Source organism: Wolffia australiana, chromosome 3 (genome assembly GCF_029677425.1).
Source record: "Wolffia australiana isolate 7733 chromosome 3, ASM2967742v1".
NCBI classification, from domain to species: domain Eukaryota; kingdom Viridiplantae; phylum Streptophyta; class Magnoliopsida; order Alismatales; family Araceae; genus Wolffia; species Wolffia australiana.
In genome coordinates this window covers 15538718-15609572 of record NC_135837.1, presented here as the reverse complement: position 1 = coordinate 15609572, position 70855 = coordinate 15538718, and the positions used below count along the sequence as shown (strand labels likewise).

At 37.2% G+C, this 70855-nt stretch overlaps 7 protein-coding genes across 15 annotated transcripts; 4 read left to right on the top strand and 3 right to left on the bottom strand.

The window, feature by feature from the left end:
* The first annotated feature begins 1278 nt into the window (after positions 1-1278).
* LOC144701042 (Ubiquitin-like superfamily protein) lies at positions 1279-2471 on the top strand. Of its 3 annotated transcripts, none has more exons than XM_078572722.1 (4): positions 1279-1649; positions 1826-1931; positions 2096-2184; positions 2278-2471. In XM_078572722.1, the coding sequence occupies exons 1-4, from the start codon at positions 1397-1399 to the stop codon at positions 2304-2306; spliced, it is 477 nt and encodes a 158-aa protein (XP_078428848.1). In that variant the 5' UTR covers positions 1279-1396; the 3' UTR covers positions 2307-2471. The 3 variants fall into 3 exon arrangements, with proteins under 3 accessions (XP_078428848.1, XP_078428846.1, XP_078428847.1); XM_078572720.1 differs by having other exon boundaries at positions 1289-1649; positions 2096-2195; positions 2307-2471; XM_078572721.1 differs by having other exon boundaries at positions 1299-1649; positions 2096-2195.
* LOC144701041 (uncharacterized) lies at positions 2457-6975 on the top strand. Of its 5 annotated transcripts, XR_013580914.1 has the most exons (6): positions 2457-2676; positions 2750-3869; positions 3937-6132; positions 6354-6642; positions 6732-6795; positions 6880-6938. XR_013580914.1 is itself a non-coding variant. In XM_078572719.1 (3 exons), exons 2-3 carry the CDS (start codon positions 2820-2822, stop codon positions 5974-5976), a joined length of 3090 nt encoding a protein of 1029 aa, XP_078428845.1. In that variant the 5' UTR covers positions 2457-2676; positions 2750-2819; the 3' UTR covers positions 5977-6284. The 5 variants fall into 5 exon arrangements, 1 of the variants encoding a protein (XP_078428845.1); XR_013580912.1 differs by having other exon boundaries at positions 6732-6975; XR_013580913.1 differs by lacking the exons at positions 6732-6795; positions 6880-6938 and having other exon boundaries at positions 6354-6672.
* A 15832-nt stretch (positions 6976-22807) lies between these two features.
* Positions 22808-24635, bottom strand: LOC144701040 (testis- and ovary-specific PAZ domain protein). The gene is made up of 4 exons (XM_078572717.1): positions 24031-24635; positions 23783-23932; positions 23663-23714; positions 22808-23586 (listed from the first exon to the last, which is right to left on the bottom strand). The coding sequence occupies exons 1-4, from the start codon at positions 24285-24287 to the stop codon at positions 23482-23484; spliced, it is 564 nt and encodes a 187-aa protein (XP_078428843.1). The 5' UTR covers positions 24288-24635; the 3' UTR covers positions 22808-23481.
* Positions 24636-25503: 868 nt separating this feature from the next.
* Positions 25504-26999, top strand: LOC144701039 (Alba DNA/RNA-binding protein). The gene is made up of 5 exons (XM_078572716.1): positions 25504-25737; positions 25954-26002; positions 26508-26570; positions 26643-26707; positions 26778-26999. The coding sequence occupies exons 1-5, from the start codon at positions 25621-25623 to the stop codon at positions 26871-26873; spliced, it is 390 nt and encodes a 129-aa protein (XP_078428842.1). The 5' UTR covers positions 25504-25620; the 3' UTR covers positions 26874-26999.
* An 87-nt stretch (positions 27000-27086) lies between these two features.
* Positions 27087-29431, bottom strand: LOC144701038 (transcription factor HY5-like). 2 transcript variants are annotated; one of them, XM_078572714.1, is made up of 4 exons: positions 29172-29431; positions 28673-28850; positions 27328-27484; positions 27087-27244 (listed from the first exon to the last, which is right to left on the bottom strand). In XM_078572714.1, the coding sequence occupies exons 1-4, from the start codon at positions 29254-29256 to the stop codon at positions 27176-27178; spliced, it is 489 nt and encodes a 162-aa protein (XP_078428840.1). In that variant the 5' UTR covers positions 29257-29431; the 3' UTR covers positions 27087-27175. The 2 variants fall into 2 exon arrangements, with proteins under 2 accessions (XP_078428840.1, XP_078428841.1); XM_078572715.1 differs by having other exon boundaries at positions 28673-28847; positions 29172-29420.
* Positions 29432-31651: 2220 nt separating this feature from the next.
* LOC144701037 (Tetratricopeptide repeat (TPR)-like superfamily protein) lies at positions 31652-34224 on the bottom strand. Its single transcript, XM_078572713.1, has one exon. The coding sequence runs from the start codon at positions 34165-34167 to the stop codon at positions 31786-31788; it is 2382 nt and encodes a 793-aa protein (XP_078428839.1). The 5' UTR covers positions 34168-34224; the 3' UTR covers positions 31652-31785.
* A 21983-nt stretch (positions 34225-56207) lies between these two features.
* Positions 56208-59938, top strand: TT12 (MATE efflux family protein). Of its 2 annotated transcripts, none has more exons than XR_013580911.1 (8): positions 56208-56619; positions 57350-57894; positions 57972-58058; positions 58153-58209; positions 58406-58655; positions 58728-58846; positions 59476-59562; positions 59674-59938. XR_013580911.1 is itself a non-coding variant. In XM_078572712.1 (8 exons), exons 1-8 carry the CDS (start codon positions 56323-56325, stop codon positions 59749-59751), a joined length of 1509 nt encoding a protein of 502 aa, XP_078428838.1. In that variant the 5' UTR covers positions 56212-56322; the 3' UTR covers positions 59752-59938. The 2 variants fall into 2 exon arrangements, 1 of the variants encoding a protein (XP_078428838.1); XM_078572712.1 differs by having other exon boundaries at positions 56212-56619; positions 58406-58644.
* Positions 59939-70855: the final 10917 nt, after the last annotated feature.

The following is a 70855-nucleotide window of genomic DNA, read 5'->3' as shown; positions in this document are numbered from 1 at the left end:
GAGGAATAATGGGCAATTATGGCATGGCTAATTGCAACGCCATAACTTCATATTTTCAGTGATTGGCTGATGACAATCAGTAATAAGATTAATTGATTGGTCGCCATTCAATGAATCAAATGGTGACACATGGCATGGATAAAATTCAACAAAAAGATACATCATAAAAATTCATATAAAACTAAATTTACAGCCAACAAATATAAATAATTATATTCCCAACTTAGAAAAACCATAAATTGATGCATATAATGTCAAGAATATATGATAAATCATATTCCGACTCAAAAAATTATTGCATTTCAGAATATGATGTCCTAACAATCCCTAAAATAATCATAACTTCAAAAAAATCAAAACATTGCTCTAAAAATGGATTCTATCATTGTAGGTTTCATAACACACATATATACACAATTTAATGAAAATAAACATGTAAAGGTGGTCTTATGTGTTATCAGTAATGTTTTATCAGGTCTCAATCATGATTTGTTGTTTCCTTGTGTTTGATCAAATACACCAGACAATCAGATCACAACCATATCAGATCACAAAGAGAGAGAGAGGTGTCTCTCTCTCCCTAATTTAGTTGATTATTAAATTAAGCTCAATCATTTTCCATAAAACTATTTTTGGCTCATAATTCACAATTTTACTACTTTAATATATTTTGTAAAGAGCAGTATATATATATATATATCTTAAGAGAGGTATTTCTGTCTCTCCTCCTCCCCCTTTCTCCCGAATACAGTTAAGACATTAGATAACTATTAAATCAGGCCCCAACATTTTCCATTGAATAAAACTTTTGCTGCCTTAGATTATTTTTTTTTGACAACAGTAATGTATATTAGAAAAGCAGTGTATGAATTATTTAATTTATTCTATTCCATTAAAGACCATGTATAAGAGAAAGATATATATATATATATAATAGGTAGATATATATATATATATATATAATAGGTAGATATATATATATATAGATATACAGATAGGTAGGTAGATAGTGAGAGAGAGAGAGAGAGAGAGAGAGAGAGAGAGAGAGAGAGAGAGAGAGAGAGAGAGAGAGAGAGAGAGAGAGAGAGAGAGATCAATTCGGAATTAATGTTTTCAAGAAACAGTAATTCGTACTATATTTTTCAAAATTGTCACAAAACGCACGGCATATTATACATTTTTAATTAAATCCTCTTTAAAAGAATAGAAGAAAAATGATAGGGGGGGGCTATAATTCCAAAGTTGGCTTCAATTAATCTCCTGTCAAATTTATAAATGTTTAGAAGAAAAATGATAGAATCGGCTATAAATTCTAAACCTTCGCCGTTTGAGTACTGAGTTCTGAGTTCTGACCTGCGCAAGCTTGGCGCCGTCTTCTTCGATTTTGAATTTCGGAATGTCGACGGTCGGAGATCGAACGCAGAGCGATGGCACGAATTTGGGCGCGACGAGCGACGCTTCGATCGGCTACGGCAGCGGCGTCGCCAAGCGGATGGGCCTTCAATCGATGCTCTCGGCGCTCCTCAGCGATCCGATTCTCTCCGATGTTCCGAGAAGGCCCAGCCTTGCTGATGTCGAGACTCTCCTCAGTTTGGAGCTCGGAAGTGCCATGAAAATCTCCGTCTTGAAGATGGATGGTTCTTCCTTTGGTGCGTATGAGAATCTCCTTCTTTTCTTAATTCCGAGAATGAGAACCCTTTACTGTTGCGAATCGTGCTTGATTACGAGCTTGCGGGGAAATTGTTTCTATATGTTTGGGTCAAATCCCTAACCATGATTTTGAGAAAATTCTGGGAATTTTATAAAATTTCTTCTTCTTTTTTAGATGTCGCTGTGCCTAATTCGGCCACGGTTAAAGACCTGAAGTCAGCCATCAGGAAGAAAACGGAAGAGATGCAGGAAGGGCAAATGGGACATCGCCATATCTCTTGGTACGTATAATCAGTATAGTGTGAAGAGTTGACTTTTGGCTTCTTTATTTGTGATTTTCTGGATTTTTTTCACTCTGTCAAATTATCCAGAGTCTTTGTCAGCATAAAACAATCAAAATGATTCCAAACTTTTACTTTGGGATGGGGAAATGATTTTTCTAAAGGAGGCATGTCTGGGCAAACTTTTGTCTCTCTCACAACAACGAGAAGCTCGTAGACGACGATTCTTTGCTGCAAAATTTCGGTGTTCGCGGTAATTCTCGGGTGAGCGATGATTTCCCTTGTTCTTTCTCAGTTTCTTTCGTGGGTTTTGTCGCAGATTATATTTTTTCCCCCCGATTTCCAGGTACGATTTACGCCTTACGTGCAATCTAGGGTTTCACAGAGGCACTCTCGCTCTCGCCGGAGGAGGCACCGCTTCTTCCACGGTCTCAACAAGCTCTCCGTCCAGTGATCTCTCATTTTCCTTCTCGCCCTAAAATTGAAAAAAATTACGACTTCGCCACAAGTTATTAGGCCCACTGATTGATTTTACTCGGAGATCGTCTTCTTCTTCTTCTTCCTTACGGCTTTCTAGAGAAGGGTTTCTTCGCCAGTGCTTTATGCTTCGTTTTCAGTCGATACAATCTCTTGTAACTGTGTGCTCGATGCTATTGCAAACTGGGTTTATCTGTGCGCGTCCACCGCTGTTGTTCTTCCCGTACTTGCCATAAACGCGATCCTCCTCCTCCTGAATATCTTCTCGGTAAGGGTTAATTTCATCCGTTGATTTTGTCAATAATGGGGATTATTCTATCCTGATGTTCTTGATTCTGCAGAGGCTACTTCCTCTCAGCTGGTGCACTCCTCTAACCTAGCGTTTTCCTAAATAAATACTTCTCTGACGTGATGGATGCTATCCAAATCGTCTCATCGGCGGCTCAGATCGTTTCCTGCATGTTACAAGCGGTTTCTGCGCTGCGAGAAGCGTCTTCTTCCATCAGCGATGCTCCGAAGAAGATCCGAAATCTGGAATCCTTTGCAACCGAGCTGGAAAGCTTGGCCAGACGTGCCAGGCAGAAACACGGACATAAGCTCCACGATTTAAGATTAGAAAGACAAATGCAGAGTTTGGCAGCGCTTGTGGATCGGTTGCATAACAACATCAGGAAGATGAGATCGATGTCGACAAAGAACAAAGGTAAGAAAATGATCAAGGTCGTCTGGTTCTCCATCTCTGGCGATCCGTTTGCCAGACTGATTGACTCTGTTTATGCGGACTTGAACGGCTGGCTTGAGCTCCAGACGCTATCGGAGAACGTCATGAAAGCCATTGATTCCACTGCAGAGAACGCCACTTCTGTTCCCAGGGTCTGCGCAGAGAAAGGATACCCGCTGTCAACTAAGTGCTGTGACATCAAGAGATTGCTAGAGCAGGAGGATTCCCATAGAGTGATCTTGATTGTTGGCCTTTCTGGCATTGGGAAGTCGTGCCTGGCGCGCCAGGTCGCGTCTGACCCACCAAAAATCTTCGTGGATGGTGCTGTAGAACTCGTGTTTGGGCAGTGGTGCAGCAGAGCAGCTTCCCATGGCAGCAGGGAGGAATACGAGAGACGGCTGTTGAAGAAGTTATGTAGATTGTTAGTGAAGCTGGGATCCATTGAGAAGACTCCTAGAGAGGACATGAGCATGGACCTGGAGGACGCATGCTGCAAGCTCCAGACAGCTTTGGCCGGGAAGAGCATCCTTCTGCTTCTGGACGACGTCTGGGAGCAGGACATCGTTGAAAGATTCACCAAGTTGTATGATAATGGCTGCAAGTATTTGGTGACCACAAGAAACGAGGGTGTCTATGAGATCACAGAGGCTGAGAAGGTTGAGATAACGAAGGATAGTGCCATGGAAATGAGCAAGGAGATCCTGCTCTATCACAGTCTTCTCACAAGAGATGAACTCCCTGTATGAGTCCTTTCTGATCCTTTTTATTTCCAAAAATTTATGCTAAATTTTAACATTTTTTCACCAGCCTCTTGCAGAGGACTTGCTGGACCGCTGTGGGCACCATCCTCTCACTGTTGCAGTCATGGGCAAGGCTTTAAGGAAGGAAACAAGCACAGACAAGTGGAAGAAGGCGATCGCCAACCTCTCCTCCTATGCCACATGCACGCCGGGACCGGTTTCCTACGTCAATGAGAAGGCATGCGAGAACACGTTGACCATCTTTGGATCCTTTGAATTCAGCTTACAGGATATGCCAGATGACTCTCGGGTACTCTTCACCATCTTGGCTGCCATTTCATGGGTTGAACCTGTTCCTGAGATCTGCCTGGAAGCTCTCTGGTCAGCACTTGGGCTCGGGTCCTTCTTCCCATTGGCCGTCGGCAAGCTAGTGGAAGGTTCCCTACTGATGAAAGCTGACCTTGGTTACCTCGTCCACGACATGGTCGCTCTGTACCTGGAAAGCATGATGAGCAACGCCATAGAAACCTTACTGACAGGTTCCTCAGACAAAGCCATGGCAGGTGCTGCTCCTTGGCTCTTCATCTTTGGGAAAGAAGAAGTCAAGAACTTTGCCATGGATAAGATGAAAACACTCATCAGCTTATCCCACGAGATGGAGGCTGCGGCTGTATTGGAATCCATGTTTCAGGCTTTAATGGCAAGCAAGTCCATCTCAGAGCTGGAAGCCAGCAGAAAGAGTTTCAGCCAAATGGTGGGCCCAAGAGTACTGGAGCTAGTTTCCTCTGGGTCTCCAGCCACAATTGCTGCACTTGCCAAGGTCATCACCAACTTATTATCAAAAGAGGACTACCTTGACTGCGCCTTTGCCTTGGAGCAGACTGAAGCCTTGGATAAGCTGCTGGAGATGCTCATAAACTGCAGTGAACCGGCCACCCAGGCCAGCTTACTCAGCTTGGTTGCAAAGCTCGCCGAACACGGGAGCTTCAGAATGATAAAAAAGGTTTTAACTGAGGTCCCCTTAAGCTTCCTTGCTGAGCTGCTCTCCCCTCAATTAGAGCAATGTCACGACTCTGCGTTTGCCGCCATTCTGTCTCTGGCCAAAGCTGGCAAGTCTGAAGCAGTGCAGTTGATGGTGGAAGCAGGAATCGATCAGGGCCTTGTCTGTCTTCTTGAACAGGGCTCGGAGGTGGTCCAGCACCATGCCATGGTCGTTCTGAAAGTGTTCCATGAGCAGAGCAAGGGGAACCAGCTGGCGTGCTTCCAGCCCGGGAGACTAAATCTCCTGCCCTGGAACGTCAGAATCAGGCTGGAGAGGTTTGTCCTCTCTGACGACCTGCTAAAGCCGCAGACTATGGAAGATATTGTAGGGAGAGTTGCGGTGGCAAGGACCACCCGTGATTTCATCCCTATCATCGAGAAGGCGGGGGACCCAACCATACTTAACATGATTCTCAATAGCCCGCTCGTCAGCCACTTGGCAGATTCTCTGAGGAACTCAAACTCCAGCCAAGAGAAGGTTGAGTCTGCATTGCTGGTGACGAAACTGGCTTGCACGGGGGGTGAGCCTGCTGTGCGGGCGCTGCTGCGCTGCGATGTTGCACTCGAGCTAGTGAAGATGATGAACCATGGCCAGACGAGGGATGTGCAGGATGCAGCGTATAATGCTTTTCATCAGATGGTTTTCTTGGCAGGTGAGGAGATGATGAAACCCCGGTTGATGGAGGAAGTGGTGCAATTGCTGGGTGCGAGAAATACCAAAGCAAGGGAAGTGGGCATGCTATCAGTGCTGGATATGATGGAGATGGGAAGCAAGCCTGGTGCAGAGCAGATGCTGGGTCTTCAGGTGGTGGAGAAGCTGGTGGGGCTGGAGAAGGCGGGGGGCATCTTCAGGGGGGTGCTGATTAACCTGCTTAAGGCATTGGATAAGTGTAAGAATCTTTCAGTGGCGGAGAGGCGGGTGGTGCGGCAGCAGGTGTGGAGGAAGATCAGGGCCGCGAATAAAGGGCATAAGATGGAGCCAAGGGTCATGGAAGAGGTTGAGAATTATCTCTCGAATGGGTCGGGGGGGTCTAGCAGCAGGAGTGGTAGCAGAGGGAAGAGGTAAAAGAAGTGCACGGCCTCCATTCAGTGAGATTGAGTTGCAGATTCTACATCAGCTTGTGGTTGGTGTTTTGGTGCTCTGGCGTCCTGCTGGAGGACTAGAAGCAGAGCAAGCTGCTCTTGGAGGACCACCTGTGTTGATGTACCCTGAATAATTAAGGTGCAAAGATTGAAACCCTCTCTAATTCTCTCTCATTTATCTATATCTCTCATTCATCTGTACCATCCTATCTTTATCTCTTTGCTAGAGCTCCCTGAAGGATGGAAAAGTCTTGTGACCTTTGATTGCAGTGATTCGAGAGCAATTGATCATATCCTTCTTTCTCTACCTCTTTGACTTTTTATTCTTTTGAATCTCCTCTATTCTAATCGATCTGTCAGGGATTCTACCCATTGGAGTCAAGTCCAAGAACTTGGGTCAATGAAATGAAGGCAGAACTGGAGTGTTTTTGAGAGGAGAGGAGGAAGCATTTTAAAGACATGCTGGCGCAGATCATGCAAAATCTATTGGCCTATATTGTTTTGCTCAAGGCTCCGGAGAGCTATAAAGGCGAGGATCTGGTTCACTATCAGCATTCTGAAGAGGGAACTCTTTGAGAGAGCAAAGAGTGATATGTGGCTGAGGTCTTAAGGAGGTGCGACCTTGGCAATATGTATTTTTTTTCATGAGGTAAGTCCTAGATTTTCTGGTTGTGCAATCCTTATCCGACCACACCGCCACACTGTATGCCAATTCACCATGTTATGCCTTTGCTGTAGCCACGTCGGCCAAAAGCACCATCATGGCAGTCATATCAGCTGCTGTTGGAACCCCATTTTTACTGTGAGCTGCACCTGCAACTCTATCATTGTAGAGTCCATAATATAGAATTAAGAAATGATAAGTCATTGCTAGTCATTTCTACAGGAAATAAATGTAATGTTAACTGGTGAATCATTCAGCCAATGAGGGGAGTTTCATTCTTGCATGTTTGAAGGTAATGCAAACACGTAAATCATTATCATGTATATTATTTTCTGGTGTCCCAACAATTCAATTCATAGCCAATGTTGTGTTTCTCAAGATACTTATTACAATTTTGCAAGATATTAATGCTAGAGTAACATACATATTTATTTTCAAAATGATTTCAAAGTACAATTAAAGATACTGACTCATCGTGGTCTTCATCTATCACAAGAATCACCCCATGATCGCAGTAGTATATTAACAAATAATGAAAGGTCATTATCAGAATATAAGATTTTAAAACATAATTTATTATCACTTTTCTAACAATTTAAAACATAGACTTTTAAAAATTCATGGATAGCCTCATAAATTATGACACAGTATTCAAAATATTTTGAGAGAAAACTCTTTCTCTCTCTAAACATGATATAAAATCTCATTTCAAAGATTTATTTTTTTCATACATTAACAATATTCTATTGTCAAAGTGTGAATACAAAATTTAAAGCTTTTAGTAATGATCCCTGTTCCTTTGAATGGTGGGGTGTGAAGGAAATATATGTGGCCAGCAAGTCAATCACATATTCCATGTCTCGTTCCATGTTCATTAATATAATATATTCATTTTAGTGCACATGTGACGCTTATCATGAAGTCCATGAATACATGATTGGACTTGGTGAACTATGATGTAATACAGAGATCACTAATATTTAAGCATGTGTTCTAAATATTCCTATTCTAAGGATACTTGAAAAGGACATCAAAGTATCCTTATAGAATAACACTAAGTAGACTCACTCATATGATGAATATGGCCATTCTTGTAGCCATTAGTGTGCAAACTCTAAGGATAGATAGTGGGTGCTCTTTAGTGGAAAGAGCTCACTCAATTGATATGTATGAATCCCTGAATGATATTATACTGAACTATCAATCAGTTTGATTCACGTCACGCTTACGTAAGTAGTCCTTAGACTTAAGACACCAAAAGACATCTTGTGAATGGACAATTGTACTTTGACTATGACCTACATGTCCCTAATCATGGAATCCTAAATAGTTTTAGTTCGGAGATATCAAGAAGTTCACGTAGACGATTGAGTGGTCAAGATGGGATCGACTACCCTCGGCATAAGAGGTGACAGCTTAAGGAAGATGATGCGATGAAGTCCTTGGCCAAGGCAATAAAATCTCAGAGAATAATTCTCCGATGATTTCCAAATGCTATAGTACTAACTCGAACGATCGATTAGGGTTTGACAGCTGACCATACCCTAAGTCGTCCAAGGAGTGTCAAGTGAATGAGGGATTATACATACACGGTAACTTATGACGAATAGGTTCCATGAGTGACTCGATACACACTCCTTTGTATCTTCTAGGACACGAGGTATAGCTTCGCACCCCATGTGTCGGAGACTCAATCTATCGATTGGGTTAAATTGATTCGACGTTAATTAATCTATTTGGTGATATAGTTAATTAATTTGGAAGGACAATAAAGGTTATTGGGCCGCAAGAGTCGTTAACTAGACTGATACATGGGCCTAGAGGGTCACACCCAAATATTCTTTTGGACGTCGGAAGATATACTTAAGTTTTAGGAGTTATTATGAAAAATACCCACTTAGTATAAAGAGAGGAAGGCCCTGAACGAAATTCACCCAGGCCAGAAATGTTCAAGGGCCTTTCCCTTCTTCTCCCATCTCCTAACACCCCCTCTCCCTCCCCGATGTGATCAGGACGACGTAACAATGCCGACGAAGAAATAACGGGGCTCTTCAATGAGAAGGAGGAGATCCGATGGGCCGAGGACCACATGGATACGTCTAGAGGCTTCACAAGTGAGCAGCTCGACTTGGCTCACTTTGGGATCCAAGAAATCACGCATGCGATCTATGGAAAGGTACTTCGTTCAATATTTTTGTTGATGTCGTTTGATTCGTTCAAGTCTTCCGCTGCGAATTATTTTCATTTTTTCATCCATGTCAAGCCCTCTAGAACTCAAAAATACATACACGGTAACTGATGGCGAACAAGTTCCATCAGTGAGTTGATAAACACTCCTTTGCATCTTCTAGACTTATACATGAGCCTGGAGTCATTAGCTAGACTTATACATGAGCCTAGAGGGTCACATGCAAATGGTTTTTGGACGTCTGAAAATATACTTCTATTTTGGAGGTTTTTGTGAAAAATACTCATTTAGTATAAATAGGCAAAAAGTCCAGGAAAAAATTCCCCCCAAGCCAAAATTGTTTAGGGACCTTATCCTTGTTCTCCCTTCTCCCCATGACACCTCTCCACTCCTAATGCGATCAGGACATCGTAACGATGTTGATGGAGAAAGAATGGGGCTTATCAACGAGAAGCCGGAGATCCGACGTACCAAGGATTGTGTGGATACGTCTAGAGGCTGCACACTTGAGAAGCTCGACTCATCTCCCTCGAAGACCCAAGAAATCACGGATGCGATCCATGTCGAGGTACTTCGTTCAATGGTTTTTTTGATGTCGTGATGATTGCGTCAAGTTTTTCGCTCTGGAATATTTTATTTGTTCATCCATATCAAGACTTCTAGAAACCAACAGGGTGGAGGGTTTAAAAAGCACTTGAAAACATCAAATATTGAGGATCAAGTTCAACTCTTAAAATTTTGAGGCTTTTAACTCATCTAAAAATATACCATCCCATCATTATTGACTGAATAAATCATAGATATATATTAGTTTTGATTTTATAACTGAAAAACTATTCACACATAGAGTGGTTCATTATATAAGTATATAGGAGGAAGGATAAGTAAGAAAAATATAGGATAAGTGGGATCAAGCCCATTGGTTCCCTTATCCTAAATATTCACCAATATGGACATTAAATGTGATACGAAGAGAGCTCGATAATGTCCAACCCGTGCCAACCAAGAGAAATAGGTAAATATATCCATAAGATGATTATTAAAAAATCCATTAGGAGGAAGAACAAGACCATCCAAATCTAGTTTCAGTTGAAATGACAATTATAAAATTATATGATAAGTTAATTCATTATGAATTATAACCCCCAAAGTATTGGGTTAATTTAAATGAAATTTACATGTTTTATAAATTAAAATATTTATATATGTTTTTTCATTTTTAAAATGATTAAATCTATTTTTTATTGATGTTCTAACTTATGAACAATTTTTGGTATTCTCCGGAATTTTCCAACATGATGTTCTTAAATATATATAAATATATATATATACATATATTCATAATTTTTGGAAAATATTTTCAGGAATATCTCAGAATATATGCTATATATCTACGAATTATAATTTATTAAAATAGAATTTTAAATACAATTATGGTCATAGACGTGCGTCTCAACACTACTGCCATAGGATTTGATCGCATGTCAACCAATCACATCTCTTGGAAATGATTAATGAAACTAATGATTACAAAATTTGCCATTATGGCATCACAAATTGTGACGCCATAATTGCCAGTCAGTGACTTATGCTTTTTATTTTTTAATCCTCAAGGGTGATGTGGACCAATAATTAGAAGACATGATTAAATTAAGTTAAACTTGTGCAGAGATCGAGAAAAATAAATTATTAATTTGATGTGTCACTCAAAGTTGAAAATTCAAGGAAAATTTCACGACAATGTGAAATCATATGATTGGAAAAAAGGGAAAAAATGTTGATGTGGTGTATCAGCCCTTGTTTCCACGTCACATACTCATTGTAAATTTCTGTCTTCTCTGAGATTAATGATACCAGTCAGCATGCCATTTAATAAAATAAAAATGGGTGTTGACATGAAGTTCAGTCACACGCCGTTACATCATACAATGATTACTTAATAGAAAACCCCTTTTGCCTTCATCTTCCATGCAAGACACACCACACTTTCAGATCTGCCGATCAGGGAAGCCTCTGAGATCACACTAATCATTAAAGATGAATATTTAGGGATTTTCAACCACCAAAGGATAATGAGGAAACCACAATGCCACTAGTGAGAAGAGAGAAAAATGGATGACCAAGATTTCTATAACTTCATAGCTTGATATATGACGATCTAGAAGGCTGATTGAGCAAAAAGTTTGATGATAGCTTCTTTTTTAGCCCCTCTTTCTACAAAAGCCTTTGATGTAAAAATGCCTTAAAATTGCTTCCAAAATCTGTGGGCTTATTGGAAGAGAGTGATTTTTGTAGATCCATCAAGCCCATGCTTGGTGTCCTCAATGTATGAGAAAGAGGCATCAGAGGAGCGGAGCTTACCTGCACTCAAAAAATCATCATGATCTTGGGAGAGCATAAGAATCTAAAAAGCAAGGTTCTCACTTAGGCTCAAGTACAATAAGCTTGTCTCTTATAGAAACAAACCGTAAGCTCTCTGCTCTAAAAGCTTGCAATTCTAAGCCTATAAAAGTAGGCGAATGCCAAAAAGGCCTCCTCATCCAGCTCTATGGTCGAAAAGAAATCATGGCGTGGGTTTACTTTAGGAGCATGGATAAGAAGGTGAAAGTTTACGAGAAGGTGCGAAGTTAAAAGCGTTTACGAGTGTACATCCTTCTCATCATGAGTGTACATCCTTCTCATCGTCCCCTTATACCATCTCATCGTGTCTTTACACATTTTTATCACGTTTTATTCCTTTCATTTCACGTATCACCATCATATTATCATTTTTAACTTACATAAATCATTATTTTATCACATCTCTATCATGTAGTTACTTTCTTGTCTTGTTTTCATTATTCCCTTAGTAATATCATTCATTCTTCTATTACCTGCATTAATAATATCTACTTAATATTATTAATAATTATCACCTTCTAGCCTTATATTTTATGTGTCTCTCAACAACTTATTTTGGTACGTATCGCTTCTCATCTATCAAACCACTATCTAAATAACATCAAATCATTAATTACGGTTCCTCACTAGCTAGATTTAGTCAAGTTATTGCAGTTATATGTTTTTATTGACTAAACTCAAAAGCACCAAACCCTTGACTAATAGAAGAAAAAAAATGGGACATCGTTGACCTCCCCTTTTGTCGTAAGCTGAGACCTTATTGAGTTTATGAAACCCTTTATCGTTAAACTCTAACCTAGTCATATCAAGTTCTCAAAGAATGAACACAAGGATCTCTCTGTTATTCCTGTATGTCAAGCCAGTTGAGCAGAAACTCCAACCACCTAAAGATAAACTAAAAAATTGTTAGATTACTTCGTAACCTCCAAGTCTCTAAATATCCCACGTGATATTCAAAGTAATGTACACCTCCTAGAGTCAACTCTTATGTGTGTATGTGAGTTAGGATGTGCATAAACTTTAGAAAGTTGAATACGGAATAAGGATGACATCATAAAAATAAAATGAACCTTTTTTAAGAACACCAAAAGACTCTAAAAGAAAGATTCTCATTCATGGATGGCTTTGATGGATATAACCAAGATTTGATGCCAGAGATTGTGAAAGAAATTATAATAAATTATAATTTTCTTAGGTTCCGTTTTGAAATAAATTTTAAAAAATAAATGACTGATTTAAATAGAAATATCAGTAAATGCTAATATTAATTCTATGCACTAAAGGTTTTTTTTATGTTTTTTACCAAAGTTGAATTAAAACTCTAGCTTTGTATTTATCATTGAATATTCAGGTTTAAAGGTATTTTAGCAAAACACTTTTCTATGTATTTGATGAATGTTCAAAGAAATGCATGCCTCAATAGGATTTGCTAATGGATATTATGTGGTCGTCAAGCCAATCACACTACCATGTTTATTTAAGTCCATTGAATAAAATATTTACTTTTTTATTATTCCGTGTGATGTTTATACTGAAGTCCATGAATACGTGCAATGACTTAGTGAATTATGATGAGATCATAATACAGTGATCACTGGTCTCTAAACATGTATTCTAAATATTCCTATTCGATAGATAGTCGAGACGAACATCGGATTATCTGGATAAAATAACTCTAGATGATCCTACTCACAAGTATAGCTGATCCTGTGGCTATTAGTGTGGTGACACTAAGGACATATAGTGGGTGTTCTTTAGAGAAAGATTTCACCACATTGTTCCCTACGAAACCCTGAAGGGTATAATACCTAAACATTAATCAGGTTAATTCATGTCACGGTTGTATAAGTGATCCGTTGACCTGAGACACCAAAGACATCTCGTGAGTGGACGACGACATTTTGACTATGACTTACGAGCCTCTAATCATGGGATTTAGTGGTCGGATGTAGTAAGAAGCTTATGGTGATGATTTAGTGGTGAAGATGGGATCATTCGTCCTCGATATAAGAGGAGACTGACTCAAGGAAAACGATAAAGAAAAATTCCTGGCCAGGGTAATGAGGATATTAGAGAAGGCGTTCTCCAACAATCCCTGTTACGCATCAGTACTAATCAAATGACAGATTAGGGTTTGACGATAAGCCATACTAGAAGTCGTTCAAGAGTCTCGTGCAAATGATGGATTATACATATATGGAAACCAATGACAGTAAAGGTTCCATGAGAGAGTTTGAGACTACTCGGTATCTTCTAGAGCACGAGGTGTAGCTTGGCACCCCACGGGCTAGAAACTTAACCTGTCGATTGGGTTAAATAGATTCTTATTTAATTAATCTATATGTTGATATAGTTAATTAATAAGGTTGGTCAATAGATGTTATTGGGCAATTAAAGTTATTAACTAGAATGATACATGGGCCTAGAGGGTCACACGCACAAGATCATAATGGCATTGGTGGATATATTTTACTTTGGAGGGTTTTTGAGAAAAAAACCTTAAGTAAAATATAAAGAGGGAAAGGGTTCTCATTTGAAGCACCCGTGCAAGCCTGATTTGAGAGCCCCTCCTTTCTTCATTCTCTACATCAACCAAGGAGAGAGTCTCCAAGAAGAGCTAAAGGGGAAGAGCTGGAGATCCAAGCGTTGAGTGATCACGTGGATACTTCTAGAGGCCGGATGCATGAACGGCTTCGGAATGATCTCAAAGTGAGCATGTCAAGGGTGGAATAAGTTCCTGATAAGTCGAAAATAGGGGTGAAAATTACGCAAATTTTTAGCCCTTGTCGTTGTGAATTTTTGGCTTATGCAATAAAATTTATAAAACTCTACTTAATATGTATAGTGATAAGTATGAGTGTCGTCCAAGGGAGGCAAGTAGGAATTTCAATTTGATTTAATTTTTGGTGTTTTAGATCCTAATTAGAGTGAATTTGATCTTCAATGAGGATCAAGTCACCCTAATTAGGTGAGAATTTAGAGAGGGGGGTAGGAGAGATGGGAAGATTAGAAGAATTAAGAGCTCTAAATTTCCTTCTTTGATCCTAATTAAAGGATCCAAGAAATCATTTAGAGAGGTTGAAAGAGGGTTCTTAAAATGAGTTGGGTTGATTTTTCAGATTGATAATTCAGAACTAAAATGGGGTAAATTGAGACTTCTAAAAATTAAAACTAAATTTTTTTATAATTTTCTTTTGTAATGCAATTGAATGCCCAGGCAAAATTCCTCAATTTCTCCTCTCAATCCTAATCAGGGCTTGTACATGCCGCTCAAGCCAAGCGATTTAGAAGTTCAGACTAGAATGGAGATGAAGAAACAAACAACTTAACCTATTTCATTCAAAATGCACAAAAGTTTGAATACAATGAAAGAAAAAAATACCAAAACTGTTGATCCAGGCTGGGATTCCTCTCTGTCTTGCAGCTGTGATGAAGCACCCTCCAGAATGAGCTCCCCCTCTCGAAATTTAGCTTTTATACTTAGGTTATAGGGTAAAAATCACCATTTTACCCCCGTTTAGTACTTAATATTTATCTATCAATTTAGGCTTGATCTGAATCATCTAACCATACAGATAGAAAGAGGGGATCAAGAGGAACAAATCCATAAAAAAATCATCTCAATCGGACTTCAGGATCAAAAGTTATTAATAAATCAATTTTAAACCAATTTAATCCATTGGATTTAAAATTGATTTATTTATTAGTTTCGTTTTTAAACACGCAATGACGTGTCGCTCTCTCATTGGCTGGCGCATTTTGAATCCTCCTTTTTGCAGAAAAGTCCTTAAAAGCCTGGAATTGCTTTTGGGCCGCCCAAAAGTAATTGCGTATATACCCTGGCGCACTCTCTCTCCTCCGATTTCTCCTAAAACATTAAAAATATATATTAAAAATTGCAATAAAACCCTGAATGATTTTAAATAGGATCTTTACGCCTGCCGTGGCGACCAAGAGCTTTTTTCAGGGTCTTTTGCAAACGCTGCCAAAAGGCCCGAAAAGTCTAGAAATTGCATAAATACATTTTTTTCTCTTATAAATATGCCCTTTTTCATAGAATAAATGCATTTCTTCTTGAAATAAATCCCAGAAAATTCCTAAAAATTCGTAAAAAATTCTAGAAAATTCTAGAAAATTCCGTGATTAATTCCCATGTTGATAAATGTCGAAATAAACTTTTTAATGTGCCATTTTCATCCAAAAATAATTATTTCGAGCTTCAATAAATCCTTAAAAATTCATATAATTAACAGAAAATTAGGGAAAAATCAGAAATTACTTGGAAGCATTATTTTTGTGTAAATATATGATAACAACCCAAATTTAAGCCTTTTAAATGCATAAATCATGCTAATAACATGAAATAAAGACCGCAATTAGGGTGTTATCAGTTCCCCAAAAGGTACTTTCAATTTTTTGTTTTAAAGATCGATTAAGAATCGATCGACCACGTTTCCGCATCCATGGAAACGTGATTTCCATGGACGAACCAAAGCATAGAACCCAACAAAACTTCGGTCCGGTTCTGTGCTGTTCTTGTTCGGTCCTGGTCTGGTTAGGACTGGTCCCAATTTGTTCAGGTTGACTTGTCAATGTCAATGTCAAAGTAGGAAATTTACGTTCATAGTAACGTTAAATATCCTCAACATCAGGTGGGTGCCTATAGATGGTCAAATATGTGGCACCTATGCTGAGCTCAATAGAAACCTCTCCGCCGAGTTGGATTTAATATTTTTAGAATTTATAAAAATATATAATGAATATCAAATAATATACTTCCGGTTAGAGTTCAGCTTAACCCTTGGACCTAAACCTGTTTGACCAATCGGTCCACTCTCAAATGGAGCGCCTACGGTCCTAGTTAGGTTCGCTCAAATCAGTCCTCGGTCCTGAATGTCCAATCCTACTTACAAGTCCATGAATTTGGAATCACATCTTTTGGTTGAGTTCTGAAAGAGTTATAGGGTTTTCAACCTGGACACTGAGGAATCAAATGGTTGATTAATAACATGGAAAGATTGACCTCCAGAGATTTGTTTGATTCGATTTTGAAATATTTTGTCCGAGTTAAAAGTTATTTGTAATCATATTGCCATACCATAATATGTAAAATCATTTCATGTTTTTAAGCACCAAAGGTCAAACATGAGTCAACAAATTTCATCCAAAGAGGAACATGGAGGAGAATAGGATTTGATAAAAGGACCACAGATTAAGGAGGTATTGATTTAGAGAATTCATGGTTACATTTGCAATTTTTTCTCTATAGTAATAAATTTATGATCTAAAAATATTCCTGCTGAAATACATGAAATTAGGCCCTATCTTAAATGCTAATTGACTGATTATATACTAAGATTTTTTGAGGAAAAATACATGTTTTTCAAAATTATATTGTTCTTGCTTGATCTTTGCGGTCAGTCAGGTTAAGCCTTCGGGGACCACGTTAAAGTAGGTCAAGTGGCGTCGTTCTGTGGAAGACTTTGGGGATTGAGGAGGACATAGCTTCATTAACTTTTATTTGTTTTGGTATCCTTGTTCAGCTCTATTTCCAAGTGATATTCTTGGGGAGCGTCCACACAAACATGGTTCAGGCACATCATCACCTCAAGACACATACCCCCAAACATCATTAAGGATTTGTCTAAGCTGTCTAAAAAAACCAACTGTGTCTCCCATTTTCTCTACCTTATTTTCTAGCTAGAAAAATCCTTGGTCAATTAAAATTAAAAAAATAATATAGCTAGAGAGCCTAATTCACCCCCCTTCTTAGGTTATTCACTAGCCACTTAAACCAACGCTCCAGAATTTTCAGAGGGTTTGACTTTATAGTATTAATATGAATTTAGTTCATTACCTATAATTAGAACATGAAATTAAATGAGATATATCTCATTAATAAATATCAGGATCTGGCTATAAATGAAAAGAAATTGTCTTGTCTCAATGTGACATGTCGAGTGAATGTGAAAAAGTTATATCCTCAATAAATGACTGATCTGGAGAATTTTACATTGAGCATGTAGCACGACACAGTATCCATCTTCATCATTAGATATACCATCACTTAATGATTCTTTATATTACATGATATGAGATTACACCTAGAAAACATATTAGTTGATCATGTAATATTAGTAAACATGATTGCCATGGCAGGTGCTGTCAAAGAACCTTATGTCCTAATCTACCTACTATGATAATAAATATTAACACAACACATATATTGTTTCATACTATGAAGAATTTGGATAATAATGGTGATATTATCATGCATGATGTATAGTATCTAAATAAAACTCTGGTGTAGAATGTGATTTTAAGACATGTAAATATAATAGGTTAATTATAAATTTTAAGATACTTCATGTTCGACCAATCAACTGGTCTCATCTCACAGTTTGAGTACATAAGAGAAGAAGCAAACGTGGATCCTATTAGTTGCATCATGAAGTAGATTTATCACATTATATAGTGGGGTGATACTAATATTATAGCTTATGTAACCTAGACCTATGATAGAAAAATTATTAAAGCAATATATTTAGTGAAGTATTGTCTTAGATACTAATTGCCTCTTGCAGGGAGAGGTTTAAATAGGATCTCTTGATTTCGTTAGATTTATCAAAATTTATTATATTTAAATTTCTTGATCCTATATTATCTTATCTGGGAAAGGATTTTGAAGAAAAATGAATTACACTATGTTCTCATACAACTTCAGGAAGAAAATCCCCCAGGTCCTGGTATGGGTACTCATCTTTTGTAGATCCTCAACTATCAACCATTAAAATTTATAGTCTAGGCCAGAGTGGCCTCATCCTTTTCAAATAGAACTATTTTCTAGACTTTAGAATCATATAAAGTTTTACACAATGGTTTGTGTTTAGTCTCACAAATCTCTTGCCTCATTGCTATCCACATACATGACACTTACACCAGTTTTAAAGCTTCTCTTGCATGCTGGTTGTTCAACCTGATGAACTAGAAATTAGGGTTACTATGTCATTTGAGGCTTCTGTTTTATACAAAAATATTTATAGTTTCCTTATGAGCATAGGGCGAGTAAGGATTGAATCCACTGGGAGCAAATATTGAAAAAATGAAATTTATCTTTAATTTCTAATTTTCTATATTTTTATATTTAATTAAGGAATTAAAAATATAGGGAAAAGTAATTAAAAAATTATAATAAGTCAGAAAACATTAATTATATTTGACTTAATTTATTAAAATTTTGTAGAATAATTATGAGAATGTAATATACTTTTATAGTAGAAAAATACTAATTCGAAAGTCATTGGCTGGCTTTTTGGGAGCATCGGGTGATGGTAGACAGAGATGGATGTGAGTGGAGAGGAACAGATGAGAGAGATACCATGATAAATATTTTATGAATTTTAATTTTTTTTGTTCTTCCATTTTTACTATTTTCTATTTGCCACAATGTTATGACTGGCATCATAAGGGCTTCCATATTTGCCTTGTTATGCCAGGCAAAAAACAACCTGGTGGGGACATCACCTATGCATTCATGGACGGACAATTGGACTGAGTGATAAGTAATTCGACTCATTCACATACAGATCACGAATGTTTGGAATCCATGTTATGCAAGGAGACATTTCTTTGGCTAATTTGAAAGGAAGGGTAATATCAAATCATTAAATTGTTTACATTATATAGTTACACAAACCAACTTAACAAAACATTGTAGCCAAAAGGGAAGTAATTATACAATACCATTTTCTCTTAAGTCCCTAAGTGAATTCTTTTATTTTTGTCATTTCCTTTATTTCCGTTAAAAGTTATAGTCCTCTTCATCAGATGCTAGGAAGGAACTATGTTGTAAGTGTATCTTTCATGATGATGTCCATCGTGTTATAGTCTTGACGATGATGTCCATTCCATCTGAATCTGCTCTCCTTGCAAAAATCAACTCCTTTAGCCTATCCTCTCCTTTCCAATACCATCCAGCTGAAAATTCTCCCTCTATATGAACAACATAGCTTCATATCACTTTCATCCACTATTTAAGTATACGTTCTCACCACTCTTACATCAAATGTTAAACAATAGAGTTATATTGAACTTTGATGAGTCAAATTATATGTATTATGAGTTACTAAAAATATTTTATTAATGATAGATTAATCATATTAAATGATATTTGTATGTTTAAAAATAAAACATCATTTATTGCTGAAAATATAAAAAATCAATTATATATTTACGTAACTTCTGAAACTCAGGATTAATACTCATGTCAAATTTTCTGAAAGTTTCAGGCCTTCGAATTATTAATATTTCAGGTTACCTGCCTAATTGCATGAATATTCCTACATTTTTTAGAAATATCACAATATAACAGTATTGAAGTTTTCAACTAACCTTATTTGACTTTATAGAAGTCAAGTATTTTTACTACTGATGAATATGTTTTGTGTCATGTGTGCTGGATTATAGGAATTAAATACAATAATTTTACATGGGATGAATTGTATAGGAGAGTAAAGCTAATCCATTGGCCTTGTGGACTGAGAAGGGAAAGTTCAATAATGGGCTTCAAAATAATAGTAGGAGGGGTGTGATCCATGAACTATCACCATTTGCTAACTCTCAATTATCTTGCAAAGGTGGAGAAAAAAAATAATCCAAGGAGCTATCACACAATGAGAAATGAGGAATAAATGGAAAGAGAATATATTTAAAAAGGAGAAAATGTATTTTAATAAACATGGCACTTTGCATATATGTTATCTTTCATCTCATCTTGTTATTAGTATTATCCATCTATATCTTCATTCTAGAAGTGCTCTAGAAGAGGCTAGACGGCAGGATAATCCACTTTCCAACATCCAAGTTACACTAGTGGTTGATGCAAGTGTTTTGAAGTGATTTGTTTTTGTCTAACCTTTCTTTGTAGTGGAAAATAAATTATCCTCGATGAGCAAAAGGATCTGAGGTTAGGGAGATACCTTGAAGGATTAAAACACTAGTATAAACTCAATGGAAACTCAGAATCCATCCATATAAATTCTTCCCATCAATGTCATCTATTTTTTATATATATCTTTATTCTTCCATTTTTACCACTTTCTCTATCTTTATGATAAAATTTTCTCTATTTATAAAATCTTAGATATTCGTGTTCGTATTTTAAGAAAACCTAAAATTTTCATGCTCATCTTAATACACTTACTACATCACTACTACAACTGTTTACCACATTGCACGTAGCACTCTTGACAGACACCCCACCCCATGAAATACATTTCCCTAGCCATGCTGACTGGCAGAATGCCTGCTAGTCAATACTACACAATGCTTGGCTGTAATCTCCATGCATCCGATTACCCAACTGCATGAGTCCGTGCACTTGACAGCTGCCAAAATGCCAGGAATACCAGCAAGTTATACTTTTAATTTATTTAAATTAAATTAATGAATACATTTTTGTAAATTTCTAATATTATATAAATTTATATTTCATCATTTCCAAAACTTCTTCTCCTGTTTCCAATTATACGTAAAGTAAGAAATAAATTCACACCTCCATCGAAATTGACCCCTTTCTTGTCTCTGTGTTATTATAAAATAATCAAGGTATGAAAAAAATGTAAATACTATTGAATAAGACTGAATAAAGTGAGGAAAACATTCCTAAATATTGTACTAATCAAGCATCACCGTTGTTTTCCAGAACAGCCAACTTTAAACATTAAAATTTCAAAAAGCAAATTTCTAAATCTTAATTTAAGTTATCTCAAATTTCTTCTTCCGTGTTGGGACCTAAAAATATTAATATTTTATTCTAGATAATCAAATGTGATTCTTGTGAGGAGAGAAAGCTTTGGTCCCACAACTGCCAACTGAGAGAGATGGGAAAGAACTGTGGCTAGGTGACACAAGCAAGAGTTAACCTGTGATATTTTTCCGGTAGAAATGTTATAGAGATATACAGCTACTAAAGTTGCACCATCAAACCTGCTTTTTAACATGTGCCTCGGTTTAATTTAGTCTGCTGATGCTTAGATTGCAATCATTCAATGATAGAATGTTATCGAATTGTTGATCTTCGCTCCCAAGTTATTGCATGATAAGTAAATGCTTGAGAAGCAGGGCAGGCAACAGTCCAACATGCAAGGTATGGTAAATAGAAAACTCCCAACCAAATAAAGACAACTCCACAATCCATTTGTTGAAAGAGTTTTTTCAGCTGAACGACACTTGCCTAATAATTCTATCTATCTTCATGTAAACGAATTATAATATCAAAAAGTCATTCTGACAGTGAATAGGTGACTACTATTGGGTACCTAATAATACATTGAGATGATTCTAAATTCTTATATTTGCTGAAGTAATTTATCATTCGAATTAAATAAAATGCTTTACCTGGTGCAATTCTATATTGAACTAGCAAAAAATTATAAGCTAGAAGTTCAGTAATTATTCCTTCTAATCTTCTTAAATGTCAAATACCCTCTATTTTGAGTCCAGAATTCGAGAAAAATGGAATAACTAGGCATTACGCCAAATCTTTAATTAAAAATCCTAGTGTTTATTTTCGAGAAGTATTTTAAATAAAAACATGCCAATTTAAATTTTTTTTCTCTAAAAGTATTTCATTCATTTTTTCAAAACAAATGAGTTCATTCATCCTTGTTTTCTCCTTGTAATATATTTTAGTGGTCAAGCAAGATGACTTGGCATGGACCGTCATCCAATAGCAAGCCGAGTTTGAGGTTATTTTATTAATTAAGTTTGTTCCAGAAATGTTGGCGTGGATTGGAAGCAAATTTTTCTTCAACTTGGGCCCATGTATCCATGTCAACTTTGGGACATGAAAAAAAACTGTAATTGACATTTCAGTTGAAGAAATTAAGCCAGATTATTCTAAAATGTTGTTTAATGATAGACAATATTTGATAATACTAATGTTAATGTTATTATATTTTTGGGCCAAACTCAAAGTTTGACCCATGGACTGTACTATAAAATTTCATTTATGAACAATAAGATCCTAGAATAGATGACTCCACTTAATTAAATTCAAATATTTTTCTTTCTTCATTTATCGACTTCTTGAGATAGTGTGAACATCTTCCCATATTTTACCATGAGTTGACCCCAGTCAAATGACATTGACAAAGCTTTGACCGCTTGATTTAAATAATCAGGCATTTTCAACATTCATCAAAACACCAATTGTAATATTTTGAAAGGAGAAAAATCCTCTGGAAGAAATGATACATTCTTCTTCTTCTTGTTTCTCGAGAAGCTACTTGAATTTTTCTCAAGTAGATATTGCCCTCCATCATATCAATAACTTTCGTTGTTGAAATGGTTTCATAGTCTCTCAATAATAGAAATGAAATGTTATTAGCCATATATGATTTAAGATAGTCAAATAAGAGATATCTATATGATTTATACTGCTCTCTTTGGAGAGTTCCTACTGGCGAGGCAGAGAGAGAGAGAGAACAAATCAGAGATAAGTTAGGGAGAAAACCATTGAAAAAGGAGGATGCCAATGCAATCTGTTCGATGCAATCAAAGTGAAAGATGAAAAATGAAAATCAACATCAATAACCATTTATCTCACACATAACGGAAATGACAAAATATCTACATTACATGCCATCCATCTCGCGCTTCAAGAAATTACATATACAACAGTGGAAAGTTGAACACATCCAAGTTTCCTGGGCTGCTAATGCAATAAGACAACCGCGACGATTCAAACGATCATCATGTTGGCGCAGTCAAACGTGATAGAGATGATACAAACAATTCCGTCATCACAACATTCACAACTAAAATGAATCACCATTTTATTAAATGCACAGAAACTCATGAATCAAGAGGAAAGAGCCAGGTTAAGTCGGGAAGGAGCAAGTGAGAGGGACATATGACATATTCCTTCCACATGATGATCATTGAATGAAGGTATTTTTCTTTAGCTACAGGCCAGCCACCTATCTGCTACAAGTTTGTGTATGTCAGACAAAGATGATACAGATGATACAAACTATTTTTTCCTCACAACATGCATGATTCACAAGAATCATCATGTTGTTAGATACCCAGAAGAACATGAAACAAGAGGATTTTAGGACAACATCATCTGTATGGATGAAGCAAGGGAGAGGGACAGATGGAGGAAATTTCCTCAAGAATGAAAACATTTTTCTCTAGATGCAGGCCAGCCCAATTTCGCAGATGGGATCGACTTACACTGGCAAGATCTGATCATCATGAATCGCAAATGCCTGTAGCCTGAGGGGCCGGAGTGGGAGGTAAGCCCAGACAGCCATGGAAGCCATGAGCAATGTGATCTACAATGCACAGGCACAAGGATTGATCAGAAATGGGAATTTTAATAAATTAACAGAGTCTTAAGGCAATTCATACCAGAAGAGGAATGCTCAAGAAACTCCAGATTGGCCACAATGAAAACGAGATCCTGGAAAAAAAAACAAAGCCCGGATGAGAATTCACAAAGAAACAAGAACAAGAAGATTCTCAACGTACAGTGAAAATGAGAAGATGCCGGCAAGGGCCACCGCTGGTGCAGAGGATGGAGGCAACTCGATCTTCTTCGATGTCCTCGCTGGAAGCCCGGTGAAAAATACAAGTCCCACATTCAAGATAACGCCCGCCAATCCAAGGTACAACGGCCCCCTTTAAAACAGAGTAGCATAATTCAGAATTAAAAACCTTGGTAGATTGTTCATCCCAGGTAGAAATCATGAATGGGGGAGTGGGAGTTTTCTTGTTACCGTTTAATTCGATGATCGAAAAATAAAATGCGAAGCAAATTCGAGTGCCAATCCCCCAAATAGACGACGAAGACGGCCGATAAAATCCAGAGAACATCCTCTAGAACGCGTGTCCAAGAGCTTTCTTGCTCAGGAAGCAACTCGCGAGGCGGCTTAGAACAGTTATCTTCGTCCGAATCTTCATCGCCTTGACGATAATCCTGGCTGTGACGCTGCCTGACGATTCCGCCGTTACCCACCGGCGATACGACTGCCATTCCCTCCAGCAATCGAAAGCGCGAATCAACGCAAAATCAGAACATGAACCCAACAGATTTCCGGATGAAATCGAACACCCTTTCTTTCCTTTCTTCGAAAAGCCTCTTCTGCAAGGATTTAACATCGTCGAGGCCAAGAAATCGGAAATCGTCGCCGATACGTGACCCGGTCGATTCGATCTTGGCTCCCTTCTTTCCTCCACATCCAGATGTCAGCGACGAGCATTCTTCGCTTCGGAAGAACCCTTTCAAGCAGAAAAAATCAAGGAATTGAAGCCGACGGCGTCTTCGTCGTCTTCCTCCGCTACTCTGACCGACTCCCCTGAACGAACGGGCAAGCATGGACAGAATTTGACTCTTCCTCCCTCTCTAAAACAAAAAGAAAAAAATGACCGTTGTGTATAAAGTCAATTAATCCTTTATATTATATTTTTGTTATTCCCTTCATATTCCATATTTTATCATCAAAAATACGGTGCTGGGTACAACCCGTTCAGATATCTCAATTTATATATGCTAACATAGTTTATATATGTTAACATATTTTATATATGTTAACATATTTTATATATGTTAATGTTTACACACGTGGAGTGAATGTAATATCTCAATTTACACACGGACACCACTCGTCCACGATTGGATAAGCGTAGGGTAAGAGATATAATCAACGACCATGTCAATATCATCGCAGGAGCTCCGCAACGAAGACGTCGCAATGCAGAATGTCATGCCCCCATTGCCCTTTATTCTACTATATATTAATTTTTCACTGTGCTTTATTTTGCACAATTTTAAATTTTATAGAAAATACTGGAAAATAAAAGAAACGCATAATTTATTTTCGTTTTCTTCCAGTTTTCCATACTTTGCCTTCTTCATTTCTCATTCTTAGTTCATTAAATCCGTTTTTCAGCAGTGTTAAAATAATAGGTTTTAACTGTTCTCAAATATAAAATATCGGATATTTTTAACCCTTCCCAGGTCGTTGGCACTTCCCATTAATAGAACCTCAAATCCGTTGTGTTACTGAGGGCTAAGATCAGCCGTCCATTCAACATAAACTGGGAACATGGAATACGAACCGTCCGATCAGTGAAGCCCACTCGACCTTATTCCAGATCTTCGATCGGACGGTTTATAAACAGACACGTGGCACTTGCCGCCTCGAAATGCTTTATCTCTCTTTCCTTCGCGTTCATCTCATGTTTCTCTCTCTTCTTGCGCTATTTTAACTTGATCGACCTGCGTTTTTAGGGTTAGGGTTTCTCGTTATACGCGCTTCGGTGTTGAGCAATATCTGAGTGATCTTTGCGGGCGGCGAAGTTCGAAGATGGAGGAAATCACGGAAGGTGTTGGAGGCATCAACATCGTCGATGCGCACAAGAAGAACAGGATCCAGGTGTCCAACACCAAGAAGCCTCTCTTCTTTTACGTCAATCTGGCCAAGGTACGCACTCAGAGTTTTGAAATCATGACTCGACTCGGTGTTCTGTTTGCAAATATGATTTTAAACTGCTCAAATATGTATCTTTTATTTTGATTTTTTTCCGAAATAGCAACGGAGTTAGTATGCTGTGCCCTCTTTTTCGAGGGATTTCGAATGTTTTTGTATTTATGATTTTTGTGTCCGTCATTTTGATACAATATCTGAAATGTTCTTCAGCGGTACATGCAACAGCATAACGACGTGGAGCTTTCTGCCCTTGGAATGGGTAAGATCACCCTTATTTCTTTGCCCTGTAACTATTATATTTTTTGTCATTAAGATCTCTGATCGAGGTAAACATGGTCTTAATTGCTTCTGCGTATGTTGAGTTTCTCTTTTGATTAAATTTCCTTCAGATTATTGAACTATGAAGATGGAATAAATTACAGAGATGAACAACCGCAACATGCGTCAAACTTCTGGTTGATGGAAAACTATTACTAGCTACCCATTTATACTTTTAAGTTCTTCGTCTCTTTTGAAACTTTCGAATGTGTGGGTAAATGTGAAAACACATTATCTAAGATGGAGTGAATAAAATAGACTAAGTTGTGATTAACATCCGCAACAAGTGTCAAACTTCTGCTGGATGAAAACCAATTACGAGCTACCCATTTATATTTTCAAGTTCTTCGTCTCGTTTGAAACTTTTAAATATTTCAGTTACTAAAATACCAGATTATCCTTGGATAAACTCTTGACTTCTGCCAATATTGATGAAAATTCTTCAGCCATTGCCACCGTTGTCACCATTGCTGAAATCCTGAAGAACAACGGACTCGCGGTTGAGAAGAGTGAGGCCATCTCTGCTACTCGCATGATCTTTCCCCATCCAAATTCTCTTACCAATATCTGAACTATTCCAGAGATCACCACTTCAACTGTCGAAGTCAAAGATGAATCAAGAGGGCGACCCATGCAGAAGGCCAAGGTCAGAACTTTATCCCAAATTCCAATATTAGCGATGATCATGCAATTTATTTCATGGATATACGATCTAGATTGAAATCTTGCTGGGCAAGACGGCAAACTTTGATGAGCTGATGGCGGCAGCTGCCGAGGAGAGAGAAGCCGGCGAGGGCGAAGAGCAGAGCTGAAGAACTTGTAGACTATCATCGCCTTGTTTGTTCTTTCTCTCTCTATCTCTTAGTTGGGCCGTCAATTTTTTCCCTTGTTTTGATTGCTGATATTTTTATCAATCTACGTCCTGATACATTGCCATATGTCTAAGTTCTTATCAAGCTGCCATTAACGATTAAAATGATCGAAAGTTGCAATCTTTATGCTCTCTAATTATGATGACGAATTAATTGTATTGCAAGAAATCGATCATTTTTCTACTTTGATTATGGAAAAAACCACTGAATGACAGAAATCCGTGTTTCTCTCTCTAAATAATCTAAACAGAGGGATCCCCATCAGTACCGGCCGCCGTTCTCCTGCCGCCGCCCGTTGTATTTTTGAGGATCTGGGGAACAGAAAGAGGGGATGAAGATAAGATTATGGTAGAGAGAGAGATACCCATGATGAAGTTAGAGAGAGAAAGCTGACATGTCTTAGCATCTGGTTCTCATTCTGGAGTGTGGAGAGGCGCTCTTCTAGCTCGGAATTTCGCTTCTCCAGCTCGTTGACCTTTGTTTCTAGATCGGTCAAGTAAGCCTTTTTTCTCTCTCTAGCTTGCTGCGCCGACACCCGATTTCTCAATAACCTGCACCACCATTGGAGAGAGAGATGAAAGGGTAGAGAGGAGAGAGCCCAAGGAGTACAGAGAGAGAGATGAAAGGGTAGGGACGATGAAGCAGAGAGAGATAAAGGGTTAGAAAGGGGATAGACGGGGCAGAGGGAGAGAGAGATGAAATGATAGAGATGACGGAGAGAGAGATAAAGGGTTAGAAAGGGGATAGACGGGGCAGAGGGAGAGAGAGATGAAATGATAGAGATGACGGAGAGAGAGATAAAGGGTTAGAGAGAGAGCTAAAGGGGTATAGAGCAGAAGGATTAGAAAGAGAGATAAAGGGGAAGAGGGTTGAGAGATGAACGATTAGAGAGTGAGAAAGAAGAGAGCTGTAGAATTAGAGAGAGAGATAGGGGGTAAAAGGTGGAGAGCTGAAGGATAAGAGAGAGAGAGATAAAGGAATAGAGGGTAGAGAGCTGAAAAATTAGAGAGAGTATGGAGTAGAGAGAGAAGTGAAAGAGTAGAGAGCGAGAGATCAAGGAGTAAAGAGAGAAATGGAGTAGAGAGAGAAAGAGGTTAAAGAGAGAGAGCGAGAGATTAAAGAATAAAGAGAAATGGAGTAGAGAGCAAGAAATTAAAGAGTAGAGAGGAAGAACACGAAACGTAAGAATAACGAGAGACCCAGAGAGGAAGATAGACAGATAGATGTAGAGAGAAAGAATAGAGACAAGAGGGAACGGGGAAGAAGAGACAAGGTATAGATATAGAGCGAAAAACAAGATCAAGAGAGAAACAGAAAAGAGAGAGAGAGAGAGATGGAAGGAGAAAGAACTAAGAGAGAGAGATGGACCTGTTGACGCGTTTCTGCTCCGTACCAGAGAGAGAGAGAGAGAGAGAGAGAGAGAGAGAGAGAGAGAGAGAGAGATAGAACTAAAGAGAGAGAGAGAGATGGAAGGGGATAGAACTAGAGATAGAGCGAAAAAACAAGATCAAGAGAGAAACAGAAGAGAGAACGAGAGAGAACTAGAGAGAGAGATGGAAGGAGATAGAACTAGAGAGAGATATGGACCTTTTGACGCGTTTCTGCTCCTTATCAGAGAGAGAGAGAGAGATGGAAGGAGATAGAACTAGAGATAGAGCGAAAAAACAAGATCAAGAGAGAGAGCGAGAACTAGAGAGAGAGATGGAAGGAAATAGAACTAGAGAGAGAGAGAGATGGACCTTTTGAGGCGTTTCTGCTCCTTATCAGCGGGATTACGTCCCCTCTTGCGCTGCTGGGCGGCATCCGCGGACGAATTTCTACCCCGATCGGGACGAAGGCCGGACGTTGACGGCCCCGCCGTCGTCTCCCCTCCAAAGTCCGGAACTCGCCTGATCTCTTCATCGCTCTCCAACCCTTCTTCCCCCCCAAACCCCCCATCAGCACCACACCCCCAACAAACCTAGAGAGAGAGATATAGACCTAGAGAGAGGGATAGCGCTAGAGAGAGAGATATAACAAGCGAGAGAGATAGCGCTAGAGAGAGAGATAGAACAAACGAGAGAGATAGAACAAGCGAGAGATAGATAGATAGAAAGAGAGAGAGATATAGAACAAGAGAGAGAGAGAGAACTAGAGAGAGATAGAGCTAGAGAGAGAGATAGAACTAGAGAGACTGAGAAAGAATTAGAGAGAGATAGAACTAGAGAGAGAGAGAGAGAACTAGAGAGAGAGAAAGACCTCCGTTGAGCTCGGTCTGGTGGGCCGCCGAGCTCGACGATCTATCGCTGCTCGACTGGAAAGAGCTCGTGCCCTGTTCCTGCATTCTCCCCCCCGAATCGCCCGCGGCATGCAGCAGACAAACCCAAGACGCGTTCTCTCTCCTCCTAGAGAGAGAAACTAGAGAGAGAAACTAGAGAGAGAAAGAGGGAGAAGAAATCTCTCGCACGTCGTCTTCCCTTCGCTCTGCCGGCAGCTTCTCGAACGGACTGGAACCAAAATCAGAGGCGCGGGGTGCCGGGGCGCGTTCTCGACCGTCGATCTTGATCCATCGGACGGCGGATGAGCCCTCATCGTGGACCGCTGTCGCGCCATTGCTTCTGCAGAAATCTAAAGGCCCGGAGAGCGCCACGTCGTGGGTTTTCCAACACTCCTCGTGATCTCCCATCCCCCCCTTCCAGCGCAAAAGGTCAAATATCTTTTAATGTCACAATGACGTTTATCAGTATGTGCCCATAACCAGCCTGGTCTAACCCAGTTTTATTGTCCGCATGATTTTTTACCATCCTAATTAAGTGTGTTAATTACTTCATTATTGCTTGTTCTAGGACTGAGATTGAGTCATTAACGCCGCATCAACATGTGATGTTTGTGTTAGGTCCGAAGGAGGCTTGCGCCGATTCTTAAGGATAGTGTGTTACACATGAATTGAACCCATGCCTCGGTCCTTTGTATCTTTGAGTGAGAGAGACCTTTTTGGATCAGCACAGAATAAGGGGATGTACAGTAAACCAGTCAGCCCTTATCGCCCGATGACTTGACGTCTGTTTATAGGAAGAGGAGATACTTAATCTTCTTTAGTCTCATCTTAACTAATCCCATCGGAATAACTAAGGTATAATGAGGCCAAATATATTTACTTTTTGTTGCTGTATTTCATTATAAATTCATTGATCCTATCATTAGCATAAACAAATGTCTTTAATTGGGATCTGCAAATTGTCGCTTAAACATATTCAATTATATGCATATATGTGTTTATCCATGCTTAAGAAATTAAACTAACAATATACACTCATCGATATCTAATTGTTTTCATGGAATAGTTCTGGCCGCCAATGGTGTTATGCCTTCTTATTTGTTACAGCATGACTCATATATTTGAGAGCCTTTCTGTTTTTTAGCCAAGAATAATTTTTTTTAAAGCTATAAGTTATTCCATGAAAATTCATTTTCCATACTCTTGTTTTTGAGCCAAGAACACTCCTGTTGAAGTTCATAAGGCACATGAAAGACATTAGTGTCCTTTTTACAAAATATATATAGACACCCTTGTACTTTATAACATAGACTTGTAGTGTTTGTTTGATGCCAACTATGTAACTTAGGGGCGGGAAGCTCAGTGTTCCTCTAAAAAATGATGTTTATTGACAAATGAATAAGATTTTTTTTCATGTTTGTGTTCGATTCATTCACAAAAATTTGTGAACACTTGGTTGTTAGATAGTAGTTCAAAGAATAGATGAGTGTAATTGAAAAGGCTATCGAACATATGATTTTTATACTCAAATTTGAATGCCAACAATATAATACCAAATAATTGTAAATTTTTATTGAATATAAATATTACTATCAAGTTACATATTTGTAGATACACTAGAAGTAGAAATAGGAAAAAATATTTTGTTCATCCGCAAACATGTTATCATTTGCAAATGAACATGGTTCATTTTTTGTTCCTAGTTAAATTTAGATTACATTATCTCATCTTATTTCAATTTATAAAAAGTAATTTGGATATGTTCTCTTGTCAGTTCATAGTTTGAAAGAAGTCAAAATGCATTCACTAAAGATTTATCGTCATTTTAGGCTTGAAACATGATTACCATCATAAGATTTCTAACTTCAGAATTTTAAGCAAAATACTTCAAAATATAATATTTGATTATTTTCATGGTCAGTATAATAGGCCGAGAGAAGATTAGCAGTGACAAAAAAGACGAATTGTGAAGTAGAAAATTTATGTTCCAAGAAAAATAGAACCTTTGTTAATTACTAATCAGTCTGTTGTTTTTGAATGTGTAAGACTTATTGTTGAATCCACTAAAGGTCTCAAATCAATTCCATTCCTGGATTCAACGTGGTGTTAATACTTACATAAGTGGGATTCCTTCATTTTATTTCAATGCGGAATTTATTTTGATTAGCCCATCAATTTTGAGGAAACTTTGGGCTGACAGAAACTGCTCTAGAGAGGAGTTTGCCTACTAAACCCACTTCATTGTGCAGCTCAGAGGCAAGCTAATTGGAGGATAGAGCTGAGGAGTCAGGGAGCCCTAATTTAATCTTCTGGCTACAATACAATATCATGGAAATTAACAAAGAAAAAATGCTTACTCTCCCAATTCAATGTAAGCGGGCCATATGTAGCAAAGACCTAAAACTTAACTAAACTTATGTCAGGTTCTGGTCAGGTTGACTAGTCAATGTCAAAGTCAAAGTAGAAAACATATATCAACCTATAGCATTAACCTATATCAACATAGGAATAAATAAAAAACAAAAACGGGTCAGCGAACATACTCCTTCACTCCCCCCCCTTCTCCATACCCAACGAACAACAACCAATGCAACGCTAAGAATTCGATCCCAAGGGCGGAATCAGACCCCTCTCCACCAGCCGCAGCATAATCAACCCCCCTTCCTTCTCAAACCCATGCAAGACCAGCTTCTCGCTAACTCTTCTACAAGTCTCCAAGTCCAGCGCGAGGTTCCTCCTAAACATCCTCTCTGCAACTCCAAACGCCAGCTTAACCTCGCCCAACCTAAGACAACTCTCAACAAGAACACGGCAAGTCTTCAAGTCCACCTTCGAAGCGGTCCTCAGAACCCTACCCAGAACCTTACACGCTTCCTCCACCTTCCCAAACTCGCAGAGCTTCTCCACGACCATGTTATACGCCGTTCTAAAGCCCTGAACAGCCATCATCTTCTCCAATAACTTCACCAACTCCTCCACTCTCCCCTTCTCGCAGAACCTGTGTATCACCGTCCTGTACGTTACCGGAGAAGGAGACAACCCCTTGCTAAGCATCTTCTTCACTATCTCGGAGGCTTCTTCCACTCTTCCGGACTTGGCCATGGCGTCGATAATCACCGTGTAAGTGACCGCGTCGGGGTGCCTGTTCGTCAGATACATATCGTCCAATAACGATAACGCCGACGTTATCGCCCCCGCCATGCAGAATCCATGCATCAACGTGGTGTAATTCACGACGTTGATAGGGCAGCCCTTGGCCTGGCTCTCCTCCACCAACTTCTTCGCTCTCGCCGCTCTCCCTGCTCGGCAGAGAGACTTCACCAGGGAGTTAGTCTCGGCCGGAGTGGGGAAGAACCGCTTCTCTATCATCTCCTTAACGATATCGCAGGCTTCTTCGAGCTTATCCTCATTAACGAGGCCGCTCAGGAGAGCGCTGTACGTGACGCTGTTGGGGGTCCAGCCGTCGTCTTCGCTCTTGCGTAGCATTTCCTTAGCTTCGGTGGAGCAGCCCACTCTGCAAAGCCCAGTTAGAAAGCTCGTGAAAGTCACCGCGTTCGGTCTACAGTTCTGCCTCTGCATCTCGATTATCATCTTCCTGGCTTGCTCTATCTTCCCTATTCGGCAATACCCGTTGACGATAGCGCTGTAGGTGACGACGTCGGGGGCGCAGTTCTTGGAGAACATCTCGTTGACGAGCTCTCTCGCTTCTTCCATCATGCCTTCTCTGCAGAAGGCGTGAACGATAGCGCTGTATCCCACTTTGTCCACGCGAAACCCCTTCTTCTCCGACTCGAGAACGGCCGTTCTTGCTTCCTCTCCGTGCCCTCGCTTGGCGAGCCCGTGTATGATCAGATTGAAGGTGACCTGGTCCGGCGGCAAGTTGCTCTCCTCTTCCATTTCCTTCATCAGAGCCTGAATCTGCGATAATCTCTTCTCCCTGCAGAGAAAAGTTAGAACCGTGTTGTAGGTGATGCGGTCCGGGGGGCAGCCCTTGAAACCCATCTCGCGGATCATCTCCATGGCTTGATCGAGCTGATGGACCTCGCACAGGCCTTTGATCAAACAGTTGAAGGTCGCGGTGTTCGGCCTGATCCCCACTCTCTCCATCTTGTTCACAAAGCTCTGGGCTTTCTCCAGCCTGTTGGCGATTACGAGGGCGTGGACGGCGGCGTTGCAGACCACCACGTCGGGCTCTTTCCCGTCCTTTTGCATCAAGTTGAGCACTCTCATGGCGCTCCTCAGCTTGCCGGCCCGGCTGTAGGAGACGATGACGTGGGCGAAATCCTGGCCGTCGCGGGGGATGGAGTGCCTGATCATCAGCTTGAGGACTCGCCGGGCGGCCTGGCTGAGCTTGGTCTTGCCGAGGACTTCGAGCATGGCGTGGTAAGCTTCGGGGCTATGGCGGTATCGCCATTGGCGCTGCGCCCAGAAGAAGAAATCGACGGTGATGCGCTCGTCGGGGAGAGAGCGAAGGACGGCGCAGATTTGAGATGGGTTGAGGGTTCTCAGAAGGCGCCGGAGAGAAGTTTCCAGGCTTGGGTTCCACTCGTGGCGCAGCCCGACGAGACGGCGGGTTTCTCTCACAAGAGGGTGTCTCGTCTCCGCTCTCTCTTCTTCTTCCATTCGAGCTCTTCCCGAGGCTCCGATTCGCCTACCCGAGCGGTTGAACGTGTCCAGGAACTTGAAGCAGGCTTCATCGTCGTCGTCGCTGGAAGAAGAAGAAGAAGAAGAAGACGAGGAGGGTTGATCGTCTGTGTTGAAGCCGGAGGGGCGGCCAAAGTGAACGCCGGCGAGCGAGGAGTTGAAATCCTCGTCGAAGTTGGTCGGATTGATGAGATTCTGCTTCTGCTTCTGCTGAGGACGCGATCCTACGGTCGAGATTTCTCGTTTGCCGCCATGGATGGGGAGATTGCCTTGCCGGAGGACGAGGATCGTCCTCGGATGATCGCGCAAAACCCTGGAGAAGGCTTCTCGCATCGCCAACAAAAGTTTCAGCAAAGATGAAAACGTCTCTCTGTCACTCTCTTTCTATATGTATCTTTCTCAATCTCCCTTGTTGGAGGTAGGGAACGTGACGGGTGAGGGCAACGTGACGGATGACGTGACGGTGACGGTGACGAAATTAGTGGTCCTTGATGGTGATGGTGACGGATGACAAACTGGGCATGACGGTGACGCAACGGTGATAGAGGGCCTTGGATGAGTGACGTGATGGGGTGCCCGTCACGGATGACGACCGTGACGGATTTTTAAAAAATGACAAAGAAAGCTTAAAATTGTTAGATTTAAGTTTTTCGACGGCAGAGATTTTGCCACATGGTGTCTCTAACCCGATTTCTTGGCATTTTGCAAAAAAGTCCCTACATTAATTCATACACGCAAAAGGATGCCATCCAAAGATAATTGGAGATATGCCCCTCCATTTCTCTCTCCTATGCACGGTTGTTTTTCCCGTCACACGTGACGGTGACGCCGTCTGGTGATGGGGGTGTGACGGGGATGCCGCAAACCATGAAGGTGACATGAACATGACGGATTTTTTTCTGAAGTCCCATCACGTCCGGGGCGTCACGTCCCAGACGTGTGGTTCGCTTGTTGGAGGAGATTATAAATCTTAGAACTTGCTGGGGTTTGAAATTCTTCATCAGTTTAATGATTTGGATGACGGATAAGAATAGTGAAGAAGTCATCATCGTCATTAGTCTAAGGGTTGGAGTGTCTCAACCAAGTAAGTTGCAAATTATGAAGTATCAACCTATAATCAGTACATGGCTTTTATGCAAGATTGACGGCCAAACCATGAAGTGCAGGGGGAATGTGGATGTATTGGACATTGGTGCTGTAGAAAAACTAGTTCAATATAGCTTTATCCTACATATTAGAAAATGATTGGAATTTTTTATTGATCCATCTTTGGAAGTAAGCCCAATGGATTATTTGGAGAATAATAATACCGAATAAAAGTCAAAGTCACTTAGTTAACTTCAGATTAATGATTAAATCTGGGGTGGTTCTTAGCCTCCAAACCATAAGTGGAATGAATTTCTGACTCAGGCAATTCTAGTTATGGCATTTTTTACCTTCAAGTATCGTGCCAAGTTGAGGAGAGATGGGAAGGCCTTCTCCTGCAATTCAAGGGAGATAACAAACGTGGGGCAGCTATGAGCCTCAAAATGGGGAGATTTAATGTGAATGAAATCCTGCAAGTGTTTAGCCTTATGCAATATTACTTTTTGAATTCCCTATATTAATCTATAAAAGTATAAGATCATAAGGGGGCCAGTCTACAGGGAAGCAGTTATCAAAAGGAAATTTGAATTATTTTATTAAAATATATTAAAAAATAAAAAAAGTGTCTTTAAGAAGAGTTGTAGGATTTTTTGAATTCTTTGAAAAAAAGTGTCGATAAATAAGCCAACTGAATAAGAGGAAGACTTCAAACTCACTTCTATATCCAATGGAATTTTTACTCTAGAAGCAACCTATGACCTTCCTAGGAAACTGTATTGGGGCAAGCCACAAAGTGTATTTTCATGCCTTCCCCACCTCTAAATTTATTTGACCACATGTATGCGTAGAGGGTAAAAAGAAAAAGAAGGCCACAAATTTTGGGCCCAATCAGACAGCCTAATCTGTATTTTTTTTTTTTAATTGGCAAAATCTCAACTGTTAAAGGGTTTTACCTCTCCTACACATAGCCTTTAGCCAGACCAAACTCCACATTGTGATTCATTCCGAATGGTGCAGTTTTGTTGGTTCACATCCTTTTACCTCGTTTTCTCCACACTGAAACTATCTCTTGCCGTGTGTCTCTGTGGAAGGAAAAAAACAGTTAACAGGAAGTCAGTCAATCATTTAATCTTGATGTGGCATTCCAAATCACGAGACACACAATGAGGCCTTCCCAAACTTTTATCCAGTTGAATTTTGCCACATGTTCAAGCATATGTCAGTCATCCTTTGACATTAAAGTCTCTAAACATTGTCCTTTCTATATTGCCTGATGTGTGACTCTTTTTTATTACATTCAATACGAAAATGAGCTTAATTTATTTTTATGTCGATGTTAGTGCATTCACATTACATTTATTGATGAAAGTTTATGAATTTTCTCCATTTTCCACTATCTTGTTATAGAGCTAGACTCATGATTGGATCATTATGCCTCACAAAATGTGATGTCATAGTAGTGATAAACACAACTTTGGGGGTTGAAATTTCTTCATTGTTGATTTGAGTTTAATGAACAAAATTTATAAACAAATACTCATGAAATAATTCTACCGAGTGATGAGTACGGATCATCTTTACAGGGAACATACAATAGGGACTTAACTATCTCTAGATAGTGACTTGGATAGAATGAGAAGGGATACATATATGGTAAGAGTTTGAAATGCAACGAAAATGGTGAGATGAGATGGAGAGTATGAAGTACTAACCTAGGGAGTGATGATACATAAGAAGAGACTTACATGAGACAAAGCGAATGAGATGAGTGGAAATGAGGCAGTAAGAGAGGTAAATATGTAAGGAAAAGATGGTGGATGTGGGAGATGAGTGAGGAGGTAGATGGATAAAGAAAGTAGTTAAGGGTTTTTTATTTAACACGGGATGAGATTGTGACAATGTAAATGATGTGTGATGTGGATGATATATAGTGAGAGATGATGGTGGATGGCATTGAGAAAGATGGTACTGATCTAACTAGTGTACGTGATAAAAACCAATATAAGGCCATAGACTAACCTTAGATTCGTATGTTTGTCAGGATCAAGGTGATTTCCTAATGCAAATCCTCCCCTCCTCGTCTCTCTTGACTCTTTCTAAGTGCTCAAGACACCAGGAACGCCCTTAAAGTTCAAAACCTCACACTCTTTCAATTTTCCTCTCTAGGAGGAAGTGAGCCGAAAGATCTTCTGTTACAAAGATTGGGGCTCAATTTTATAGATCAGAAATACAGATGAATGGATAAGGGAAAGACAAAGCTACCATCAAAATTTCAACTCAATCAGCCTTCTAGATCAAAACATATAAAGCCTTAAAGTTGGATAATTCTAAGCTATTGATTTCATATAACAATTTTTCTATTCTCATCCTTGTTTGTGCTGCATCATCACTTTTTGAGTTTTGTCTTTATTTTGTATTAAATTCAATCATTGGCTCAAATTTGCCTACATTATCCTCGATCTATGGCTTGCGTTACACCATGTGTTCTTTTAGGTTTAAAGCAAAAGAAGGAATACCAGTTTAATATAAATAACAATATATTAAGAGAGTGACACATGAGACATGGCGACACATCAATGCATGTTAGGTCAATGCATTTTAAAAAAGAACCAATTAATGATGAACACTTCAGTGCCATGTGTACTCATGCATGCCACATATAACACGTGGTGCCATGTGTACATGTGCATGCCGCATGTACACATGGTGCCATGTTTCTCATGACAGGTAGGCACCACAATTTCTCACTAGTCAAAAGGTATTAAAAAATAATTTTAATTGCATGGACAGCAGTCAACGCACAAATCATCGCCAAGCATTTAGAAAATCTTATGATTGGTTGGTGCCAATCATTCATAGGAATAATCAAGTGGTTGTCGCTCAATGAATCGAATGGCAACACGTAGAGCCGTAAATTTCAAACCTGAAAATACATTTATAATAAAAATACTATTAAATATAAATCCAACAATACAAATAAATATACACATGTTGACATAGACAAATGATATGTTTATGAATATAATGTCAAAAATAGGGAACATCATATGTTTATGAATATAATGTCAAAAAATAAGGGTAAATCATATGTTTATGAATATGATGTAAAAAATAAGGGAATATATATGTTTATGAATAGAATGCCAAAAATGGGGACAATCATATGTTTATGAATGTAATGTCAAAAAAAGGGAAAATCATTTTTTATGAATATAATGTCAAAAAATAGGGAAAATCATAACCTAACTCAAAAAATAATTTTCTTTCAGCATGTGATGTAAAAGAATCCCTTAAAATACTTAAAAATTCAAAAAAAATCAAAAAAATTATGAAAGTGGATTTAATCATTTTGGACTTGATAACCCAAAAATATAAGCAATTTAATGAAAATAAGAATGTGTGTTATCACTGAGTCATTTCCTAATAATGGAAAACTCAGTCATTAACACAAACTTACATATGAGATCATGAGACATGGTAGAGTGATATAAAACAATATTACATCATTTAAAAAAAAATAGATGCCTTAGTAAATATAAAAATATTTTCTACCAAGAAATTTTAATTCAAAGTTAGAAATCTTTTGAGAACACCAAGAAAATCTTAAAAATCATAGTATCATATTAAATATGAAAATATGGTTTTTTGGGGGCTTATATTTATGTAATATGCATAATATTGATAATGTAAGTTTATTGTTATCAGGACTTAATAACATTTATAAGAATGCCCAACCTGTCAAAGAAGCTTGATCCAAATTTTTATTCTTTATATTTCATCCCATTCAATTCTTAGATATTTTGCTAATACTAGAAAAAGCATAGTGGTCTTTATTGGACCAATTTTATTGGACACCATACTCCCAACGTGCATCTATTATATATGTTTGAAATGTCTCCCCAAGTTATGTTGTGCCATTATTTTAAAGTTACCCACATCTTCTGGGAAACAATTTTTCCTCTTTGCAACTTAAGCTCTCTTCCCCTTTTAATGCTAACTTCTGCCTGATCTGGCAGTTTGGGATGTCCATCTCTTATGCGGGTTGGAAATACTAGCTAAGTATAATTTAAATATTTTTGCCTGAGCTTTGGAAATGCTGGATGACGGTTGGTGGTAGTGGGCATGGATTGAACATAGTAGGGTTTGCCAAACATTAATTGTGATTACAAAAATAAATAACAATGTATACATGCCAACAAGCTGTAGAATGGAGTGAGAGATGTTGATAGGTGTTACTGTTGATATTCCTGAACTGGTGGCCGTAACTTTGATGACTAGCATAGATGATGCTGGTGTGTGGAAATATGATAACATTGGATATTTTCTAGGAAGGTAATATACAAATGTATCAAAGGAAATTGAGCTGAAGAAGATTAAAGATCACACTAACCTTGTCGTCATATGCCGAATGGATGTAATTGTGCTTTTTCTTGATGAATCTTGATAAGAATCTCCTCTCCTCAAATCCTTCAATGTCGAAAATAAAAAGTGAATCCAAACAATATTTGGAATGATTAAATCACTTTTCTAAACTTAATTAGGAATAAAACAAGGGTATTTTTTTTTAAATGATGTGGAGCCTCCATTAAATAATTAGAGATATGGAGAGATAGAGTAAATAAAGATAGAGATGCCCTTAACATTTTAGCATGAAAATCTTTTTTTATCACCATCTATTGCACCTATGAATTCACTTTACTATTATGATGGTATCTATCCTTGAAATTGCCAAAAGAGTTAGAATCATTGGCCACACAAATCAATGCTTTTAATATGCTATTTTATGTGTCCTAAAAATACCAGAAAAGTGTCAAACATGGGTACAAAATCTGTATTTTCAATCTGCTTCTGATGCGTATCTTCAAAATTGCAAAAAAAAATAACCAGTGGCATGAAAAATCTGTATTTAAACCTTGAGTCTCATGAAATTTAGCCATGTAAACTTTTAAAAGGATAAAGTAAAAGGTGGTTTTGGTCATTATATGCATCCCCCTTTGTCTATTAGTTTTCTATATGTGCAAGAAAATATTTAAAAATACTTTTTAATCAGTGGTAACAACCAATGATTCATCGCCACACAATTGAACCCAATTGCCAAAAATAGCGGAGCATTTTTATACATTATAAAAATCATTTGACATCAAAATATATTCTAATGAATACAGCTATGTAAAAAATCCCAAAAATTGTGAGACTCGCAATATCAGTATAAAATCAATCAGTTATATTAAGCTTAAATGATGTTCATTAATGATCATTTGATCATACTAACATTTAAAATCTATGGTATTATGATTATAACTAACATGCTATTTGTGATTATGAAAACTCAAAATTTAATTGGAAGCTAAATACTTGAATTAATTAAAGAGAAGTGACTTATGAATTATGAATAATATACTACTATTCAGATCATAGTTTAAAGGAACAAAAAGCTGAAATGAGGTATCAATGATTTTAACATAAAATTTTTAAGTGAAGTTCGATCAAGTCAAAGCCACTGATGGACATAAAGTTAAGCACAATAAAGAACTTTAAGGTGTATAATTCATCCTAATAATGACATCACTATCCATACAATTTTATATGTGTTATTTATATAGGATAAAAATTAGTATTATCCTTATAATTTTGAGTTATATGCGTTCTCTCAATGGGGAGACAAAGTTATAAGTACAAGTGAAAGTGTACTGTTTATTTTCTTCAAATAAATTTTATTTTTTTCTAATTTTTAATACTAAGTGAAATGAGATTCCACTAGGTATAATAAAATATATTGTCCACCAAGAAGTGGTGAGTATGTGAATATCCCTTTTATTTTACAATGAAGTTTTGATCCTCAGAAAATGACAAGTATAACTATAGTCGTAAAGGCTTTTCTAGAATACATATGGTAAGAAAAAATTCATTAGAAAAAATAATAATTACATCAAATAAAAAAATATATTATTTAGCATAATAATGATACTTCTGAAATTTATTCATAAATATAAAAGTAGATAAATGCACCAAAAAACAAGGAGTACAGTAAAAAGATGGGCGTATTCCTCCTTCCAATGGAAATATTGGATTGAAATTAAAATGATAGTTTTGATAACCATAAAAATATAGAATATGAATTGATCAAATATGTAAGCATAAAATATATTTATTACATAACTCAGGGGAAATTATCAAATATGAATTTTCTCTTAAAATATATAATTTTGCATAATATTATCTGAAAAAATATTTCAAGCTACTTTATATATATATTTTAATACCTTATATGAAAATATCTGATCCTAATTCAAAGGTATTTATTTGGGACCAATTGAATTGATCAAAAAATGGACATAGAAGTAATAAATTAGGGATTTTCAACTGAAATTCTTAGGACAAAGGCCCAACTATGTCTCTCTAAGAAAATCAAAGAAAAATGCATCTAGGAAAGAGATAAGGGATCAATTTAGGGATTGAAAATGTATCAATATTATGAAATAATACAAAATGAAGGAATGGTTTTTCTTATAATTATTTTATGTTTAATTTAATTCTTTATTAAATTTGTTAGTGCTTAATGAGGCTAAAACAAAATAATTTTGACACAGTATGTCTGTTGTTGTTTAGTAATGGTTTTAGCCTGTTGTGTTTTTGAAACATACGTTTTTAAGGGTAACATTTTGAATGAATGAGAAAAGAAACATAAAAATTATGATAAACATATTTCATTACCACAAAGCCGAAAACACTGCAGAGAGTGAAAAAAATCATCTAATTATTATATTTCATTGTTCTCTTATAACCTAGACATTTTTAGTTGAACTACTTAAATATAAAAAATACAATGTCCTTGACAATAGTTTATACGTGTAGCTCAGGAATAAAGCAAATAATATGATGGATTTTTTATTTCTACATGGATATATTTTCTTCAATTTATCTGTAAAGGCTAGATTCATTTTTAAAGTGCATTTTATTCAAAATAATTAGTTTCAATACTTATAATTCTTACAAGTATTTTCAATGTTAATGTTTAAATTATAATGTATGAAATATAAATTAATTTCATATTTGTAAATAGATTCACAATAGGTTAAATTTCCGATGATATCAAAGTTATTATTTTCTTCCCAGGTTACACATTTACTTGAAATCCTCCTGGCGTGTCGCATGCTTCTTGAAAATACCTCTGATTTATTTTCTCTCATATGATTTTCTCAAAGGTGCCTTCAATTTAGGACTTTTTTTGTTCCTTTCACCTTTGATATAAAATGAACCCAATGTCCTTCAATGGTAAATAAAAGAAATAAGTTGAGTTTTTCTTATTTTTTGTTCGTAACCATATAGCTATGGTCTTTAATCCTATGTCATTTATTTTCGCCCTCAGGATTCTAAGGCCAGCTGGATACTATTCCATTATCTCTTGGACTCCATTATCTCATGGACAATTAACATTTCCATAAATTCATCCATTGATATGTTCCCCATATTGATTTATTCTTGAATGTCGGTGACATTCATATTCTGTTACCCTAGGAGGATGACCTTCATGCTTTTAAAGTCATCATGTCATCTAAATAATATTTATAGTCCTCATATAACAATCAAAATCATTTTTAAAAATATTTGCATGGAAGGTCCCATCATTTATATTTTCCACCCTGTAACCAGATAATCACATAGATATGCATGAATGCACGCATAATCTATACCATTTTTCACTTAATTAGTAGAACCGAACATGATATAACAAGTATTACCTCAGAAATCATGAATCATATTATTGTAATACAAATTATTTTATATCATTTATCATAAAGATACACATTATTGGACTACTCCCCTTGAGTGCCCTCAAGTTAAGTATTAGTATTCTAACATTTTGTTTTATACTAAATGTAGTGTTTAGGTAAAAAATCTATGGGTATTTCAGGAGAAATTAAAGAGAAAGAGGACCCATAAATCTCTGGGGGGATGAGTTCAAGACCTGCTTAAATGGGCCCAAAGACCAGAAAAATTGCTCTGGCCTGGTCAAACTCCACTAAAGATGTCTAAGCCATTCTCCAATAACACAGACATTCACTGCTTAGTATCATACTATTCATATGAATGTGTGAGTCTAATTGATTATATATGAGTGTTGTCATATCTCAAATTGGTTACTTATGAATATTAAGTGTATTATGAAGTTTAATGTTATTTATGAATATTTATTGACATTAGATTATTATGGAAAATGGTTTTCTAAATTTATTTACTAAATATTTTTTATGATTTAAGAGAATCTTTATGGTTTGCTTATGAATTTTAAGTGTCTTATATATTTTGATGTTATTTATGAAGACTTTTTGACATTAGATTATTATGAAAAATGGTTTTCTAAATTTATTTATTCAATAATTTGTATGATTTAAGAGAATATTTGTAATTTATAAATCCGTTTTTGGGATTATACAAGATACTGCCACATTTTCCATCACAGTTCTCAAAGGGGTAAACGTGCCAATAAATGGACATCAATCCAAGTAGTTGAGTGGTCAAATTTGACCCTTTCTTATTTTATGGAGGTGTAGAGATTGAAGAATGATGTAAACCAAACAACAAATGAGATATTTAAATTCTAATGAATACAATTCAAGGAATGGACTTGCAGGTCAATCCCAAAATTTTCCAATTTTTTACGAAATAAGTGTGATCTAACTCTACCTAGTACTGCCCAAACACCGACATGCGTGGAAAATTTCTAATCCCCAAAAGGGACAAAATATGGAGGATATGTCTGGTATCATAGGTTTCCCCAAAGCGTTAAATTCTGATTTCTTTGGTATGATATGTGAATATGAAATATGATTTATTTGTTATGATATTTCATACATAAATAGTCTGGTTTTTTTGTTATAATCCTATCTATAGATATATGTGGCAGATAGTGATTGGAAGAACCTTTGTGCAAGAACATTTGCACAAATCCTAGCCCACACACGGGGACTATAGAATGAAGGTTGGAGCAGACAATCAAGGATTCATGATGAAGGAACTTGAATTATGGAGGAAAGAGAAAATGATCCAATGTCATATCAACTTGAAATTTAGGGGGAAGCTTCATCTTTTCCTCTGATTTCATCCATCTCAATATATTAATTACAAAAATATGAAAAACCAAAAAATTGATGCAAATATATGTGGTCGTCAAGCCAATCATACATTTCATATCTCGTTTAATGTTCATTAATAGAACATATTTATTATAGTGCAAGTGTGATGCTTATAATGAAGTCCATGACTACATGATCTGATTTAATAAATTATGATGAGATTGTAATATAGAGAACACTAGTCTTTAAGCATGTGTTCTAAATATTCCTACTTGAAGGATACTCAAGAAGGACATCGAAGTATCCGGATAGAATATGACTATCTAGCCTCGCTCGTATGATGAGTATGGTCGTTCTTGTAGCCATTAGTGCGGAGACACTAAGGATAGATAGTGGGTGCTCTTTAGAGGAAAGAGTTCACTGAACTCCGTATGAATCCCTGAATGGTATTATACCAAACTGTCAATCAGGTTGATTCACGTCACGGTTATGTAAGTGGTCCTTAGACCTGAGACACCAAAGACGTCTTGTGGACGGACACTTGTACTGTGACTATGACCTAGGTGTCGTTAATCATGGAATTATAAATGGTCTTAGTTCGGGTGCATGAAGAAGTTCATGAAGACGATTGAGTGGTCAAGATGGGATCGTCCACCCTTGATATAAGAGATGACAACTCATGGATGATAATGCGATGAAGTCCTTGGCCAATGCAATGAAATATCGGAGAAGAGTTTTGTGATGATTTCCAAATACATTAGTACTAACTCGGATGATCGATTAGGGTTTGACAGTTCACCATACCCTAAATTTTTCCTAGGAGTGTCAAGTGGATGAGGGATTATACATACAGGGTAGCAGATGATGAACAGGTTCCATGAGTGAGTCGATACACACCCCTTTGTATCTTCTAGAGCATGAGGTGTAGCTTGGCACCCCACGTGTTGGAGACTTAACCTGTCAATTGGGTTAAATCGATCTGATATTAATTAATCTATATGATGATATAATTAATTAATTTAGAAGGCCAATAAATGTTAATGGGCCTCTCAAATCATTAACTAGACTGATCCATGCGCTAGAGGGTCACACACAAATGATCTTTAGACGTCGAAAGGTATACTTATGTTGTGAGGGTTTTATAAAAAATACCCACTTAGTATAAACAGGGGAAGGCCCTGAACAAAATTCACCCGGGCCACAATTATTGAGGAGCCTTCCCCTTCTTCTCCCTTCTGCCAATGACTCCTCTCCACTCCTAATGCGATTGGGACGGTGTAACAACATCGATGGAGGTTGAATGGGGCTCGTCAACGAGAAGGAGGAGATCCGATGTGCCGAGGATTGCGTGAATACGTCTAGAGGCTGCACACTTGAGCATCTAAACTTGTTTCGCTTTGGGATCCAAGAAATCAGAGATCCGATCCGTGCACAAGTTCTTCATTTAATGGTTTTATCGATGTTGTTTGATTCCATTTAATTCTTCCACTACATAATATTTTGATTTGTTCATCCATGTCAAGGCTTGTAGAACCCAAGAGTGGTATCAGAGCCAGATTTTGCCTTGATTTGGATGAAGGACGACATTGGACTGGTAAAAAATGGTTAGCAAAAACTAGTTTTCACAATGTTTTGGTTCATTCCAATTTGAAATGATGTTCCCTTCCATTCTAAGCTAACTAGAGCTTGAACGGACATCATTCATCTTAAACATGGCCTAAGGCTTCCTCAGAGCATAACATACCATGTTCAACATCAACGACGGGATCCACTTGGCAGAACGGGGCCTCTGGAAGGCAAAATGGGTCTTCGTTCAGCTAGAATGGGGCTCATTGGGCAGCGGCGGGCCATGACTGCTCAACGGAAACCATTGGCGGCCTGGAGTTGGCCTAATAACCGCCATGGATGGCAGGGTACACCTTTGGCTGAGCAGGTACCACCTAGCGTGATCTAGGTCAGAGTCCAGATCCGCTATAGTTGGGCCCCCATGTTTAAACATGTCCTATGTGTCGGATGCCAGCTAGACAAGCAGCTAGCAAGGTCTGCGCCATGTAGATGAGTGTCCCACTTGGCTTGCTCCACCTGGGGGACCGACCAACGGGGCTCGCGTCACCTAGGGGGCTGCCTTGCATGGCAGGTGCCACGGAGATGGCCGGCCAGCGGGCCCCACGCCAAAGGGGTGCAAAAATATATAGGTTGAAATATTAATCTAGAAAAAAATATGATAACATTCAAATAAAAGAAACTAGAGATCACAAAAGCCTTGTTGTCACTTCCCCAAGGGCCGAGTGGTTCTCTTTCCCAAAGATCTTGATGACCTTTGAACTCTCTCTCCCACAATCTTGTAGAGTTTCGCACAGTTCTTCATTTCTTTCAAGGCAACTATATCTTAGTGTTCTGCTGTAGACAAGGCTTCCAAATCATTGTGTTCTATTATTAACCTGGCAACTAAATCCCAGCGTGCTGCCTCTTACATGGCAAAAAAATCCCAACGTTCTGGCTCTAACATGGCATCAAAACGTTCTTACATGGCAGCAAAAAAATCCCAACTAAATCCCAACGTTCCATTGTTTTGGGCAGTCAAGAGGCTACCAAACCCACCATTTTGCATTTTTTTTAAGTCAACTTACTCTTGGTGTTCTGCCTCTAGCTGGGTATCATAGTTGCGGTGGTCTGGCAGTCAAGAGGTTACCCAATCGCATGTTTCTAGATTTCTTTGAGTTAACTACATATAAGTGGTCTACTGCATATGAGGCTTCCAAATCCATGTTTTCTGCTCTCAACGTGGCTACCATATCCCAGTTTTCTTCCTCTAACATGACAACAAAATCTTAGTGTTATAGGCTGCCTAGAGGTTCCAAACAACATCGTTCTACACTTTTTGTAGGCTATTAGCTCTCCACTAGCTGCTGTTGACCAAATCCCAGCTCCATGTGTTCTGCTCTTAATGTTACAATCAAATCCCGGAGTTTTGTCTGAAACATGGGAACAGAATTCCAGTGTTTTAAGCTGTCAAGGCTACAAAATCCCCGTGTTTTGCATTTTTTTAAGGCAACTGGCTCTCAGTGTTCTGTTGTTCACCAAATCGTAGTGTTCTACCTCTAACAGGATAGAAAAATTGTGGTGCTCTAGAAGCGAAGAGGTTTCACACAGTTCTTCAATGAAATATAAGGAAGAAGGCCAAGTATGCTTGAGTAGGTGGATAATTCCATTCCTTATGTGAAATGTTAATTACCTTACAAATAGAAGTCATATGTTTTGAGGAGTGATTTGCTTTTTTGATTAAGCATAGTGATAGAAAGTCCAGGATGGGAGAATACTTTGGACACATGTATGGAGCTAGCCCAAACATGTGTAAAAATAACTTCATTACATTATAATATCATTTCCTTCCCGTAATATATTAATTTTTCAGTTATATTCCAATAACTAATGACAATCTTTACATGCATAACTTATTCACACATTTTAGATATTCCTATTACAAGAAATTAAAAGAAAGGAGCTTAATATCAGACATCATATGTCAATCTATTTTGTTTCCAAAGGAGGACATTTTATTCTCATATCCTAGAGAGATACTTAGTTTATACTAAGAAAACCTGGAAGTTACTTTTTAATTTAGGAAGAGGATGAAGCTACATATCTAAAAATATATTAACTCTTGGAGTAGAAGGCATAGAGGTAAGAACTAATTTGACTATAGAGTTACCTCATTTATCACTCTTAATAGGTATCCTTTCCTAAAAAATAAACAATATTTGATAGAGAATATTCACAGATATCCAACGAGTCTGAAGAAGCCCAACCTAACATTGGATTTTTACTTCGACTACTACACTATAATCATCTCATGTTCATTTTTATTAAATTGAATTGAATTAAAGATTAGATTCATTTTTGTATTTAATATATTATTTTATGATAATATTTTCTATGGACAGTTAAAATTGCAGGATATTTCAGAAAAAAATAGAAATTAAACATACAAATTATTTATTTTTATTAAACTCCAAATATTTTTACTTTTAATATAAAAATTCTACCATTTTTAAAAAATTAAAAAATATGGAAACTAAATTTTAATAGTGGACGAAAAATGGCCATAATAAGCAACACTATAAAAAATGCAGAGTTCTTTTTATGTTTTGATAAATAGGTAATTACTGTTTCTGATATTTTGATGAGTTTGTAGAGATTCTGGTTTACTGAACTTAAGTTATATTTGTTTTGAACAATGCATATTTTTTAAAAATGAAGTGAAGATAAGAATCAATATTGTCATTTTGGTGATGAAACTAAAATTATAGACTCACACTGGTTTTAAACGATGCATGTTTTCATATTCAACTATTACAAGGGTTCAACTGTATGAAAACTTCCAAACCTTAGAAATGCATTGTTGTAGGTACACCATAGAAAAGAGACCAAGAGCTTGTGATGAAAACTCAGACGTTAAAATAATGCATGTTGAATCAATTTGACTTCAGAATCCTAAATTTTTTTGTTCAATTGATTTGTTCAGAATCAATTTATTGCTGATCTGTCAAGGTTACCCCCAATTTTATCATTCTATACCTTATTATTGCAGACCGGAAAATGATTACCTCAAAGAACAAAAGGGAGGAAATATTTGTAGTGCCCATTGAGGAACACGAGAAGATGAGACCAGCTCAGAAACCACACTTTGAAAATCAGATACAGCTCTTTTAATCAAATATTTCATTATTTTAATACCATAATTTGAAATATGATTTTGCGTTTTTGAGAAATAAATTCCATGAAAACTTTTATATCATTAATCTGAAATCTAATGTTTAGTAACTTGAGAACTAGTAGAAAAAAATACACATTCTCCAGATCACTGGACCAATGAGCTTGGAAATATACTATTCTTTTAATTTTTCAATGTGAGATTGGTGCATCAAAGCCATAGATGCATCCACTTTCCATGTAAAGGTGGGTATGGGGAGGCATTGATAAGCCTAAATTTGGGTAAGAAAATATACATAAGAATATTTTTTAGAATTAAGCTTATGTAATGAATTTATAAAATTCCCTTTTCCAAATATAGAAAGTATAGGATGAGAAAGGGGTCGAACCACAGAGAGGCACTTCTCAAGAATTTTTATCCTAATATTTATGAATTAATTCAAGAATGAATTAATTTTCCTACTTGATGGGGCTTAGTTATGCTTAATTTTGTTTTTTAATTACTCAAAAGTAATTAGAAACTTTATATTGATCTTAATATTTTAGGTCAGAACATTCTGGAGATGATGATTTTAATTCTTGTGTCAAAGAAAATCGGATTTGTAAGATTCAAGTAACGGTGATTTATCAAAAAAATTTTTATGTATTAAAATTGGGAATTAATAAGCAAGAAATTGATTTTGAAATTGGGCTTGAAGATGGATGAATTTTTGAATGAAATTTTGGATTTAGGTATTTTAGACGTGGAATTGAATTTTTCAATAATCAATTTCTAGATGTAGAAAGAGTTAGTTGGCGAGCTAACTTAGAGAGAGAAAGTGAAAAAATTGGGGGAAAATGGATTATAAATGAAACTCGACTCTAATCTAGGGATCTAAGATGCAATATGAGATGAGAATTAATGCAGAACTGATAATTTAAATCTAGATATTGAATCAGATTCAAATTCCAATCCTAATCACCATTCAAATCCTCTCCAAGGGCATGTACATTTTGCCCATGCATTGACATTTTGAAGTCGTTCAAGAAGAAGATCAAATATTGAAGATGAAACTTACAACCTTGATTCTTGAAGTAAGATCTGTGCACTTCAGAAGCAAATCCTATGTCCTTCCTGGCCAAACAACTTGGGGGAGAGCTTCCTCGGTTGTTTTCCCCTTATTCTTGACCTTTGGTTTATAATCGAACCATATGGATCGTAGAGGGTGAAAAGATAAACCTACCCTCAAAATGTGAGAACAATCAGACAGCTAGATCTCAAGATATTGCCATTTTACTGGCGAGTAATCTCAACCATTGGATTCTTTTATGTCTCCTCCACGCAGGCCCCAGGTAGGCAAAAATGTCACTTCCCAATTCGCTAGGCATCTTCCTTATTTTCTCCACTCTCAGGTCGTGCGCTGCCGCATTTTTGCGCGAAAAAAGATGCATTAATTCTCATTTAAAGAAGAGGATAAAAGATACCTTTTTTGATTGGTTGGTAGCATGCCACATCACCTGTTATGTGTCGGGGCGCCTCATTTTCAAATAAAAATTAATAAAATAAGGAATCTTATCATTTTCATAAATGCACACGGAGCATCAATTCGTCGCGTGCATTTATTGTACGCAGCTATCGATTCTCCACATGCATTTATTGCATGAAAATGCCAAAAAATAGATTTACCTTTTCCCCTCACTACTCGCGCCAGGTAACCATCGAGGCGATGATCCGCTCATTATGGCATCGTGCATTGTGATGCCATAATGGGCCTATAAAAAGCTGATTTGGCGCATCCAATCATCCAATATTGAAAAGTATTCAGTTATGATTTTGAATTCTGATTGGGTTATTACATAAATTTGCTTGACCATAACACTTTTGATAAATTTAAAAATCAATAATTGATATACTTAAAAATTCATACACTTTTGATAAATATGTGTATTGTCTCATTATCTTGTCAAAATTTGATTCAAATCTGTAATAACATAGAGATGATTGCGAGAATTATAATTCTCGATAAACTGGTTAACATATTATTGTGTTGGTTTTATCCACACACTTACTTCGTCCATTTAAACTAACAAGAAAGTTACACCATTGACTTGGTGATTGAATTATATTTCTTTAATTTGTAGAATATACTGTGATGTATTGAAATGTTATTCTGACTTTGTGAATTAGTCATATCCATCAGAATATCTGTAAAAAATAACCTTTCAGGACTGAAAACTGGAGGGAAGATTAACAAATGAGGTGAAATAGAGGTAAGAACATTATATTCATACAAAGGGCATGATTATTACAATGCGTTTCTATCGTTTGTAGCTTCTCTCTGTTCCATTTCTTCGTATTTCCTAATTGATTTAGGTATCCTTAGTTTGTATTTGGTGTGAATATTTGTTAGAGAGGGTAGAACAGTTAGCGGATGGAGCCGAATTGTGGCCTACGTCAATGTAATTTTTTTGTGTAAGCCGAAAACCAAAATATATCATTTTATCCGAATGACTATAAACTTCAGAATAAATAATCTATCAGACATAGACTTATGAGGAAGTATGAAACAAAATTAAAATATTTATTTTTATAACCTAATGAATCCCAAAAAATCATCTCTTTATTCAAAAAAGTGATTTAAAGGAGATGAGAAATTATATATGTAGAAAACAAAAACTTTCAAATAAACAAAAGTTCTATACAACAGTCGGAGCTCATAATATCTTTATAAGAGTAACAAATATTACCAGCCGATATTTCTTAAAACTCTATGGAATAATTTTGGTCTGCTAATATGTACATAAATGAAGCTGAAAAAGTAAAAAAAATGAATAATGGCGACTGTAAAGAAAGATTTTGTTCATATCATGCAAAAGAACTATGGATATTGAGGAATAATAAACATAATAAATGAACTAGATAATAGATGTTGGACATATGTACATTATAAAAGCCAATCAAATATTTTCAATATTATTAATTATTCAAAAATAACAAGGTATTCAATATTATCCATGCATGATGCTCATTACAAAGTCTGAAAACATATGAAATTGCTAGTGAATTAGGATGTGATCATTATGTGATTATCACATTTTAAACATATACTCTGAAAATTCAGATGCATAGGATATCTTAACAAGACATCAAAATATACTGATAAAATAGTAGTATCTGCATCCACACATTTGAAAGTATGGTTTCTCCCATAAGCCTTAGGGTGGAGACACTAAATACAAATGATTAGTGCTTTTTCTTGAAAGACATCACTGAGTTGATCGGTATAAATCTATGTATAGTATTTTATCTGTATGATTCCATGTTGGTTTATGTCACAAATGTGTAAGTGGATGATAAACATGAAATTAGGTTTAAATATGTCGGAATAGTTTCAGATTCATGAAAAATATTTGTACATTTCTTTATGAGTATAGGGTATGGGTTGAATCTACATAGATAAGTTATTCAAAAACTGAATTATTTTACTTGATTTTCATTTTCTGTACGTTTTTTAAATGCGTAGAAATTAAATAAATTTAATGAAAGAAACTAGTGAAAGTAAATTCCGAATAATTCTTGAAGGTGAAAAAATATTTTCCCATTAAACAAAATTTGTTAAGATTTATTTTGGTAATTTCTTAGAATTTTATATCAAAAAATACTAATTAAGTTTAAACAAAATACCTTAGCTGATGCATCGGTACTGCCTGGTGATGGTAGATTATGTCAAGAGTGACGGGAGTTCATCAGGGTTTGCAAATAATCACCATTAATTACAGTGGAAATGATGATGGATACAGATAACAAGTGGCTCATTGGACCATAGTGCTACTGGTTATCACATAAATGAATGAAAAAGTTCAGGGGATGTGCTGAAAAGTGAGGTCCGAGGCAATTACCTAGGGAGATACACTAGGAAAAATGAAGAGAAAGTCAGATTATAACCTTGTGGTCACATCATGGATCATGATCACTACGATGCGATCCTAATATTTATCAAATATTTTGCATCAAAATATGGAATTGAAACCACTATTTACATGTCCTTTGATTAGATGCAAAGCCAATGATTGGCATAAATCTGTGATTAAAGTTTGTGCGCAATCATATTTTGCCATGTGGTCTGAAATAGGAATAAAATAAAGCCTGTTTTTCAAAATTAAATATAATATCCCCCTTTGTTCAATCACGTTGTTCCATGTTTTCTAGCACATTTAGTAGGTTAGATGGATAAATTGTAGTTTAAATCATGCAGTTTTCTCATTCCACTACATGTTTCTTGAGTCAAATCTCATTCATAGCAAAGTAAACCTGGTGTATCCTTGGTTGCACACTTTTTAAGCCTCCCAGGTGAAGCTACTCATTGGTAACTAATCATTCGTTGCATCCAACAATTCATTGCAGCTAATAGTTGTCGAAGACAATAACTGATCGCATTTAAGGATTGATTGCAATCCAAATGGATCAGATTGTAACAAATGACAAAGCAGCTTTAAATCATAATAAAATTCATTAACACATATATCAATATTTAAATAAATCCAAAAAATAAAGCTTGACTTACATTATAATTTATTTAAAATTTTGATGTCAGTAATTTTTTATAAAAATAAGAAAGAATTGAGAAATAAATATCACTCTAAAATATTATAAACTATTTTAACGCCAATAACATGAAAACATTATCACAGTAATGAGAATAAACATGTAAAATATTATATTTTAGTGTTATAATCAACATATTATTTGTGATTATCAGTGGTCTTTGAGGCATCATATATGTCTTCTGGATGGATACTAGATTTTTGACTGTGATATATGTGTCCTTCATAGGGGGATTCAAAATAGTCTTAGCTAAGATGGAGCTACAATTCAACAAAAGTGACTATCTGGTCATGAAGGGATCCTCCACTCTCATTATAATAGTACAATGATCAAGGAAGATCACATGAGGAAGGTTTTGATCAATGCATCAAATCAGGTAAATATTTATATGATGATTTTCCAATGCATCAATTCTCACTACGATTAAAAATTAGGGTTTCAACTTTGACTGTGTTAAGTTTTTTTAGGAGTGTCATGTAGATGAGGGATTATATGTTCATGATAACTGATGAGAAAATGATGCCAGGAAATAGTTGAAGAATTAATATATAACTTCCACAGCATGCGCTGTGGCTTGTCGCCTCATCTCCCGTCCTGTTGACATGACCTATCAATGATAATAAATTGATACACATCTGATTGATCTATTTAATGTATATAGTTCACTAAGTGGTTTAGGCTATATATGTTATTAGGCTTATTAGGCCATTGATTAAACTAAGTACATGGGCCTAGAGGGTAGCACATGTAAGATTTATTTGACGTCGGTGGATAAAATTAAAGTACATGATTTTGTATGTAAAAAAGTTTTAAGTATAATAAGGAAGTCCCAAAGAAAATTCACTCATAGCAGTAACTCCTTGGATGTCCCTCCCTCTCCTTATATCTCAAACGCCCTCACCTTGTGGTGCAATGATAAAGGGGAGACAATATTCCCCCTAGATGTTGGCGCTTACAATTAGAAGATGAGTAGGTTTGACATGCTTGAACACTATGGCTATGAAGACGCCAAAAACTAATGTGGCCCACGAGGACTCACTAGATGAACTAATTATTAAATTAGGGCATAACGGTGTGGAAGAAATTATTTAAAAAATAAGATATAAAATATTCAGTTATATAATTTATAAAACAATTAACAATGGTTACCCATTTTCCTTATATGTTGACATATTCGTCACGTGACCAAAATATGCACTAATGATTTAATTTTTTCTAAATTTTCTTGAAATCACTTCTCATGGTTGAAGGTGATGGTTTTTTAATGTAAAATGGTAAAAAATTATTTTTATTTTATATAAAAGAATCTTGTGATTATTGGTTTGGATCATACATAAGTTTTACATGCAAAGTTTATGAAAGTCTAGTTTAACATATTTATTTAGTGTCTGCAAGGTTACTAGATTTAATATAGCACAACATCTGGACTTAAATGCCATGAAAATTATCTTAAAAACTTCACCTAAGTTGAGTAGGGTCAGGTAGAACCGTTGTTGCCTGATGGGAACTTCCCCCATATTGCTATCAATATCTTCATGTCGCACGACCTCTTAACATTACACCACTGAATCCCAAAAAATGATGAGGGAAAGGTTTAGAATCTAATCATTATCATACTAATAAATTTTAATGATATTTATATTTTTAACATCACCACATTATTTTTCACAAGATCTGAGAATCCAAAGCGGTGATCAGATCCTATGAGAATTCTCAGCCTTTTTGTTCTGGTTGGCTATATGATTTTCATCTTCTGTAAGTCATGTTGGTTACAAATTATGGGTCACCTTGCGTTATAAACAGTAACCTAGAAGGGGAGGAAACATCATAACTATTGGAGGTTTACTAGTGGGACACAACTCAGAAGCTGAGGGTAGAGTTTTTTTTTCTGAATAGACATAATTGTAAAGGACATAAATTGTTTCCCTTTAGCCAGAAAATATCCAGTGTTCATTTCATGGTTGAAGTATAAAATATATCATTACAAAAAATTAAAAACTAAAAAAATTATAAATTAATCATCCATCATATAGGAATTTATAAATGAAAAAAGTTTAGTAATAACATTATCCATCACCATCTGTCAGTTCTTTCGTGAAAGTTAGTTACAGTAGACGACGATACACTAAATATTGCAGGCAACAATGGCTTTCAATTTCAGGATAGTATACAACATTCACAAGTAAGCTCTCCACAAATGATGTCTGTAAAACTATGACAAAATGCTTTTTGTATAATTTTATGGTACATAAAAGTAACGTTCGAATAAAAAAAGTGTAGGGACAAAGCCCTTAGATAAGATTTGTTCCCACATGCCAAAATTGAGATGGACATCGAAGAAAAGGAAAGCATTTAGGGTCCTAGGACCTTATATAAACAAGAATCGCAACATAACATATGTTGACGAATCGAATTAAACTTGATGCAAGTTAACCTTTTCTTCTATATTTTAATAAACGAAACATATTTAGAAGTGCCGGCCGCCGTCTCTGTTGCAGAAGGCCATGAACGTGGTGGGCCCAAACTTTATCTGCAGATGAGCTCGAAATTGTTATAAAAAAAATCTTGACGTGTTTTAGGGGAAAAAATATTCAACAGATAAAATTGCAAGTGCCCCTGCGACAATGCTCAGTCCTGATCCACAGGTAACTTCAGGCAGCCAAAAAACATTGTAAACCTCCTGTAACTCTTTCCTATGGGGGAGAGACGAGAGCCAAAGAAGCCTCCGCCATACTTTCGTACGATCGATATGACTAAGATTTAGTTCAAGCAATGGGCCTTAGCAGATAAATTCCCACCCCCCACGACGCAACTATCTGTCAAGAAATGAGACACCCCCCAGTCAACTAACTGTAAGGCAGGACTTATGGCCGCCGGGGTGAATAGTTAGGTGGCGACGAGTGGAACCAAGAACATTAGGTGATACAGAACGGACCGGATGGTTGATCAATGCCAGTGCAACCTCTTTTAAACCGAAGAAAGAAATAGCAAGTTGGTGGAGAGCAGGAGAGAGGAAGCCAGAGAGATATGGAGTCCACTGCCGCGGCCTCTGAGCCGTTGCTTTCGGACTTTGCCTTGACGAGATCGAAGGACGTCGAGGAGCTACTCGCAGCTGGTAATCTGAGGTGCCAAGAATCGTCTCGGATCAGCGCCTGGGAGCTGAAGAACTTATGGCGTTTGTCCTGGGCATCGATCATCGTCCAGGTCTTCAACTTCTCTCTCAGCCTGGTCACGCAGATGTTCGTGGGACATCTTGGCGCCACCGCCCTCGCCGGCGTCTCCATCGCCAACGTCGGTGCGCAAGGCCTCGCCTTCGGAATCATGGTAACTCACATTCTTCGTGGAGTTAGATCCCTTCCACTGTGATAAAAGCTATGGCTTTTAGCAAGGGCGCTGCTTCTCTTGTTACACTTTTCTAGGCAGATCTTGCTTTCCAACGTCCTCACTTCCAAACAGCTCTCCAACGCACTTTGCTTCGATGGAATTAAGTGCTAGGACTGAGGTAACGAGGGGATACCATTCTCCCCTTGGATTTAGCCGAACCCACATTTTTTGAACCTGTAACTTTTGGCTCTCTGACGCGACTTGATGGAAGTAAGTGCCTACCATTATGCTGGACACTTTAGCTAATTGCAATCCTCTACTTGTTAAACTTTTGTTGGCTGACTCAACTTCCCTGCAAACAAATTTATGCGTTGCTTGTACTGGGCGTAATGGGCAGCATCCTTTGAACCCCCAATCTCGTTTCTGATAACAATTGATGGCATTAAGTGCTAACACTATGCTAAAAGCTATAGCTGATAGCTAGGGTACTACTCTTCTTAAAATGTTCTAAGCAGATCTTGGCCTTCTTAAACTTTTCAAACTTCTCTTGGATTGGGTCCAACGCACATCTATGGATCTGCAACCTCTGCTCTGATACGACTAGATGGAGTTCAGTGCTTACTTCTCTTCTCAAACTTTTCTTGGCAGATTTTATCTTCAGCACTCTATTCATGGATAACTAAAGATTATTTTTCTGATCGTTGACATGAATTTTGTGGCCTTGCTGCAGCTGGGCATGGCGAGCGCGGTGCAGACGGTATGTGGGCAGGCCTTCGGGGCGAAGAAATACAGTATCATGGGGATCGTCCTTCAGAAAGCGATATTCTTGCACTTAGTCGTAGGGGTGGCGTTCGGTTTCCTCTACTGGTTCTCAGGGCCACTGTTCCGGCTTGTTAGGCAGTCGGACGCCGTTTCCGCCATCGGTCAACGTTACGCAAGAGGGATTATTCCTCAACTCCTAGCTTATGCCGTCTATCTTCCCATGCAACGATTTTTGCAGGCTCAGAACATCGTCAACCCCATGGCCTATATTTCTGTCACAGTCTTCTTCTTTCATCTGCTTCTCTGCTGGGTCGTCATGTCGGTCCTTAAGTGCGGTATCGTTGGGGCTGCGCTGTCCCTTAGCTTCTCCTGGTGGGTTCTTGTCATCTCCACCTGGCTTTATATTGTGCTAAGTTCTTCCTGTCGGGAGACATGGACTGGGCTCTCCATGAAAGCCTTCTCTGGGCTATGGTCTTACTTGAAACTGACGATAGCGTCCGCCGTCATGCTCTGGTAACTGCCTCCTTTGTTATGTAGTTTTTGTTTTTGCTCCTTGCATTATAATGTGACTGTGCTTGAGATATGGACAGCTTGGAGGTATGGTACAACCAGGGTATTGTTCTTCTCACGGGGTTCCTCCCCAACCCAGCTATTTCACTGGATTCTGTCTCTATTTTGTGAGCTTCTTAGCCTTAATCTTCTTCAACCTTTCGTCTTTCCGGTCTTTATCTTAAGCGATTGATCGTTGCTTTATGGGTCTTCTCCTTTCAGAGCGAACTACTTGTCGTGGGACATGATGATCATGTTGGGCCTGAGCAACGCCGGCAGGTGCGGCTATAGACAACTCTTTAAAATACATTTAAAGCGATATGGAGGCGTTAAAAGGGGAAGATATATGTTTCCCTCTCAATATCCTTTAATAAATAAAAAACGGCTTGTGTCCCTCTCACCGTTGATTGTCTGCTTTTTTTCTGGAATTTGTCATCTGCTACCATATGATATGTAGTATTCGACGAATTTACAGCGTGCGAATCGGCAACGAGCTGGGAGCCGCTAACCCTCGAGTAGCGAAGTTCGCTGTTTTAACGGTTGTAGGGACATCAGTGACATTGAACACGGTAATCGCGATTACTGTTTTGATCTTCCGGTTGGGTCTTAGCAAGATATACACGAGCAGCGAAGAGGTCATCTCCGCGGTCACCACTCTGATGCCGCTACTGGCCATATCAATCTTTCTAAACGGCATCCAGCCGATCCTCTCAGGTTGGGATAGAGTAAGTCAGCCATACATCGCAAGTTCTGACACTTCTTTTGATAATGGTGTTCGGTTGCGGTTACATCTACAGGTGTCGCGATTGCAAGCGGTTGGCAAGCAATTGTCGCGTACGTCAACGTGGGGGCCTATTACTTCATCGGCCTCCCTGTTGGATGCATTCTGGGCTTCAAAACTAACCTTGGCGTTGCTGTAATCTCTCTCTCTCTCTCTCTCTTGCTTTCTCTATCTGCCTCTCTCTCTCTCTCTCTTGCTGTCTCTATCTTCCTCTCTCTCTCTCGCTGTCTCTATCTGCCTCTCTCTCTCTCTCTCTCTCTCTGCTTCTCTTTCTCTCTCGCTGTCTCTATCTCTCTCTCTCTCTCTCTCTCGCTGTCTCTATCTGCCTCTCTCTCTTTCTCTCTTTGCTTCTCTTTCTCTCTCGCTGTCTCTATCTGCCTCTCTCTCTCTCGCGCGCGCGCTCTCTTTCTGCTTCTCTTTCTCTCTCGCTGTCTCTATCTGCCTCTCTCTCTCTCTCGCGCGCGCTCTCTTTCTGCTTCTCTTTCTCTCTCGCTGTCTCTATCTGCCTCTCTCTCTCTCGCGCGCGCGCTCTCTTTCTGCTTCTCTTTCTCTCTCGCTGTCTCTATCTGCCTCTCTCTCTCTCTCGCGCGCGCTCTCTTTCTGCTTCTCTTTCTCTCTCGCTGTCTCTATCTGCCTCTCTCTCTCTCGCGCGCGCGCTCTCTTTCTGCTTCTCTTTCTCTATCTCTCTCTATATCAATCTCTATATATCTATCTCTCTATTAACCTGACGAGAGGGTAACTCAGAAAACTTCATTTCCGCCCAGGGGATCTGGTGGGGAATGATTATCGGTGTCTTTGTCCAGACTCTCACGCTAATCATTATTACAGCAAGAACAAACTGGGACATCGAGGTAAAGGACGATGAAGTTGCCATCTTTCTCCCTCTGTTTGTATATATAAACATATATTTATACAAAGTTTTCACTCTCACTGTGACTCAAAGATTATCTCCCGACTTGCAGGTGGACAAAACCATCGAACGCCTGAAGAATGCGGAATCGGCGGATCGCTTGATGGGAATCGATGATCTTAGACCTTGACGGCCGTTTTATTTTTAATATTGTGAGCTATTTTTCTTCAGTTGATCGGGTCTTAGGAATGGTTTGGCGAATCCGGCAGATCTCCTTTGACGAGACGCAGCCCACCTTTCGGAGATTCATAGTTGTAGCTCGGTATCTTGTAGTAAATTGCATGCTATTGAAAATTCAATTTGGATCTGCAGAGATAGACGGCGGCGCAGTCTTTTTATAATCTGGAAGGAACTATTGGACGGAAGTGCACTTATTATTTAGAATAAGCTACTGGACGGGCAAGTGGCGCGCCGAAAAACAAGATTTTGCAGTAAAATTTGTAGACAAACGGCTAAAAATAAATGCGAAATAGTGAGTGGATAGACAAACGGCTGAAATAAATGCGAGCATTAAAATAATCGTGCTGCAAGTAAACAATGACACGAACGGTGCCCTATGCGTCACGTAACTGTTGATTGAAGGTGAGAGAGATCCACGAATTGCGGAGCTCTGAGATCATTCGAAGGCTATTCTACATCGTCTTAGAGATTCCCTGATCGAAATTTAGCTTCTGCATTGTCTCATCAATCCAACGTTTATTTGTTGCAGGCAGTAAGTTCCTAAATATAAAACTTTAGGGTTAATACTTAAGCTTAACATGCATTTAATGCAAATATATTGATCAGGAGAGCTCAGATATAAAAAGGGATGAACAAGGTAATACAATTTTTCAGATAAATATTGAGAATTTTTTAATATTTTTCTAAATGTATCTTGGCATTCTTCCATTGCAATGAAATATCTTCCCTCCACTTTTCTGTAATCCCATAAAGTAATTGCCCATTGTTATCCAGCATCGCACGATATATCAAATATAATATTAGATAAAATGCCAATGTGTATATACATATATCTTTATCATCTTTTCTCAATCACCCTGACATGTTGGACAGAAGTGTGAAAAGCTTCGGATGTCCTTATATTTTGTCATAAGTGATTGAATAAGATTCAATCTTTTTTCCTGAAATTCTAGAGATATCAATTGAAGCATGCATGGTACCTTGAGGGATATTAGAATCTGAAATGATTTCAAAGCTCCGCAAAGTACGTGAGACCTGTACCATACTAGACTCAAACCTAATAATTGGAAGTTATCCCTAGGCAAAGTGATAGCTACAGTCTAAATTGCTTATTCTCTAGATTCCTACAAATACATATGAGCCTAAGTAACGCCAACTGGAAAATTAACTAAATTTTATACAGTCAAATCAGAGTTTCCATCTCCGATTCTATCCATTCTAATAGTTATCTACTTAGCCCAAAGGTCCATCTTTTCCCTCATGTTTCAATTCTTACAATTATATAAATAGAATTTATAAATGTAGCTGAGTTCATAAATATAGATTATATCTTACACGTAATCTAACTCCAACCATTAGTTTTACCCATGGTCCATCACTAGCTGTAGATAAGTGCATAATCATTTTCATTGACATCCACTTCAGTTGGAATGACACGTAAGTTTGTAATCCAAAAAGTGAAAATCTGAAATATCCTAGATATTTTCAAAGATAACCAAACCATCATGGGCTTTCCAAAACATTATGTGCCAATTGTACATTTCACACATATTACAACCCTAATATAGACTTATACATAAATATTCTATCACGAAATTCTCTTAATCATCACCCAAACTTATCTCCAAGACAAAAATCTTATGATTTATGCGGCCTAAAAGCAAACCACACTCCCATCTTCCATTTATAGTAATTGAAATAAACTTATTAATTATTGTTGTGCGATGTTTATAATAAAATTCATCAATACATTTTAATCATTAAGAGAATTGTGATAAACTCATAATTGAATGCTCACTAATCTATAAAAATGTTTTTTACATATAAATAAATCAAAATATCTGAATATAATAGCATTATCTTGTCTCACTCGTATGTTGAATATGAATGATTGTGTAGCCATTAGTGTGGAGACATAAATGATTTATAGTGGGTGCTCTTTAATGAAATAGTTCACCAAAAATAACATATGGATCCCCTGGATGGTATTATACGAACGTGTCAATCAGATTGATTCATGTCACGGTAGTGTAATTTGTGCTTAGACTTGAGACACCAAAGATATCTTGTCAATGCTTGGTTGTGTTCTGACTGTGGCCTATGATTTCCAAAAGGTCGTAGCTTGAATGCATCAGTATGTCTGCAAAGATGTTTGCGCAGTCAAAATGGGATCATTCACTAGGGGATTGACTCAAGGACTATCATGTAGTTAAATACCTTCCAAGTCTAAATATCAGATAAGGTGTTCTCTAATGGTTTGTTCATGCATCAATACTAACTAGATTGGCCGATCAGGGTTTTCATTAATTAAGTCATTAGTTGAGTGGTGTGTGAATGAGGGAGTCTACGTGTGACGTGATTGGTAAACACAATAGTTTTATAAAATATTGACATAATCCTTTGTACCTTCTAAAGCAGAAATTTTTAGCTTTAAACCGATGGGCTGGAAACTTTACTTATGGAGTTAAGTCAATTTAAAATTAATTAAATTTTATGTTAAATATAGATAGTCAAGGTTGGACAATAGAAGGTTATTGGGCTTCTAGAGTTATAAAGAAAACTGGCATATCACATAACGGGTCACATACAAAAGGTTTATTAGTCGTCAGAAGATATACTTAAAAACTAGGGGGTTTGATGAAACACAATATTAAGTCTAAATAAGAGAAAGCCTCAAATGAATTTCACTCATGATATGTCAAAATATATCTTTCTGAGTGCATCCTTCTTCTCTATCTTTGAAAGTATTCTTCCATGATAACATGTGAGAATGATCATTTCGAGTAGTTACTTTGATCATATTTTGTGGTTTTTGCTGTTAAAATTTTATATTTGTCTTACACATTGTCATAATTTTATTTCAAATTGAAGATTTTGTTTGACAAATGGGTTAATTGAGTTTTTGACGAACATTTAAGACATTTAAGTGATCATATAGGAATTAATGATAGAAGTATCAATGAAAGAAAAACATGATAACAGTTGACTGAATAAATAGGAAACATATATAAAGATTCGTCTATAATTTGAAAAAGTTTTGATAGTTAATTGCATGTCTTTTATTGAATAAAGTTTTTTTGTTATTTTCATTTTATCTAGACCTTAATGGACTGAAATATACTAATGTGTGCCTATGCACGTGCAGGCAAGGCACACCATCAGCTCTGGACAAATCGAAGGTTCGCATTGATAGACGCCTGCAAAGTGCTTTGTGAGTTGATCCAAAGACTTCTTTGAGTTGATCTCGGTTATTTTAAATATTTAGAGTAGAGCTAACTTCTAAGCACGTATTATGAAATTTCCAACATTTCAATCCTAAAGTTTGATTTTATTGAATTTTTTTTCAAGTTTTAGTTTAATTCAGTTGATTATCTGTATTTTCCTTCCATAATCTTTCTTCAACATTTATGATACTGGAAGAACGAATCTACTATGCAGTTGCTTAAGTCCTTTGAGTAATTTCACTGATTGATGGTGAATATGATCATAATTGGGTTTGGTTATTTTATTTAGAGTTAATAAGCACTGAATTGTGAATTTGAGAATTGAAATGGAGTATAAACATAATTAATATCCTAATTCATGAAGATTAATGCAGTAATTCATCTGATTTCACAATTACTTATTTTAAGAATTCCCAATTCACCTAAAGTTTATGATTTTGAACAAAAAAGAAATAAGTTTTAACAACACAAATATCTTGAATAAAAACAGAGATGAATATTAATGCAGGAATAATGAAATAACTATGAAGTTAATTATTGCCTAAACATCTCTCAGCCCTATTAAGTTATTTCTATGCCATTTAAGTGAGAAACTCTCACCTCCTCCCGTGAATCCGACCCCTTACAGCACACTATGCTTAAATGAATGGATACTAAAGGAGAGTTATATATTGTATTTCATAACTTTGAGGAACCCAAACAACGACATAAATCACTGAGTGTTTTGGACTTACCATCTCCAAATGAGTGGTCTGGTGAGAAGATTTTTATGAATATTTGGAAACCCAATTAGAATTGGTGTAATGATAACCTTATACAGAGTTAGAGATTTGGTGTCATGAGAACTTTATGCATATGCTTACATGTTTAAATTTTGAATGACTCGAAAAGACTTAATCAAGGGATCATTTGATTGTGGATTCAGATCCATATAATGTGATTATACCATCTCATTTTTTGGCTTTAATGCCCATTTTGATTTGCGTCAATTTCTGTCATGTGCATCATTTTAAATAGTTGGCCACTACACCATAGAAAAATAGACATACTAGGACATATTTTTTGTGCGACTGAAATAATGTTAGAAATTGTAATTTCACTGTAGTACATGTAATAAAGTGTCTAATCCATGCAGTGCTATGCTTAAAGAATACTATGATTTTATTGTAATATAATGTAAATGGTTACAAAATAGAGGCATGAAAAAGGAATAAAATATTGATTATATAAATAACTTGATGATATGGATGTAGGAAAATAATTTATGGGGATGACAATATTGTTTAATGGGGGCTTATAAAATGAATGATAAATCAGAAGAGCTTATCTACATATCATGGTGAAATGATAATATTTAGTATTGAAGGAGGGATTTGTAGTAACATTGAGTAATTATATGAATTAACTGCCTAAATATTTACTTCATTATAATGTCTATATAGGTATAGTAAAAGATTTTATCAACTTCTCTTAAATGGAATTCACATTATACAAATATGTATTTCATTTATGTGACCAAGATTGTCCACATGCTTTTACAATATTTGGAATTATTTTCAATTTCATTATTTTAATGAGAGGACGTTGAAATCAAGGGAGAATAATATTAAATGAAAAATACTCGCTGAAACAGAGTATTAAATGACTTTAATCTTCTTGATTGAGAAAGTCTCAAAATTTGGAAATGTGAAAATTGGATCTCTATATGATGATTAAATATATTTGATATCTGTATTTATATTCCAAATTCATCTGATATCAATGATTAACTATTAGATATCCAGGTTTCTCATTGGATCAATTATATATGCACTAGTTTTTTTTCTTTATTTGATGAACTCAAAATAGCATAGCTCTTGGTTTTGGCAGTTATCCTTTGAATCTTGATCCATTCAAGATTTACTTTTCTCATAAAATTTTTCTGTCTCACTATTTCAACAAGTAAAGTTTCTAGGTTTATTTATATTTATATTTTTATTTGTATTTATATATATTAGTATTCCAACTTCTCTTGTATTTGTATTTACATTACACTTCTATTTGTATTTGGATTTTCATTGGATTTTTATTTCTTTATTTTTATTGGTATCATTATATTAATTCTATCTTTATCTACAATTCTAATCCCAAAAAATATAGTTATTTAGTTGGTGTGATGGTCTTAAATTTTACATGGAAGTGTCAGATTCAAACTTCCTCAGTTACATTTTATTTTTGTCATCCATAGGATAGTTGTCTGGTTTTCAGCACATGAAACTTTGTGGTTGCTTCAACATTTGATATTGAATGACATTTTTTGCATTTTTGTAATGGACTATCCACCTTGGACATGGCTTTGGCATGGAGAGTGGCTTATTTATTTGTAGGAAAGAAAATTCTGATGGAAATATATGTGGTCGGCAAGCATATCGCACCTTCCACATCTCGCTCCATGTTCATTAATTAAACTTATTCATTATAGTGTATGTGTGATGCTTATAATGAAGTCCATGAATACATGATCAGAATTAATGAATTATGATGAGATTGTAATACAGAGATCACTAGTCTTTAAGCATGTGTTCTAAACATTCCTATTCGAAGGATGCACGAGAAGGACGTCAAAGTATCTAGATATAATAGAACTATCTAGCCTCACTCATATGATGAGTATGGCTGGTCCTGGCTGGTCCTGTAGCCATTAGAAGTGGCAAAATCTTGAGTAAAAATCATCCTGGGTGTGGTTATTGCACTTAAAAATTTTGCATTTTGATGATTCCATATTTTAGGAATCATATGAATTATAGCGAAACTCCACGAAAGGAACATTAAGGATTCATATAAATAGTGGGTGCTCTTTAGTGGAAAGATTTCATTGGTTACCATGTACGTATAATCCATCATCTACTACACTCTTTGGATGACTTAGGGTATGGTCAACTATCAAACCCTAATCGGTCATCCGAGTTAGTACTGATGCATTCAAAAATCATCTGAGAATTCTTCTCCGATATTTCACTGCCTTGGCCAAAGGCTTCATCGCATCGCCTTCCTTAAGTTGTCACCTCTTATACGGAGGGTGGATGATCCCATCTTGACCACTCAATCATCTTCGTAAACTTCTTGATGTACCCGAACTAAGACCGTTTAGAATCCCATGATTAGAGACTCGTTGGCCATAGTCAAAGTACAACTGTCTGTCCACAAGTCATCTTTGGTGTCTCGGGTCTCATGACCACTTACACAACCGTGGCGTGAATCAACCTGATTCGGTATAATACCAGTCAGGGATTCGTAAGGATCAATTCAGTGAAATCTTTCCACTAAAGAGCACCCACTATTTATCCTTAGTGTCTCCACACTAATGGCTAGGGGACCAGCCATACTCATCATATGAGTGGGGCTAAATAGTGCTATTCTATCCGGATACTTCGACGTCCTTCTTGAGTATCCTTCGAGTAGGAATATTTATAATACATGCTTAAAAACTAGTGATCTCCGTATTACAATCTCATCACAATTCATTAAGTCCGATCATGTATTCATGGAATTCATTATAAGCATCACTCATACACTATAATAAATATGTTTAATTAATGAACATGGAACGAGATTTGGAATGTGTGATTGGCTTGCTAGCCATAAATATTTCCATCACCTTCCACATCCATCTCTAATCTTAATCTCATCACCTTCATATCATATAAAACCCTAAATCTGCTAGCCCGTCATTCTCTTCTCTGTTTCACCACCGCCCATTCGTTCTTCCATCACATCCATTAATTAAATCATTATCATTTATTCTAATACTATTGTATTTCCATCCATCCACATCCATCCACAACTACTCACATCCATTCTCCCATTTCATCATCCTATCGGCTTATTCATCTTTTACGTCCATCATCACTTCGCATCTTCATCTATCTCACACTCTCATTTCATTTGACCTATCCATGCCCTCCTACTTATCTATCCTATTATTATTCATATCATCCTTGAAATATAATAACTATCATCTTCTTACCACCTTGAATTCATCACATCACAATCCACAATTTTATGTGTATATTCTTTCATTCGTGTTGAGTTATCATGTAAATAGTATTAAAACCCTAATATCTGCTCCTTGTGGAGACGACCCTTTCTCATCACTAACTCATCAAATTATTTTATGAGTAATTTATGTGTAGTATTTGTATCTGAATGCAAATTCATTGAACAGACTGGATGTACGACATTGAGATGTAATTAGTCCCTTAAGCTAATGATGAAGTATATGATTAAAAGTTTTAATTTTATTCAAGGTATTTGAGAAACCTCCTCTACAGACCCCCAACATATAATCATGATTTTGGTATGTGGAAATCATTAGTAACTTTAAAATCTGAATTAACATGAACATGAATTTCAGAGTGACGTCAGTTCTGTACAAATTGATACAAGTTTTGAATTAATGAAAGTCATTTTGCCCCTTTGTCCTATAATTTAGAAATGATACCCATTTCAACTTGAATTACCTATATTAAATTCCCTTAATTCATAATTTTCATCTCAAACATGCATTATCACATCACTTGCCGATATTTCGTTAACGTATGATGTTTTGAGAAAATTTCAATCAAATATTATTCTCAACCATTGATTGTGAAAGTTGGAGGAAGGATTATTAATGGTGTAGTTTCTCAGGAATGCTAGTTTAATTTAAACTTAAGTGTGCAGAAATTTTTATAAACCCTAAATCACTATAAAGATGAGAAAGAAATTTGTAATGGTAAGGGGTTGGTCCACATCCAGAAAGCGAACTTGAGGAATGGACGTTTGTGCTCAGGTGAGAGGATAATAAAAAAAAATTCAAAAGAATTGGTGATCAAAGGTCCTTTGATGCTTGGAAGAAGAGGAAGGAGATACATCACATTAGAGAAAATATGGATTGATATTATCTTATGTTTATGAATTTTTGGGCTTCTAGGCATGAAAAAGCTTGTAAGTAGATGATTTTATCATTTTTTATTTTATTATATCCCACACTTGTCCATGATCCAATTTAAAAGTTCTAAATATGATGTTTGAATCAAAATTTATCCATGAAATGAGCTTGCCTCCTTGTCTAAGACATAATGCAATTTTCAAAAGAAATTTGTGTTGTAAGCAGTTAATGTGTATAATATTTCTAAATATGATGTGATGCCGGACGTCGTCTAAGATGTCGTCTGGTCGGTACTGAGACGATGCTCGGTCACCAAGATAGTGATGTCGGACGTTGTCAATGATGTTGTCTGACAGATAAAATCCTAAAGGGGTATGTAACTACGAATAGATGAGGCACTTACGTGGTCGTACTTGTAGCCCCGACTCGATGGAGAGTGTCGACCTCCGAGCTCTAAAGTGGTCGCCAGGTGACGACGACGGTGGCCTATCGTACCTCATCGGAGGGATAACAAAGTCTATGGCGCCGAACAGGATCAATCATAGGGGCTCGCATGCAACGGACAGGATCGACCCATACCGGTAAGACACTCAAGTATCGTAGTTATATCTCACTTCCTATCTCACCAATCTAGCCGAGCGTGGTGGAGGCAATCAACCATATACTGCAAGGAATAATATAATGAGCGGGGGGAGGACAACGTACGTCGTCGACGCGCGGCCATTGTGCAGATTCTTTGTCAATTGCGGCGGCCAGTGTGGGTTGCGGAGGAGAGGAGCCAAAGAGTGTCGGCGTGATCGACCACCGGCGTGGTGCAGGAGCAGTTAGCAGAGGTCGAGGAGTCGTGAGGGTGAGGGCAAGAGAATTCAGCAGCCACGTACGAGCGGATAGTGGCGGTTCGACTAACACGGACTTGGCAGCCGGGTAGCGTGCTCCAGACAGACCGTCAACATAGGCTGATTCAATCCAGCAATCTGGGTGATTTGGTCAGGACTGCGTTGCGACTTCGATGCTAATAACACCCTAAATTTGGTCTTTATTTCATGCTATTAGCACAATTTTAGGCGTTTAAAGAGCTCAAAATGGGTTTGTTATCTCATATTTACATAATTTTTATGGGCTTGAAATAATTATTTTAAATGAAAATGGTAGGTTTAAAATTTAATTTTGATGTTAATTAATGTGGGGACGAATAACTGAATTTTATAGAGTTTTCTGGAATTTTATTGGAATTGTTGGGAATTTATTCGAGGAAGAAATAAATTTTTAACAAGGAAAATGATATATTTATATGGAAAATATGAGTATTTAAGCAATTTCAAAAGTAAAAAGGGTTTTTCTTAAAGTTTCGTTGAAACTATGCCCTTAAAACAGCCATGTATCATGTTGCTTTTCTTGTTTTTTCTTTATTTTTGATTCCAGGACCAGGGGTACGTGGCGCTCAGATATTTAACCCGAAAACTGGATTCAAATTGCGCCAGCCAGTCCGCATTTGACACATCATGGCGTATGGAAGAATTAAATTAATAAATAAATGGATCTAAATCCAATGGCTAAAATTAGTTTAAATTCATTTATTAATAACTTTGGATCCTGAAGTCCGATGGAGATGATTTCTTTATGGATTTGCTAGTCTTCACGTCTTCTTTCTATTTTTACAGTTGGATCATTCAGATCATGCCTACATTGACAGATAAAAATGAATTACTAAATAGGGGTCAAATGGTAATTTTAACCAGGTAACCTAAGTATAAAAGCTGAATTTCGAGAGGGGGAGCTCATTCTAGATGGTGCTCTATCACAGCTGCAAGACACAGAGGAGCTCCAGCTTGGATCAACCTATTTGGTACATTTTGCTTCTTTGTATTTGAATTGTTGGTGTATTTTGGATGATGTTAGTTTAATTTCTTGATTTTTCTTTTTGATTTTTTTCTGAACTTCTAAATCGCTTGGCTTGAGCGGCATGTACAAACCCTTACTAGGCTTGAGAGGAGAAATTGAGAGATTTACCTAGCTATTTCAATTGCACATTAAAACAAAACTATAAAAACTTCGATTTCTAGGAGATTAAATTTCCCTTTTTATTATCCAATAGAGTAGTTATTTTTGAATTATCAAGCCTACAAACCAACCAAAACAAATCAAAATTTTCTCCTCTCAACCTCTCTAATTGAGCCCTTTGGCCCTTTTCTTTGGATCAAGAAGCCAATTTAGAGCCCCATATTCTTCTATTCCTCTTAGCTCTCCTACCTCCCTTTCTAAATTTCTCATTTACTCAGGGTGATTTGATCTTCATTGAAGATCAAATTAACTTCAATTAGTGTCAAATTATTCAATAAGATCATCAATCGGATTAACTTACTAGCTTCCCTTGGACGATACCCTTTACTTATCACTAGACATCTTAAGTAGGGTTTTTATTAATTTTATTGTATAAGCTGAAATTGACAACGACAGGGATTAAAATTTAGTAAAATTCACCCCTATTTTTGCTCATCAGATCCTGATACTGGCGCAAGGTTGGGGAGCATGGGGAAAATCCTCAAGCGCTGGTTGGAGGGCGCAGCAAGGCGCGGTCTCACCACTACCACGAATCCACACAACATGGGGCAGGTCGAACATTGAATTGCCGACCTCGGGAATGCCAATTTCCAGCAAAAAATCACAGCTGGCGTTGAGCGTGCACGCACGGATTCAGAACACCATGATCCGTCCCGTCCCTTCTCTTGAATCGGCTAATTGGCCGACCCCAGGGGGGCCGCGTTGGTTGCTCTCAGTCAACTAGTTGATCGGTGCACCCAAGAGAGGGCAATACTGAATTCACAGGTGTCGTTAAGTGGACCAAGACCCCTCAATGTTGGCGGATCGTGCTGATCCAGCCCCACAGTAACCTGGCATTCGTGAGGGCGACAGGTGATCTG

Coding starts and splice junctions, on each gene's coding strand:
- LOC144701037 (XM_078572713.1), bottom strand. CDS start 34,167: ATGCGAGAAGCCTTCTCCAGGGTTTTGCGCGATCATCCGAGGACGATC.
- LOC144701041 (XM_078572719.1), top strand. CDS start 2,820: ATGGATGCTATCCAAATCGTCTCATCGGCGGCTCAGATCGTTTCCTGC. Junction 3,870..3,936: donor TCACAAGAGATGAACTCCCT/GTATGAGTCCTT, acceptor TTTTTTCACCAG/CCTCTTGCAGAGGACTTGCT.
- LOC144701038 (XM_078572714.1), bottom strand. CDS start 29,256: ATGCAGGAACAGGGCACGAGCTCTTTCCAGTCGAGCAGCGATAGATCG. Junction 28,851..29,171: donor CCAGACCGAGCTCAACGGAG/GTCTTTCTCTCT, acceptor TTGGGGGGGAAG/AAGGGTTGGAGAGCGATGAA. Junction 27,245..27,327: donor AGAACCAGATGCTAAGACAT/GTCAGCTTTCTC, acceptor TCTGTTCCCCAG/ATCCTCAAAAATACAACGGG.
- TT12 (XM_078572712.1), top strand. CDS start 56,323: ATGGAGTCCACTGCCGCGGCCTCTGAGCCGTTGCTTTCGGACTTTGCC. Junction 56,620..57,349: donor GCCTCGCCTTCGGAATCATG/GTAACTCACATT, acceptor GCCTTGCTGCAG/CTGGGCATGGCGAGCGCGGT. Junction 58,210..58,405: donor GGCCTGAGCAACGCCGGCAG/GTGCGGCTATAG, acceptor ACGAATTTACAG/CGTGCGAATCGGCAACGAGC.
- LOC144701039 (XM_078572716.1), top strand. CDS start 25,621: ATGGAGGAAATCACGGAAGGTGTTGGAGGCATCAACATCGTCGATGCG. Junction 26,003..26,507: donor GCTTTCTGCCCTTGGAATGG/GTAAGATCACCC, acceptor AAAATTCTTCAG/CCATTGCCACCGTTGTCACC. Junction 26,571..26,642: donor CGGACTCGCGGTTGAGAAGA/GTGAGGCCATCT, acceptor GAACTATTCCAG/AGATCACCACTTCAACTGTC.
- LOC144701042 (XM_078572720.1), top strand. CDS start 1,397: ATGTCGACGGTCGGAGATCGAACGCAGAGCGATGGCACGAATTTGGGC. Junction 1,932..2,095: donor GGACATCGCCATATCTCTTG/GTACGTATAATC, acceptor ATTTTTCTAAAG/GAGGCATGTCTGGGCAAACT. Junction 2,196..2,306: donor GTGTTCGCGGTAATTCTCGG/GTGAGCGATGAT, acceptor CGTGCAATCTAG/GGTTTCACAGAGGCACTCTC.
- LOC144701040 (XM_078572717.1), bottom strand. CDS start 24,287: ATGGCAGTCGTATCGCCGGTGGGTAACGGCGGAATCGTCAGGCAGCGT. Junction 23,933..24,030: donor TTCGATCATCGAATTAAACG/GTAACAAGAAAA, acceptor TCTGTTTTAAAG/GGGGCCGTTGTACCTTGGAT. Junction 23,715..23,782: donor GGCATCTTCTCATTTTCACT/GTACGTTGAGAA, acceptor TTTTTTTTCCAG/GATCTCGTTTTCATTGTGGC.